This window comes from Rhinichthys klamathensis, unplaced genomic scaffold, assembly GCF_029890125.1.
Source record: "Rhinichthys klamathensis goyatoka isolate OS25496 unplaced genomic scaffold, OSU_Roscu_1.1 h1tg000281l_1, whole genome shotgun sequence".
In the NCBI taxonomy this organism is placed as follows: Eukaryota; Metazoa; Chordata; class Actinopteri; order Cypriniformes; family Leuciscidae; genus Rhinichthys; species Rhinichthys klamathensis.
The window spans coordinates 6,827,501-6,894,495 of record NW_026606800.1 but is presented as its reverse complement, the minus strand read 5'-3'; the positions used below and the strand labels follow the sequence as shown (position 1 = coordinate 6,894,495).

Genomic DNA, 66,995 nt, shown 5'->3' with positions numbered 1-66,995 from the left:
GTAAACCTTATGCCGAGTTCAGACTGCACGATTTTCAAAATAATCGGGTCACTGTTGTTTTCACACTGCATGACTATCTGGGGTAACATTCAGTTGCTGCTGTGTTCACACTGCACGATGGATCGGCGACAGGAGGTTTCACACTGCATGACTTTACAAAAGAAAGAATCGCCGACAACTTCTGCCTGGTCCGCAAACTACGTTTCACAACCAAACAAACGCGAGAAGTGATAGGAAATAACGGAAGATCACGCGTGCATGAGACCGGAGTTCTCGCGCAACACTGAATTTGTTATTAAAAATGATAGCCTACAAATTGTCTGTGCACTGATTTGTAGCGAAAATGAAAAAAAAATTATAAACAGTTTATGCAGGAAATGGTTGGGAAGACGAGGGGAGCAAGGACTGTGTTTTGCAAATAGAGTTGGGGGTAAATAAATAATTTAGCAAATGTCCTGCTGTTGCTGCTGGTCATGCAAATGTTTGTGCTTTGTTTCTGTTTGATATAATTGTAAATATAGGCCTATCTATTAAAATACTGATATTCTGGTCTATAACTCCTCCTCCTCCCTGTATCTTCTTGCTCTCTCACTGGCTGTCGGTCATCGCCGATGTAGTTTTCAGTCAGAACACATTCACACAGCAGGATTGTGAATCGCCGACAGGTCCAGATATTTAGCATGCCAAATATCTCATGGGCGTCGGTGACTCGTCGGCGATTCTCTCAGATCGCGTCTTTGCTCATTCACACTGCGTGATTGTCACTCGCGTGAACGAGCACCGATTTGCCTGTGATTTCGGGCATTTGTCGGCGATTTCTCAAAACCTGTCGGCGAGCCAAAATCGGGGCTAAAATCGTGCAGTCTGAACTCGCCATTAGACGCATTCATTGTGAAGCGTGCATCTAGCGATTTGCAAAGATTAATATAAATATTAAAGGTTAATAAAACGTTACTCACTTCAGTTATTTTGGAGGTTCAGCAGGAACACGAATAGTTGGTACCGGTCCAGGAGCAGCTTCTTAGCAAAACCAGCTTTATACTGACCCTCCTCGTTTATAAGCAGTCTGGTGTGTGAAAATATTCGCGCAAATATGAAAGCATTAACGTTGCTCGTGGGGAATATTCCCTTCGAAAACAAACTCAGCCACTGCGTCTTCAGCGGTTCGGATTTAGGAACATTAAAATGACTGCTGTGTTCGTTATTACACACAAGAACAGAACACCACAATCGCTTAGATGCCATTCTGCTCATAGACAGTGCTCCAGCATATCAACAATGACCGCGCCGGTCCGCGCGGACTATGATTGACAGCTCAGCGGGTCTGTGTTGAAAAGCGGCTGTCAATCAACAATCGTGGGAGGGGCGTGCGAGCTTGTGACGTCACAGGCTCGAACGGCTCGATTTGAGGCAGGGGAAAACATATAAGGAGATTAAAACAAAAACACTGGATGGATTTTTATCATTTTATGATGTTTGTGTACAGGCACTGCCAACACACATTTCAGTACAATCAACTTGTAAAAGTGCATGTACCATTATATGACCCCTTTAATAAACAAAAAATGGCTAAATTTATCCCACAACTCTTTAGAGAATCTAATAGACCGGAATGACAGAGTTAACATGTTAAAGCTGTGACCGCAGAGACTCATCCACAATGAACAGGAAATAGAAAAAGGGTCCTCAGAATTAAAGATGACCATGACATTGCCTTTATTCAGAATGAGAAAAACATTCTGACGGAGTTGACGCAAAGTGAGGGCACAACTTTGATAGGCATTTTTTAAATGGAAAATATAATTCAAAATTTACTTTTTGAATTGATTGGGTTGTCAAATAAAACTTGTTTGAAAAGCGACTTGAAAACTTGAAAATTGCAGGAAATGTGTAAAATATGCAAAATGCCTTTTCAGGCCAAAGTAGCCTAAACAAAGAATGAGGAAAGACACTGTTGTGTGAGGAACAACGTTTTCATGTCAGACAGTCATCATACATCTGATAACTTACCTGAAAATCTGGTCATGAGATTAATTGATAACAAGGAATTGTTCAGAGCTCAGCGGTTGTATACACACAAGGGCAAAGTTTTGTTTTGAACATTGGGGGGGGTTAAAGTGTGAACTGTTTAGTGGGGTCCCGGGACATGCTCCCTCATGAGATTCATTTATTTCGTTGTTTGTTCATTTATTTTTTGCAACAAAAAAAAGGCAAAATGATGCCACATGCATTGATAACATAACGGCGTGTTGGGTGTCTGAACACAAACTTTTAAAAAACGGGGTTCAAAGTGCAAGTTTTTGAAAAGGCAAAAATGCGCATTTCTGAAAACAATGAAATCATGCACATGCGCATTACGTGTTCAATCTATAGTGTTTCATCACCATCTAATGGCCTGGCAGCAGAATACAGTTTTGTTGTTTTCGGGGATCCACGTGAATGGGGATCGTTGTGACAATGGTGTCGTCTGTAAGTTATAACGCATAGGAAAAACGTAGGCATATAGTTGTCGTGTAAACGTACCCTCAGTTATTTTAGTTTTCATGGACTTTTAATTTGCATTTCTTTAGTTCCTGTGTTCTTTTATTTGATTTTGTAACTTCATTCTGCTTCATCTTCAGTCTGTGCATACACTTGTGACAATTCCATGCCATTTCACTAGTAAGTCAAGAATGTCCTCATTAGTAAAATAAAACCATATTTAAAATAATCCTTAACAATTTGTCTTGTCGTGTCGTGTCGTGTCAGATCAAGGAGATTGCAATTCATAATTTCGGCTGAGTTAGTCTCAAGTTTTAACAGTCCAATGGCCATGAACACCTGTTATTAGGAGAACACCTGTTATTAGGAGAACACCTGTTATTAGGAGAACACCTGTTTGAGATCTAGTGATGGGCAGATCGAGGCTTCGTGAAGCAATGAAACAGTTGAACCAAATGGTCCATATTGTTTCGAGGCTTCGAATCAATCCGACACCCGGATCCACGGTGACACCTAGTGGTCACCCGCAGGTATTGATCTGAAACAACCTTGACGAGCCATGATTTTTTTATTTTTTTTTATTATTATTGTACTTTTCTAATGTGTGAATCTTGCAACCTATCCTCACTGTGCATAATGTTATTTTGGTCCTGCAAAATGAATATTAATTAAATAAATCAAGCCACAATGTCTCACTTTTTTACATATTTTTATTCAAAAATATTAATTTCTCTGCTGTGGAAGGACTTAGCCTACTTCTTTTTTTACAGATAATTTCTCCAGCCTTTGAAAAAATCCTCTCACAAGGGACACTTGTTGCTGGCAAGCAAAGATATTTTTTAGCTAATACATACAAATGAGGAAAGATTACTGCTCTCTCTTTCCAGTAAGTTCTGGGCAAATACGCATCGTTGATGTATTTTTTCACTTCCACTGTGGCATCAGCTGTAGCATTGTGTATCATCTGGGTTTGATGGATACGAGTGTCAAAAAGTTCCCATAAACTGTCCTGTGTTTCTACTGGATGATGTATTGTTGCAGTAGGCGAGCTGCCGATCACAATACACACATCTCACTTTATTTGGGGTTTCTAAATGGAAATGCTCCCACACCACAGATGTAGGCTACGGCATCTCTTCTGGGGAGCCTCCATTTTATCTATCTATCCAAATCTATCTAGATATGTATCTCTAATCTATCTATGTAATTAGATATATGTATCTACAATATATCTATGTATTTAGATATGTTTCTATAATCTATGTATCTATAATCTATCTATATATTTAGATATGTATCTATAAATGTATCTATAATCTATCTATGTATTTATATATGTAGCCTATCTTTAATCTACATATGTATCTATCTATCTATCTATTAATCTAGCTGTCTATATATATTTATATCTATGTATCTATTAATGTGTCACTATGTAGGCCTATACTCTGTGTCTCTAGACTGTAAAAAATATGGACAAAGCGTCTGTGACGTCACCCATAGACTTTCTGAAGAACGGTTTTGAGGCTGTTTATGGGGGGTATGGGCGGCGCCATCTTGGAAAATCTTACAATATTTCAAATACAAATGTTCAGAAAGGATACAGAGGTGGTATGATGTGTTGTGTCAGATCATGGCGAGGCGTCAAATTTCAGGAATTCCACTCGGCGCAGCCCGTTATCAGCTGTCAATCACGCGCTTATTTGTCATACATTTTATATCTAAATACGATCTAAACTACCGAGTTAGAAAAAAATTCACCCCCCTCACAGTTGTCAGGCACTCGGGACATATCCAAAAATACAATAAAAGTCCATGGGACCAACATGTAAACATATAAATTTATGCTGTGAAAACGGACATTTTAACATGCGGTCTATGGATATTTGCTCCCTTTTGGGACCTCCCTCTAGCGGATTTTCGATGTATTGCAGTTTTTCGCACTTCCGGGCAGTGTTGCCAACTTAGCGCCTTTGTCGCTATTTTTGGCGACTTTTCAGACCCCTTTAGCGACAATTTTTCAAAAAAGCGACTAGCGACAATTTTAGCGACTTTTTGGACAAATCTCAGTAACCTCCAAATGTTGCCAGTACTGTCCTGCGAGCGCGAGGTCTTGTTTTCTCCCTGTCGTCACTCTCTCTAGCTGCGTCTCCCCTGTTCAGTGAATGGCTGAGAGGAGCGCACGGCCGCTGACAGACGCGAATGAGCAGTGTTTTTCCATGGACTTATCACTTATCTGCTTCTCTTTTGTTTTTTATTTAAAGAATTTAGTTTGACCATTTAAATTTAATTTCTTTTATTGTGCTTATTACTTGTAACACTATCACAGAGCTTAGTTCATCCGGTTCCCATCCTCAATTCAGATAATGTTCCACATAGGCCTACACAAAATGTAATCATTCACTATATTATAGCTACTCGTTCAATTGTCTGACAACAACAAAAAATAGGAAATGAGAACAGCTTTATTTGACATTCTGCTATATTATATTGAATAGAGCATTAATTTAGAGAGAAAACGCACTAGGCTGACAGAACGCAAGTACGGCGCGTTGACGTCATTAATATGCTAATTGACGTATGACGTCATCTAGCGACATTTAGCGACTTTTAGGGAAGGCCTTAGCTACTTTCCTTTGAAAATAGTTGGCAACACTGCTTCTGGGTAGGCTTCATTTTTCAGATTAGAATGTTGCCGCTTGGTCTCTAGCCATCAGTCAATGTGTTGTGTGTAAATTTAAATGTAAGCCTAAATATAACTAAACAAATCGCACTATATCACCAAAAATCCGCTATCTCAAAATCAAACTCCTCTCACAAAAACTCACGAGGCCAATATGCGTTGATTTCACTTTTATACAGATGTGCGATTGTGTGGTCTGTTTCCGATCGTGTCAATCAAACGCTGATTCGGCGGATCACACCTGATGAAACCCGTTTCTCAAAATGGGTTCTTGTCTGTACTTGTGTTCTTGTGGACTTGTGAAACGTCATCAGTCACTGCCCAAGTACTGTTCCAATTCAAAGTTCACATCTAGCCAAGTCCAGTTCAAATCCCCGGATGTGTTCTTGATCCGCCCCGTTTACCGAGAATGCATCGAGAGGTGACTTGTGCGGACCGGTGCGGACTTGAGACAGCCAGGTATCCCAGAATGCATCTTGCACCAACCAGCAAGCGTCAATAGCAGAGGAGAAAACCCGCGTAATATCAAAATACTACTGTTCCCTTTCGTTGTCACTCCGAGTTCCGTCGGATGACGACGAATGGGGGTTTCGCTTAGAAAGCCTATCGACTTCGAGTATACAAAACGAGCCAATGGCAAACAAATGCCATGGGTCTGCGGAATTTGCATGGCGCAACTCTGCCCCACCTCGTGGGAATAAAAGGAGAAAGCCGGCAATATGCAGATATGTTTTTGCTTCGGAGCCAAGATGTTCTCTTCACTCCTGCAGTCTATTCTCTGACTATCTTCGAGAATCTTCAAGACGAGCAGCTTCCAGTCGGTGTTGGTGTGATGGCGTGTTCCAGCGAGTTTCACATTCCTGCCTGCTGATCTGAACAGCTGTGTGCTTCTCCCTGGGCGCTTCAGCACTGCTGCAAGCTTTTCTCACACAAAAAGAGCGTGCACGCGGCGCGTCTTTTTAAAGACGATCTGCCCGTGCATTTCTGAGTGCGGTAGTCTGATAGATTCAGCTGATGGGCACGAGCGCTGTTTTGACGTGTTTGGGCTTCGATCACGTTCGAACAGCGCTTGCGGATGCGTCACGTTCTCTAAGGGGAACATGACCATCGCAATGTAACGGTCAAGACTCAATGAGCTCAACTGAGTGAGAGTCCCCTCATCCACACCCCGATCTATTTTCTCCACGTGAGAGAATACTTTGGCTGGTGGCCAGGGTGACCTGAGATGGCTGGTGTGGAACTAAACCGCCGATTAATATCCGTGGTCCACACCCCTCTCTTTAACATTGCAACCCGCGCGGATCTGAATGAGTTAGCTGGTCAGAGCCGCGTCCAGAGGACGCCGGCGGGCCGGCATCTCATTCAGTTCCCCGGCTGATGAAATCATGTCTATCGCCGCGTCACAAGGTGAGCTGGAGTCCTTTGGAAGTGAGGGCTCGTCTATGTTGCCACTCTCGGGTGTGCGACATAGCGAGTCTGATCCAGAGTTGACAGCTATGCTACCCGGGCCGCCGCGAGTATCGGGCATGTGTGGATTACTCTGCCATGTCACGAGCACTCAAGGCTGATGATTGGTTTTGGGGAGGCGAACCTAAAATCCTTTCTACCCGGATGTGCATGAAGAGGTCATGAGATCGTGAGAGTCTCCTTTGACTTTCGCGACTGCTCAGCAGCCTCTTCCACCTTCTCTGCCCTCGAGAGGCCGCGGCCATGGGTACACTGGGGTTCCCCCCGTGGAGTGTTCTGTGGCAGCACATCTGTGCCCCCACAGCGCCTCCACCTGGCGTGGCGACCCTAAGCACCCCTCCAATGCCTGTAGGTTTTTTGTCTACTCCGGTGGCAAAGACCTATAGAGCAGCGGACAGGCTGCCGTCTCACTGCATGTTATTGCCATCCTTCAGGGTGCTCAATGACATGCACGAGGGTAGGGCTGATTCAGGGCTCATCTAAGAGACTGCCTGCCGCCACCGACCTCGCTCTACGAGTGACGAAGGTGACCGCACGCTCCCTGGGTCAGGTGATGTCCACTTGTGTGGTCAGACATTTCTGGGTTAACCTGGTTGATATGCGCGAGGCTGAGCGAACCCGCTTCCTCAACTCCCCCATATCCCAGGCTGGCCCTTCGGTGGCGCGGCCGAGGACTCTGCCCAACAGTTCTCGGCCGCCCAGAAGCAGACTGAGGCTACCAAACACGTTCTGACCCCGGGGCCAGCTGCTGCCGCCGGCTCAGACGCCTCAGTCAGCTTGCCGCCGAACGCGCCCTCCTGCGCCGTGGAGGTGGTCGCAGGAAAGCGCCCCAGCCCGTACCAGCCCCGCAGCCTGCCAAATGCCAGGCAAAGCGGCGCTCCCGTTACGGGCAGCTCAGAGATGGGTTGCAGTTCTCCAGGAGGTGGTTGCAGGGCCACTCCTTTCCCCGGTGGAGGGCCGGGGGAGAACCTCTTTTTCCAGAGAGCTGACTTCCCATCTCTAAGCACACAGAGTTCTCGGACGACACGGTGCGCCGCCCCCGGGCCGTGCACCCCTCGTCCTCCTCTGTCCCAGAGCCGGATGACAGTGCGCGCCGTCCCCGGACCGTGCCGCTCTCATCCTCCTCTGTCGCCAGACCCCTGGCAGAGCAGACCCCCGTGGAACGTTCGTCCTTCCCTGGTCTCCTCTGTCAGGACGCGGTCTATGGCTGTACCCTCACACCGGGCCGCTATGCCGTCCACGTCTGGGTCAGCCATACCGCCTCGCTGCCCCACCGACGGGAAGTCTGTGGTTCGCATGACCCCGCTGGTTCAGTCCTTGGGAGCCTGGCTAGAGCTTCCCAACCTGTCCCGCTGGGTCGCACGAACGATCAGGCTCGGCTACGCGATTCAGTTCGCGCGGTCTCCTCCCCGCTTCAGGGGAGTCCGCTCCACTTTGGTCGGTGGCAATGCCCCTATCATGAGAGCGGAGGTTGCCACCCTGCTGGCGAAGGGTGCGATCGAGACTGTCCCTCCAGCCGAAATGAGGACCGGCTTCTACAGCCCGTACTTCATTGTCCCGAAGAAAACCGGTGGGTTACGGCCAATCCTGGTTCTGCGCGTTCTGAACCGCTCCCTTCTCAGGCTGCCGTTCAAGAATGCTCACCGCCAAACATGTTTTCGAATGTGTGCGGCACCAGGATTGGTTTGCAGCGATCGACCTGAAGGACGCCTACTTTCATGTCTCCATCCTCCCTCGACACAGACCGTTCCTACGGTTTGCTTTCGAGGGGCAGGCATATCAGTACGCAGTTCTCCCTTTCGGGCTAGCCCTGTCTCCTCGCGTCTTCACGAAGGTCGTCGAGGCAGCCCTTGTTCCCCTCCGGGAACACGGGGTTCGCATTCTGAATTATCTCGACGACTGGCTATTCTAGCTCACTCTCGAGATCAGCTTTGCGAACACAGGGACTTGGTGCTCCGCCACGTAGCCCGTCTGGGCCTTCGGGTCAACTGGGAGAAGAGCAAACTTTGCCCCGTGCAGAGGATCTCTTTTCTCGGTATGGAGATCGACTCGGTCGCCATGTCCGCGCAGCTTACGAGCGAGCGCGCGCAGTCACTGCTGACTTGCCTGAGACAGTTCGAGGGCAAAAGTGCGGTTCCACTGAAACTTTTTCAGAGGCTCCTGGGGCATATGGCATCCGCAGCCGTGGCAACACCGCTCGGATTACTTCATATGAGACCGCTTCAGCTTTGGCTTCGCGACCGAGTCCCGAGGTGGGCATGGCAACACGGCACTTTCCGAGTACCAGTTACTCCGACCTGCGTTCAGACCTTCACCCCGTGGTCGAACCTCAGTTTTCTACGGGCCGGAGTGCCCCTGGAACGAGCTTCCCGGCATATTGTCGTAACAACAGATGCCTCTTCCACGGGCTGGGGTGCCATGTGCAATGGACGTGCTGCCGCGGGCTCCTGGACAGGACCCCACCGCCTATGGCACGTCAATTGCCTCGAGTTGCTGGCTGTACAGCTTGCCTTGCCCCGCTTCCGAGCCGTGCTCAGGGGCCAGCATGTACTAGTCCGTTCAGACAATACCGCGACCGTAGCGTACATCAACCGTCAAGGTGGTCTGCGCTCCCGCCGTATGTTGCAACTCGCCCGCCACCTCCTCTTATGGAGTCAGAAGCATCTGAGGTCGCTTCGTGCCATTTATATCCCCGGAGCCCTGAACTGTGCAGCCGACGAGCTCTCACGGCTTCAGCCCCTCCCGGGAGATTGGCGACTCCATCCCCAGTCGGTTCAGCTGATTTGGGACCAGTTCGGGGACGCACAGATAGATCTGTTTGCCTCTCACGACTCGACCCATTGCGCCCTGTATTATTCCCTGACCGAGGGCACGCTCGGCACGGATGCACTGGCGCACAGCTGGCCACGGGGCCGCAAATATGCGTTTCCCCCAGTGAGCCTTCTTGCGCAATTCCTGCGCAAGGTCAGGGAGGACGAGGAGCAGGTCACTCTGGTCGCGCCGTACTGGCCCACCCGGACCTGGTTCTCCGAACTCATACTCCTCGCGACAGCACCTCCTTGGCCGATTCCTCTGAGGAAGGACCTCCTTTCTCAGGGACGGGGCACCCTGTGGCACCCTCGTCCCGATCTTTGGAACCTCCACGTGTGGCTCCTGGACGGGACAAGGCAGGTTTGAGTACCCTACCACCAGCGGTGGTGGCTACCATCACTTCCGCTAGAGCGTCGTCCACGAGACACGTCTATGCGTGGAAGTGGAACCTCTTCGTCAACTGGTGCTCTTCTTACCGAGAAGACCCCCGGAGATGTTCGATCAGTGTCGTGCTTTCCTTTCTTCAAGAAGGGTTGGAGCGAAGGCCGTCTCCCTCCACCCTCAAGGTCTATGTCGCCGCCATTGCCGCACATCATGACCCAATAGAAGGTAAGTCTGTGGGGAAGCATGACCTGATCGTCAGGTTCCTGAGAGGAGCGAGGAGACTGAATCCTCCTCGCTCTCTTCTCGTACCCTCTTGGGACCTCGCAGTGGTCTTAACTGCCCTGCGCAGCGCTCCCTTGAGCCTTTGCAGTCGGTCGAGCTTAACTTCCTGTCAATGAAGACAGCGCTTCTGACTGCACTGGCCTCCATCAAGAGGGTAGGGGACCTGCACGCATTCTCCGTTGACGAAGCGTGCTTGGAATTCGGGCGGGGTTACTCTGACGTGATCCTGAGACCCCGGCCTGGATATGTGCCCAAGGTTCCTACCAATCCCTTCCGGGACCAGGTGGTGAACCTGCAAGCGCTGCCCCCAGAGGAGGCAGACCCGGCCTTGGCACTGCTCTGTCCAGTACGTGCTCTTCGCATCTATGTAGACAGAACGCAGTGTTTCAGGACCTCAGACCAGCTCTTTGTCTGTTATGGTGGGAAGCTGAAGAGAAAGGCTCTCTCCAAGCAAAGGTTGTCTCACTGGATAGTGGACGCCATTGCTTTGGCATTCCAGCAGCAAGGTCGACCGTGCCCCCTTGGTGTGACCGCCCACTCCACCCGGTGTGTGGCGTCCTCTTGGGCTTTAGCGCATGGCGCCTCGCTAACAGACATCTGCAGAGCTGCAGGCTGGGCGACACCTAACACATTAGCAGATTTTTCAATCTCCGAGTGGAGCCAGTCTCCTCCCATGTACTGTCTTTTTCAAGCTAACATGGGACCCGTTAGGTGTCTTCGCTTGCTCGCCATGCCACTCCACGGACTGGATACGTGTGATATTCTCCTCAGGTGAGCTTCCCCGAAAGCCCTGAGCTCCTCCAGCACTGCTGACGCTGGCGCCAGTGTCTATTGCCTGCGCGTCGGCTAGGTGCCTTCCGTGTGCATGGTACCTCCTCTGAGCTACCCCCACATGTGTATTTCCACTGTAAGCCTCTTTGAGCATGTGTCTTCCCTCGGCAAGCCACCTTGCCACCCCTGGGGTTGAAATATTCCACCTGCGGCTGGACACCCCAGTGATTCCCCATATGCATCCCTCGGGTCATATGTGTATTCTTAAGTCCCCCCCTCTGGGTTGGCGGTAATTGCATATTCCCCCAAAATCTGGGATATGCTCCCCAGTGTACCTTGGTATTCCTGTGTTAAATAGGAGTCCTTCGTCCGTGCTAGTCTCACGACAGGGATCTCAGATTTACGCAGGGCACTGGAAGACAGCTGAGAAGTGGCGTGATTAGACTGGTATCCCCATTCGTCGTCATCCGACGGAACTCAGAGTGACAACGAAAGGGAACGTCTCGGTTACGGATGTAACCCTCGTTCCCTGAGTAGGGAACGGAGACGTTCCGTCTGCCTGCCACTTCCGCTGTATCGCTGGAACAGCCGAGTTCAGTCTTGGCTCCTCAGCGAAGAAACATATCTGCATATTGCCGGCTTTCTCCTTTTATTCCCACGAGGTGGGGCGGAGTTGCGCCATGCAAATTCCGCAGACCCATGGCATTTGTTTGCCATTGGCTCGTTTTGTATACTCGAAGTCGATAGGCTTTCTAAGCGAAACCCCCATTCGTCGTCATCCGACGGAACGTCTCCGTTCCCTACTCAGGTAACGAGGGTTACATCCGTAACCGAGACGTTATTGTGTCATGAAATGTAATTTTAAGAGTGTTTTAGGCGAGAATGTGGTTGTTTAAAGCTCAAATCTGTGGTTTATTTATAAAGATAGCGCCTATTTGAAAAATGGATCTGACGTTTTCGAAGTTGTGAGATCCAGGCGTTCACCGCGGGTGTTCAACGCTCATCAACCCCGACTGGAACAGCTTTTCCTTGGCTAGTGCCGCTGGCTCTGATGTCTCTAGTCTAGTGGATAAACTTGACGTATAATTCGTCTTGTGTATAAGTCGATCTTTGGTCTCATTAAATTATTGTTTGTTCCAGGGCAAAAAAAAAAATCCTTTTTGGCTGAGGGCAAAGTGAAGTTTGATAACTTTATAAATTTAGGCTATACTTTAACTTTGTAGCCTATGGACCACTTGCACTGAACTTCGTGACGCACTTCCGTTTGGAAACAATACATATCACTTATTTCCGGTTATGTTTACTTTCAATCAGAGACTATTTATATAGAGACATGCCACTTCCCCAATCCTTAATACAACTATATAGGGAAAACCCGTAACGCCAAAGATGGCGGTTGTATGCACATGCCCCGCCCCTCCCGCTGGAAAGCCAATCGTCTGCTTTTAACAGTCAAGCCGGAAAACATTTAAGCCTATCGTCTGGTTCCACCGACGCATGCGCACAGTTGAGGTTTGCGACAGCGGAAAATATGTTACTGTTTGAAAAGGCGGCAGATTTGATGTGTTAGTTGTGTAAATATCAGACATCCCAAGTCTCCCGGAAGTTCCGGGAGTCTCCCGCAGATTGATAGCGGCTCCCTGATGACCGCAAATTAGTTCAAATCTCCCGGAATCTAGAGCGAGCGAGCAGTAGCGCGCGCACGACAGAGAGCGAGAGAACCCTTGCGCATGCGCAGTAAAAGTATAACCTGTGGGGGAAAAGTCAAGTCAAGTCAAGTCAAGTCATCTTCATTTATATAGCGCTTTTAACAATGGATTGTTTCAAAGCAGCTTTACAGAGATAAACATATCATTTAAGGTAACAGATTGTTTTGGCGTTATAGCGGTTCTTGAATAATGTTACTTCCCGCTAAAGTTAACTTTGATTGATTCACCTCCGTCGAAATGATCAGACTTTAAACGCGAACCTGTGATTAACGCTGACGGCGTTCACATGCTCATTCAGAATTCTATAGTTATGAGCTTTCTAAAATATGTGCGCAGGTTTGTAATTCATACAACCCAGCCTAAACAAACTACTTTTCTTGCCTATAAATTTTGATACAGAATTTTGTTTTATTTTATCACTTCGGGGTACGCGAGCCGGAATTCACAACGCTTTATCTGTAGAGTGGGAAAGGGATCCTCCATAGGGAGAGGATAGTGGATACTTCAGCACTGCATTGTCATCGGGTCCAGACAAAGCTCCCTCGTAAGATCTGGACACTGCCTGGATCCGGCAGGCTGCGGGAAAACCTCTGGATAAACAAAGACACTAATATTAGCGTAGATGCCATTCTTCTTATGATGTAGCGAGTACATCAAGATTTAAGGGAAGTGTTCCCAGTTCCGGCTGACCTAATCTATGCAGCCTAACATTGAATTTATAGAAGTCTATAATGTATTATGTGTATGCTAGGTCAAAGAGATGTGTTTTTAGTCTAGCTTTGAACTGACAGAGTGTGTCTGCTTCCCGGACAATGGTAGGAACTAGACTGTTCCAAAGTTTTGGTGCTAAATAGGAAAAGGATCTACCGCCTGCAGTCGATTTAGATATTCTAGGTATTATCAACTGGCCGGAATTTTGAGATCGCAATAGACGTGAAGGACTATAATGCGTTAAGAGCTCGCTCAAGTACTGCGGAGCTAAACCATTTAGTGCTTTGTAGGTAATCAACAATATTTTAAAATTTATACGATGTTTAATAGGGAGCCAATGCACTGTTGACAGAACCGGGCTAATATGGTCATATTTCCTGGTTCTGGTAATAACTAGAGCTGCGGCGTTTTGAACTAGCTGTAGTTTGTTTATTAAGCGTGCAGGGAAACCACCCAGTAGAGCATTACAATAATCTAGCCTTGAGGTCATGAACGCATGGACTAATTGTTCCGCATTTCCCAATGAGAGCATATGGCGTATTTTAGATATATTTTTAAGATGGAAAAATGCAGTTTTACAGATACTAGACATGTGGCTTTCAAAAGAAAGGTTGGTATCAAATAGCACACCCAGGTTCCTAACCGACGACGAAGACTTGACAGAGCAGCCATCAAGTGTTAGACAGTATTCTGAGTTATTACGTGTGGAAGTTTTTTGTCCAATAATTAGAATCTCTGTCTTTTCAGAATTTAGTAGTAGGAAATTACTAGTCATCCAATTTTTTATATCAGCTATGCATTCCGTTAATTTTGTGAATTGGTAAGTTTCGTTGGGTTTTGAAGAAATATACAGCTGAGTATCATCGGCATAACAGTGAAAGCTAACTCCATGTTTCCTAATGATATCTCCTAATGGTAGCATGTACAGAGTGAACAGCAGCGGTCCTAGTACTGAGCCTTGTGGTACGCCATACTGAACTTGTGATTGATAAGACATCTCTTCATTTACTGCTACAAACTGATAACGGTCAGTTAAGTATGATTTAAACCATGCTAATGCAATTCCACTAATGCCAACATAATTTTCGAGTCTATTTAAAAGAATGTTGTGGTCAATGGTGTCAAATGCAGCACTAAGATCGAGTAACACTAATAGAGAGATACAACCACGATCGGATGATAAGAGCAAATCATTTGTGACTCTGATGAGAGCTGTCTCAGTGCTATGGTACGGTCTAAATCCGGACTGAAAATCCTCGCAGATATCATTTCTTTCTAGAAAGGAACATAGTTGTGAAGATACTGCTTTTTCTATTTTCTTTGACAGAAAAGGCAGATTCGAGATCGGCCTGTAATTGACTAATTCTGTAGGATCAAGTTGTGTTTTTTTAACAAGCGGTTTTATCATAGCCAGTTTAAAGGTTTTTTAAAAAGGCGTTTTAAACCTTATTTTGGGGCAAAGTCATCACACTTTTTCAGCGATTTTTATCATATTTTATTAGTGTTTGTATACATGCAGTTTTTATGTCCCGGTGACCAGTGAAAGTGCAGTTCTGGGTCTCTGCCCATTCATTTAGATAGGAGCCTGGTCTTGTTAGTCTGAAATAGCTGCCCTGAGGCGTTGCCAAGATGGCGGCCGAGTGGCATGACTTGCCTAAAAGGACTTTGTTTCAATGTACTGTGGTCAATGAGTTGAACAAACGCCAACTAAAAAAAGTGTCTATAATAATATTTTATATTTTGGACTTTTTTATTGACAGAAGAAGGGATGATCTGATGTTTACTGTGTGCAGAATTTTCCAAACTCATCGGAACATGAAGTTTAATCCAAACCAAGCCAATCTGAGAAAGCTGCGGCTGTTAAAAATACGCCATTATTTCACCACAGGGTGTCAGTGTTCGCCTAAACTAGTGACCGCGACGCTGAAATGTGTGAGAACAGATGAATAACATCAGTACGAACCACGAACATTTATTTATTTGGATTAAATATTTTAATCATTCAGTGTCATTTTTCAATGTCAATCGTTTTACTATTTACATGTTCATTGTCGCAACTTTCTCTCTATATGGCTCTGCTTCAAACAGCACATGACACAGCGAAAATTTGCTCCTCCTTTGATGACGCATATCGGCGGGACTTTTAAAGGTAAGACTGGTTGACATATTATCGTTTCAGAGGAGTTGTTAAACAGAATTATGTAACTTAATTAAACAAAAATAAGTCTTATAAGGGTCAAATAATTTTTTTAAAACATGCTCTACCAAACGGTTGAGTTGTCCTTTTAAGGTAGTAAAAATTAGCTAATAAAATTAGCTAATGTTGGTAAAATTAGCCATTTACAATGAACAAAAGGGTTAGTGTTGTTAAAATGATTCATTTGAATATTATTCAATTACATATTTGATGAAAAATATTTGATCAATATCATTTTTTCACCATTTCTGTACTGTATTATGGTAAATATCAAGAATACATTTGAAGAATTAATACCAATTCTGGTGTTACTATTAATTTCATAATTTAAAATTGACTATGTTTGTGTATTACTATATGACTAGCATTGTAAGAGCCATCAATAGCAGCCATCAGATTTTTTTATTGATCAAGAAAATGCACTTAATATTACTTGTTCTGAATGTTGTTCTTTTATTATGATCAGACGTCTCAACCGTTTGGTAGAGGATTGTATCTAAAATACTGTAGGGTCTAATTAAAAAAAAAATTTTGATTGTTGTTATTGTTATCATAATTGAATAAAAAATGCAAAGAAATAATTTTTCCTTTGCTTTTTTCATGGTGCGTACCTTAAAGGGTTAATCACTGTCTTGTTTGCTAAAACAGCACCGTTTTAAAACATGTCAGCAACTCCTAGCAACTGTTAGCTAGGCTTAAAATATGTTTTACACAGCGGGGTTAGTTGTAGCACAGTGTTACAACTAAGCCGCCAAGTGTACAATGATAATCAAATGAAAACAGGGAGCCACACAACTTTTCAGGTTTGAGTATTTATTTATACATTTAACTTTGTTGGACTTTCACAAACAATGTTGGAATTTAAAATGTTTAAAATTTAGTTTACTATGCATTGATCACTTGTTTATTAATTAAAAATATGGCCTGTTTTTAATGCAATAAACCCTTTAAATTTTGATTTTAAGCTCATTTGTATTATATTTACTGTTATTATTATTAATAATAATATTTCTACATGCAGCTGCCACACACAAATCTAATTCAATTGCAATTACAATATTTTATCTTTTTATTTATTTGTTGCAAAACTGTGCAGCCCTTTTCTATCCATGATATTGATCCAATAGAAGGATGATTGGATGAGGGATGGATGTATGTATATCTATCTATACAGATGCACAAACAATATCAAACTATACAAATAAAATAGTACTGAATTATGTGTGTTACACACAAGTGTTACAACTAACCCCTCTGTCTGTTACAATTAACCCTGCATATGGGGTAAGTTGTAACATTTGCACTTCTGTCACTTTCAGTGCAACAGTACAGAAATGTTAGGTCCAAAGAAAAAAACTTTAAGTGTTCATTTGTAGCAGAGATGTGTATGTTGCTTGTGTAAAAAAAAAAAGTTGAATCTAACTTAATAATTTTTTTAATAATTGAGCCAAAACCAAAATGTGTTAGGTTGTGCCCCGCTCTCCCCTAATCATTTTGGGAACATGCGGAATTTATTAAAACAGGGCAGAAAATAGGATGTTATGTAACTGGACAACAATGTCTCATTTAAAATGTCTGATAAAAATACCCCATTTTTCAAGTATACATACAAGTCTACACCCTTAACCACTGTATAATATACAATACAGTATAAAGTCATATTGTAACCTTATTTCTGTCATATCAGAACTTAGAAACATTTCTTACACCAAATACTAACAGACATTGCAGTATAGGAAACACTTTTGGAGTGTGTTTTAAGTGTTCAAAATGGCATATGAGCTGTTGGAGCGGTCTGTAACTGCTGAGGAAGTGTTGGCTTCAGACACGTTGTACGCTTCTGCAAATAGTAAATGTATGTTACTCACATCTATTGTCTTTGCATTAATTCATTAATCAGACATTTATCTAAATGATAAATATAACTCATGAATAATAACTATATTCTCATTATTAAAATTCTTAATTCTATTATAATTCTCATTATATATTAATAAATGTTTGTTTTTAGATGTATGTCATCTACTTACTCCTCCGCCGGATCCATGGCAAGAAATTGAGTCGAGGTGTGGATGATGATCCCGCACTGGTGCTCTGTGAGGTGATATAAATACAAATAAATCACATAGAGTCAATGTAAAAGTGTATATATGAACTGGTTAGAAGTTGAACATTAGTTAAAGTCCTATAGAGCACATGTGCTTTTAGGATGTACTATTATAGAATAGCATTTACATTGGTATGGCTGGTACTAAGTTTCTGTAGTGACAGCTTTCTTTGTAGCAACTCACGAACCTGCAATCAAAGATCTCTGGTTAACGTTCAGAAATGTGTTGAAATTGTCTGCTAATTACACAGAATGTTGGTTTCTGATTTGATTTAATCGATTTAATTGATGATGAATATCAGGAAATATCTGAAGTGGGTGGTGTACCAATGGACAGGTATTTCCTGATAACACGCACTCATACATTTATTTTTTTTACCATTTTGGGAGGAGTAAAATTTACATGGCTACAACTTGATGCATTTACAGTTTAATTTAAAATGTGTCTCAAACCACCTCCTGAAGTGGTTTCAGTGACTGGATTTAAAGTAGCCATCTGATCCGAGAAAATGTGTGAAGTGACTCTGTTTAAGTGATGTTCTGTTTAATGCTGACTTTCAATGTTTTAAACACGACAGCATTTTTTTTTTTTTTTGTTAGTTAGTTACTTAGTTAAGACATCCATCTAATGCATGTTCACATAAGAAAACAAGTAAAAACAGTGCAGGCAGACACAAAAACACTTTCGGTGTGAATGGTCGTAAATTGAGAGTAACCTCTCAAAAGGTAGCCTTTTGTTTTCAAGTGTTAGTTAGTGAATATCTACTTCATCAAGTGCTGTTTGTGTTCTTAAGTTGGCTATCTCAGAACTGTCTGTTACTGACTGAAAAGCCATTTCAGGTGATTGTTGAGAGAGCCGTTTGGACAAATGTGAATTGATTCAGACGGTATCGGAAACCTGTTTGCCCAATTCACTGAAAAGAAAGAACTGACTCAAAGGGGTGATTAATTCTCTAATGATTGCCATCCATGGTTCAATCAAAAGAAATACGGAACACACATAACTGCTAAAATATTCACAGAGAGAGCTCCGACTGACCTGAGAAACTCTCTCCCTGCGAATATTTCAGCAGTTATGTGTGTTTCATATTTCTTTATACAGATAAAATATATAGTATAGATAAAATTTCAAATCAAATCAATATTTCATGTTCACGTATTTGGTGGGCAGCCATGTAATGAGCAGGATAAAAACAGTAAATAAACCTAGGCCAGTATTAAAAAAATAATTAAGTGGCTTTACCTAAACTCTTTACAAAGCAACAGGAGTAAACTCGTACTTACCTTCCTGTCTATAAGCGTTCCAAATATCAAAATAAATAATCCCTATTAAAGGAAGTGTTACAAATGAAAATACAAATGAAATTCATAAAAGTACAGACATTTAGAATAGATCAATGTGCAGTATTACAGTAGAATGTTGTTATAGTTGAATATAGATAAAAATTGCATTGAAATATATATATTTTTAAATATAGAGACAGAAAGTGATACCTGCAGTGAATTGAGGATTGTAAACACCACATGAAAGCCTACTTCACGGGACACCATGGTTCCAATTCCAAATGCCCATGTTAGACCAAAGATAGGAGTCAATATGGCCACACATCGGGCAATGACCACCAGGGCATGTTTCTCATCCGGTTGAGTTGTGGCACCAACTCCTCTCCTCAACATCTTATACAGAACCACAATCAAAACCACAAGGTTTATGGCTACAATAGTGAGAGCTGGAATCACAAATGCCAGCAGGGCCTTAGACTCATCCCAGTTCAGCCAGCATGCTAATTGTTTCGTGATATATTTCTGAGGTCCAGCTGTCGACGCAACAGTAATGACCGCTATGAGCAAAGGTGCACCATAACCGACTATGAAGGCAATGGCCATCATTCTGGCCCTTGACATTTGGGACAAGACCATGACTGTACGGTAAAAGAGCAACAGCGCTGAAATTAACATCCAGAAGAAAAGGGCCAGGTAAAAAAAGTGCATGAAGAAAACCGCTGGACTGCAGCGATCCACTGATGTTGGCTGCTTTTGTTTTGCGACTGCGGCGGCTCCAATGATAAAACAGATGTTTGCGATCAGCAGGGACACGGCAATGTTGACTATGGACACATGTCGCATGTAGGATGTGTCATTTCTTGTTATTGACTTCCACACAATAATCTCAATAATGAGGCACAAAATCAAGCTGGCCATTGAAATAGCAACACCAATGTATGTTATGTAAGCCAAGAAATCACTTTCATCAGGAAATGGGGACATCAGGATTGAAAAAGAGGTTGTGTGGTTGCATTCACATGTAATATTGCCAAGTTTGTTCCCTGAGGGCTTTACTTCACATCCACTGGAATCCCATGCGTCAAGACTGAAGTTCCAAAAGACACATTGAGGATTTCCCAAAGACTGATCAGTAATATCAAATACAAAAGAAATGTTGTTAACCGTTTGGTTCACCTTAACAACAACCACATCTCCATTGATGCGCACGTTATTATTAGTGTCATTGTTATTGCTAGTATTACGAGTAGGTAGGACATTATCAAGAGTTGTGAAGATTATGATGGTTATGGATGTGGATACAGGAATCTGTGGTATCAGAATCTCAGTAGTTGAGTTTTGCAGGCTTGATATTATCCTATATGAGGAGCTTGAGTTTGAGTTTGTTACGATTTTATTCAACTCAATAGATTTTTCAATTATTGTAAAATTGGCATCTGTGAGACGGTCACTTATATTCTCAATAGCACTCAGAAGTGCAACGCTGGTGTTTGATGTGTTCAATTTTTTCCATGATGAACTGCTTTCATTTAAAACAAGGACATTCACTGCCGTAAGGAAATCCTGGAAATCAAATTGAAAATAATGTTTTGTAGAAATCATTTTTCATCAGATGGGATATCGAAGATAATGTACAAATATTATATTGTGATTAAAAAAAAGTTGGTAACACTTTCTATGAAGACCATGCTTATAATGAATTATAGCTCCATTTATACTTATTTATAAGTATTACTATTTTATAAATGTATTTATAAAGACTCATTAAGACCTATACTGCATTATAAGAACAGTTATAGTTACATTTATATTATTTTTATAATAATAAGTCATGCATTACTTTTTCGCTGTGCATGCTCATAATCCATTATACACTGATTTATAAGTTATTTATTTATTAATTAGTCAGTCGTATGGTTCCCTGAATGCATTTATAAAGATGCAACCTGCATTGCTATCATGTTCTATATTACAGTTACAAATTCTGTCAAATAAGTGATGAATATATTGTTATTAATAGCCGTGTTGTGTTCTTATAAATACTTATTGTGTTTGATAATACACAATAAGTATTATTGTTATTAATAATACCATTGATAATACCATTAATAACCTCTATAAATGCATCATTGATGGCTTTAAGTAAAGTGAAAACATAGGATGCAAATGTTAGGAAATCATGAAGATGTGCCCATCATACCTTTTAAGTTGTTTATTTGAGGAGATATAGATTTTAACAAATCAAAATTACCATTCATGATCTCTAATGCAAACATTAGGCATTAAAGATAATTAACTCATTGGTACAGCAAACAAGGGTCTCTGGAACTCTTTTATTGATAATTTATAAATCAGTGTATTATTGATTATGAGCATGCACATTGAAAAAGCAAATGCAAGACTTATAAGTAATTATAAAAATAATATAAATGTAACTATTACTGTTCTTATAATGCAGTATAGGTCTTAATGAGTCTTTATAAATATATTTATAGAAGAGTAATACTTAAGTATAAATGGAGCTATAATTCATTATAAGCATGGTCTTCATAGAAAGTGTTAACAAAAAGTATTTTTTAAAAGTTAAAGTTACAGTGACTAGCCACAGTTTGACGGATGTATTTCATGCATAAATAATGTACATACCTTCATCACAGGCTCATTGATGAAAATGGATTGTGAGATATTAGCAATTTTTACAAGTATGTCAACAATTCTTTGGACAGTCGCAGGAGACTGTGTTATCTCTTGTTTATTGCCCACTGTAGCAGTACTAAGCTCACTAATAACCACTGGTATGTCCTTTGGAACCAAATTCTAATTAAAGAAAAGAAGAAATGTAAATATCAGAAATATTTTAAATGGACAGTTGATTTATTTTTTCATTAATACGTAGATGTTGAAGATTACCTCAACTTTCTTTTCAATTTCTATGATAACTTGAAGTGTACAGTTCCTGGCAGTCTCCTTCCATTCAGTTGATTTACATAGATAAGTTATATTGCCTTCTTTGCCTTTTTCACAGGGTCCTAGCAAAATGGCACCTTCTTTTCCATCTCCAAGTGTTTTATTATTACAGGTCAATACTGGAGAAAATATTTTATTGAGTTTCAGAAAAACAATTATTTCTTTTAGACAGCTGAACAGATAAAAGGACATTCAGCTGCATCAAATTATGAAAAACTGAAGGTTTACCATCAGCGACTTTCTCAATTGTGACATTGCTCTGGCCATAAGAGAAGCCTCGAAGTTCCGGGATCTTGAGTCGGCATGTCAATTCTTCAGGATCATTATCTGTGCAATTGATTCGATGTTTTAGTGTGGCGCATCTCTCGTCTAATTCCATAAAGGGTAAATAGAATCATTGGGGAAAAAAATAATAAAACATATTCACCATGGTGAATTCAATAAAACTTGCCACTTGCAACTGAAATTAGTAACTTTTGTAAGAATATATTGTCTGTCTGTAAGTACAACCTGGAGATGTCTCTTGATCTTCACGAGTATCCCACTCCACAGCATATTTTGCATCGCAGCATGTCAGTTCCACAGTCTGATCCTTACACTGAAACTGTCTTTTGTTTTGACCCACTTGGATATTGGGAAGTGGTTCAATAACTATATCTTCCCACAGAATGTAATTTATTTCCCTTTTAATGATACATGCGTATCTACCTGCAAGTAAAAATAAATAAATAACGAAATATTGCAGAAACATGTTCCTTGTTGCTATAGTAGACACACAACCAATGAAAATAATGTGTTCTAAAATCAGTGTGACTGGATGATCAAAAGTCTGAAGCTAAAAGCTCTGATTTTTGTCAACTATAGACTCCAGACCAGACCACAAATCAGTCTGGATATGTATATATTTGTACATATTTCCCTCTGCTTAAGAAACCTCATCTTGACCCATCTATCCGTAGTAATTTCAGACCCATCTACAAATTACCTTTTATTTCAAAGCTCTTAGAAAGAGTTGTGTACTGTCAGTTGAATTCCTATATCAGTATGTCCAATATTTTAAATACTTTTCAGTCGGGTTTTAGATCAATGCACAATACAGAATACAACATTTTTTCTATACCAGCTAAAACTGACATTAGTTATGCTTTGGATGCGCTTAAAAATTTGAGGAATGGGATTCCTCAAGGAGAGCGGAGGCTTCACCCCGGATCGGTGCGTACGATTTGGGATCAATTCGGGAGGGCGGACGTGGACGTATATGACCTATTAGGGGAAATTGAATGGAATAGAAACTGAATAGAATTAATTAAACTATTTAGTGGATATATTTAAACCACATTTCAAAAAATACTGTGGGCATATAGCGATGGAAAATCAGACTAACTACGTTTAAAACTACGATAACACCTTTGTGATACAGGTGATTCCATTTTTAAAAAGTCGAAGTCATTGTAATATTCCAATAAATTGACTTCTTTGCAACGCAGATTGACATTGTTAGATTGTTTTATTATCCTCCATGAATCAAATGCCCTGCTGATGTTCACCATTGTGAACAAATATGTATAGTTTAGATAGCAATTTTCTGATTCTGCTATAAAGTATTTTAAACAAATAATTTAAAAAACAAATAAAAAAAACGAAAACTAACCAATAGTGGATAAAATGTATGTGCACAAATATGGATAGCATTTTATCAGATAAAGATGAAGTAATGCTAACTATACTGGCTGATACTGAAAAAAAAAAAAAGCCAAATATCGGTAGACCACCACAATATTTGACACCACAATGTGACATTGTCATGATTGAAGAGTCTATGATACTTTTTTTGTTTTTTTTTGTCTTTAGTCATTTTGTAGTCTGATAGCCCAGATTCCTGGTCACTTTCACTGTATGGAAAAGAGCAGCCAATTATTTCTTATTTCGTGCTTCATGGAAGGAAATAACTTTTAATTTTTGAATGAACACAAAGTACAGAGTTGATCATGCCAGAGCAAACAAATACTGCATGTCTCAAGCTTTGACTTACACCCAAGTATAGTGGAACCAGACCTAATAAATAAAGGTAGACTGTTCCACAGCTTTAGGCCAGATAACACATACGCACAATTGACACATAGCTTTAATCTTGACCTATGAACAGTCAACATGTAAGATATTATTGATAGGAAAAAGATACATGTGACTCACCTTTGTCTTTCTCATCAACTTTTTTCACAGTGAGACTGCTACGATCTTGTGAAATGGAGTATTTTCCGTTCTGTTGTATAACTTGTTCATTCACTGTCCAACTCATGTTACCATTAACAGAAACTGGGTGTTTACATACCAGTGTCATATCTTGCTCAGGATATCGTTTTGTAAGGGAAAAGTTTGTTTTTTCTGAAAGTAAAATCCATAAACCTTTTTTTTTTTCATCTTTCTCATTTTTATTAAAGGTAAGTAGCAATAATCATGCTTATAAAAAATATAAAAATGGTAGAACTAAAAAAAAATTCTTTTTTTCCAGATTATATACTGACTACCTTACCACTTTCAGCAAAATGATCCACAGCTACATTATATCCAATGGATTGGAGATTTTTGGCAACCTTACTGTTTGCATCTACAAAATTAGCTGGGTTGTTGCTTGTTGAAAATATTTCATAGTCTACTATAATGCTACCAGGCCTTTGGAGCAACACACAAACCACAACAATGAGAAGACTGTATAAACACAAGCAGTAAAAACCAAAATGGACCTTTTGAGTCAAAGTTTAGATTGTAGACCTTACCTGAAACCAGTGACCCTTACTGGAGCTTTGAAGGTAGACACAGTTTTGTAATTTTCTTCAATCTGTACAAAGTAAGAGTAACCACTGTACATTAGGAAGTGTACCTACTGTGCCTCTGATAAAATTGAAATTAAAGTATGCTGTCTAATATGAAATTACTCTGTGGCAAGAACTAGAGATATATAGAGACTAATGACCATACAGAAAATGATCATTCTTTGGGCTCCTCTCCTGTCATTAGACAGATATCTTCATGTTATCTGGATAGTTATTTATGTATATAATGTGTTACGTCATGTGACGTATGTTTTTTTTTATGTGTTTCTGCGTTCTGGTGTTTGCTTGTTTTTGTCTGTGCAGATTGCTGACAACTCTTGCTGATTACCAGGCGCTTTGAGTTATCCAATTGGCTCATAGTGGAGAAGTGTCAATATATAAGCAGTACACAATCAACCGAGAAGCAAAGAGAGGGGAGACGATTCGTTTAGCTTGAGTTTCCCTTATATCTCCATTACCAGACACACTTGGTGTGTAAATTGTGCGTTAATCAAACAAACAATGTAGTGAAAATAAGTGTTAAAGGGATACTCCACCCAAAAATGAAAATTCTGTCATAATTTACTCACCCTCAAGTTGTTGCAAACCTGTATGAGTTTCTTTCTTCTGCTGAACACAAAGGAAGATATTTTGAAGAACGATTGGAACCAAACAGTTGTTTGGCACCATTGACTTCCATAGTAGAAAATGTAAATGGTGCCAAAGTTCCAATCGTTCTTCAAAATATCTTCCTTTGTGTTCAGCAGAAGAAAGAATCTCATACAGGTTTGCAACAACTTGAGGGTGAGTAAATGATGACAGAATTTTCATTTTTGGGTGGAGTATCCCTTTAAGGGTATTTGTAAGGAGTGGGGTGTCCCTTGTTTCTTTTAAACCTTTTCTCTTGTTTTGTGGATAGACAAGGGAGAAAGGTGGATTGTTTTTCTTTTGGGTGTTTACTTTTATTAGGCAAGTTAGCTTTCTTCTTCAATTAGTTAGCAGATTATTTTGTTTGTTATTTTTTGGGCCCCCATTTCCTGAGGTAATTTGTATTATATTTTAATTACACTTTATTATTTGCTTCTCGCTTTATGGTTATCATTTTTGAGAAACAAAAAAGTCGTGACTCTGGGTTTGGAGATGGATACATCAACGTCTCCCCTAACTGTTGTTGTTCGTTTTTTTAAGCATAAACACTCAATACATTTTCTACACAAAATATGAAACACTCACCACTGACTTAATTTCACGAGCATAGCGTTGGTACTTCTCCGCATTGGGGTAGTTGAAACTGGTATCAAAAGTTTCATCTAATTTCATTAACATTTTAACTGTAAACGAGACTAAACAAGACAAAAAAAGTGCATTTATTCATCTTTTTCTGTCACTTTTTCCGTTCACCCACCGCATTTATGACCATCAGCAGGACAAAGTAATGGTGGTGGATTCAAAAACACATGAGCAAAGAACCAAGCATCTCTGTATACCTGTGACCTGGTATAGATAAAATCAATTGATAATTAGCATCTCTGTTCATGTGTTTTTGTATTCACTGTCATTATTTTGCCCTGTTGATGTTCAAAAATATGGCAGATGAACTAAAAAAGTCACGTGAATGAAACAGATGAATACATTTGTTGTATAAATAGCTTTATGGAACAATTAACAAAAATATAGTAATTATAATAGAATTTCAATTTTTTTTTCTCTCATTTTGCTGTATATACCTTCTGGTGCTGTCATCAGTTTAGAATATTTCAGCAAAATAAAACAAACAAACAAACAATAATTATAGACCGAATATTACATATTGTCTATGATTTTCTGAATTCACATAAAAAATATAACAGTGTGCACATAAAGTAGAGTGAGAAGCGCACACACGCACACGCACACACACACACACACACACACACACACAGACACACAACATACACATACACACACTTGGTTGTGTCTACAATTTGTTTCCCTGAACAGATAAAAAAAAATAACATAAATTTTTTCATTCTTCTTTTCAGAACATAACTGGTGTTGTAATAGGTCTAACTATTAAATCGGGTGTTACAATTATAGGCGTTGCTGTAGTATTTGTAGTAGATTTTGTAGTTATATAAATTGTAGTTGTAGTGGGTGCTGTAGTTGTTGTAGTAGGGTTCGTAGTTATAGAAGTTGTAGTTGTATTGGGTGCTGTATACGCATTCTCACCCCAAGGCGTCACTAAAATGACAATTTTGACCATGCTTCAATATTCGACGCTTTAGGCACCCTTTAGCGTCAGTTACATGACGCGATCCGGGCGTCATCTTACTGACGCTTTACCTAAGCGTCAGTTAGATGACGCGGGTAGGTTTAGGTCTGGGGTAGGGTTAGGATTAGATAGCGTCGTCTAACTGACGTTAAAGGTAAAGCGTCAGTAAGATGACGCCCTAGGATCGCGTCATGTAACTGACGCTAAAGGGTGCCTAAAGCGTCGAATATTGAAGCATGGTCAAAATGATTCCCAAGGCGTCATGTAGGGTTCGTAGTTATATAAGTTGTAGTTGTATTGGGTGCTGTAGTTATAGTAGGGTTCGTAGTTATAGAAGTTGTAGTTGTAGTGGGTGCTGTAATTGTAGCACGGTTTGTAGTTAAATTAATAATGCATTAATCATTTATCTGGCTGACATAAGTCATTTGAAAAAAACTTGCACAGCTCCTCTGTGATAAAAAAAAAACATGCTCTGGTATGGAAAATAATTCAATTGACATTCTAATAACTGTAAAAAGGTTGTATTACTTTATGCATGTGTCATCAAAAACATAGTGGTAGGCTATCAGGTCTTTACAGTACATACCTGGTGTTGTTGCTGTTGTTGCTAAAAAAAAATGAAGAAATAAAAATAATTGTACAATGTAATTTATTTCTTGAAAATATGACACCAATAATCAAATGTTAAAAAATATAGAGCTAAAGGTGCACTAAGGAATTAAATGTTTATTTGACTGCCTATATTGTCTCTTCCTAAACAACAACCGTATTTTTCGTACTATAAGTCGCTCAGAGTATAAGTCGCATCAGTCAAAAAATGCGTCATGAAGAAGCGCATTTATTTATTTGTTGTTAAAGCACCAATCTGTGGACTTATTCATCCGGCTCTGGCCATCTTGCTTTCAGCCCGCCGCCCGCTATTAGCTTTCTTTGTTTTCTTCATTACAGGACAGGGGTCGCACACAGGACGAGAAGCGCAGCGCCGCGTCGCGACTCGCGTCGTGACTCGCGTCTATAGGACAACTCGACGTATCGCACATCGGACGCGCACTTTCTCCATTTATGACCAGCAATATTGTTATGTTATCAATTACAATTACAATAATTACAATACTAACATTTATGATTATCTTAATTTCTTTGCTTACAAATGTTAAACCATTGAGCTTTTATTTTGGCGGAAAACCGCAGGGAGATAACCTTGTTTTGGTTAACAACAGATTTATAAAAGATTCTCGTTACGAATTTGGGAAGCACGTTGCATTCCCAAATGTAAATTATAAGCGACTCAAACTCACAGCACTTGCAGAGTAGCATTTACTGTTAATCAAAACTGGAAATGAACACAACCGTTGCAATTTGATGAACGCACTGAGCCATATCACATTCTTACAAACATGATTCTTTAAAAAAGGTTACTATAGGCAACTGACGAATAACACAGTTTCAAGTAAATTTTACTTGCATTTGGCGATTTAGGTAAAATGCTACGGGTGTCCCGCAGATGCCTTGTGAGCTCGTTCAGCGCTGTTTCAATCATCTTACAGGGATCGGTCATCCCTCGCAACCATAGACTGTAAAAAATGCTCGCAACCAAACAACCACCGGATTTACGCAATTCACAAAGGTCATACAAACATGGAAAAATCACATCCCCGAAGACACAACTGGTCACACTGTCTCACAACAGACATAAATATAAAAATACCAATATCATTTTAATGATATTAATATTAATTATGAGCCTCTCCTTACTCCTTTTTTTTATGATTTCATATTATGCAGCATTAGCTGTCAATCATTCCTTTGCATGTGTCATTGTTGTTTATAGGGAGGTTTGGGTCTGTTACATTGTATCACTCTTGCACGAGTAATTGTGACTCCATATGTGAACGTCAGTTCATTCTATGGCATCTTTACAACAGAATGTTTAATTTACCAAAATTATTTTCCAAATTAAAAATCACATGGATGAAAACTAAAATTTGAACCATGGCTGGAGTAAGAAAATATGAATATTACCTGTACATGTGTTATTGATGCTGATGGTGAGACTTGAGTTTGTTACAGTGAATCCATCCAAACATGAGCAATTGTAACTTCCTATTTCATTTGTGCAGTTGGAATCTGGACCACATACAGATGGACTTAACAGACATTCATCTATATCTAGAGTGGAAAACAAAAAAACGAAGTAAATGTATAACATAAAGATATAAGTACATAAAACATGAAAGACATCTGTATCTATACGAGGTTAACAAGAACTGAGAAAGAATTTTAAAAGATTTCTGGCTTATGTATGTCCAAAACACTCGCATAACTCCTGTGTGATGAAAACAATAACATTAAATGTCTGAGATGAAAATAATTATTAGAGAAATGTTGGGAGTTGTTTTGTCAATCTTCACACAACAGCAGGGACGGACTGGGGCTAAAAAACAGCCCTGGACTTTCTCCCAAATAGGCCCATCATCCAGCCATTTGCCCCTAGCCACTAGGATGTCCTGATACTATGCCACAATACTGTAACCTATATCAGACAAGGTATTCACAGCAAGTAATATCTCAAAAACAATGATGACAATTGGGGTTTTGTTTATTAATGAAGCCTCAGTCTTCAAATAAAAACAAAAAATGTACAATGCCATTACATCTGCATTGAAAATAAAATACAAATAATGAAATGTCACTGGCTACAGAAACCCTAATTACACAAACTTGTAATTATAAAACATTTAGTTACTATATACCAGGGGGCTCCAACCTTTTTGTGTGTGAGGGCTACCTCAAGGGATAAAATAATCTAGAAGGTCTATACTCAAAAATATTTATTATACATATAACATGGTGGTGTTTTTTTACCTTACCTTTACCTTACCTTTACTTTTAACTTTAACTTTTTTATTTTTCACCATCATATGCGAAATAATAAAATATCTTGATATTCTGGTTCAACAATTGGTGAAAAATTGTAATATTATTCTCTAAAAACCTATTGTAGCATAAACATTTAGTATAAATATTTAATGCAAAATAAATAAATAAACTGCCATAACTTCTAAACAAAAACATTACTGCATTACATTTAATAGCCTACATTTATAGGCCTACATGACTATTAATATAACAGCATTTTTAATATGAATACAGGCACATTTCTGCCAAAAAAGTTTGTTTTACTAAGTTACAGTTAATTCATAAGTTGTGGAGTGAAATGTCTTCTAACTGGTTTGTTCTTGGAACAATGTTTCACCTGTTTTTTTGCGTCAAGATGTTGAGAATATCAGCGCTGTTTAATCTGGCTTTTAACTAGCTTAAATCACAGCCATCTGTGGGTTTATAATAGAGATAGAGAATTCTGCGCTGAATTGAAATGCTTCTCAGTGGATCGCGCAACTCTGTGTAATAATGTTCGCGTGATCGAGATCAGTCCGCACAGCTGCTTCGGCCGCGATTCGACCGTTTTTTTGGGCCGAGCTGATAATGCTCCGCGCTGGCATCCAACTTAAAGGTGCATTGCTGCCACCTACAGTACTGGAGTGTGAAACAGATTAGTGGGGGGAAAAACAGGTTATGACTGCGTGTGTGGCGGGTGGTGGGCCGGCCCGCCGGCCGTCCTGGAGAACCGGCCGTTCTGTGATACTCCAGATCACACAGATGGCCAGTCCGCCCCTGCACAACAGACTTCCACAATAAAACATTCACAGTTTTATTAAGCAACATCTCAGATTGTGTTTTAGAATACATTGGTGATGTTCCTGTTAACACTTTATTTGTAAAAAAGATAAACAAAATGATAATAAAAAAGTTATTAGCTTCCCAATAACCGTTTCCTTTGTCATGAATTTATTAGCACTAAGTGCTTCATCTGTCAATCATACCTTTGCATGTGTTATTGCTGTTTATAGGGAGGTTTGGGTCTGTTACATTATATCCACTCATGCATGAGCAATTGTAACTCCCAACAGTGTTGTAGCAGATTGAGTTTGGACCGCAGACCTCTGATCTCTCAACACATTCATCCACATCTTTATTAAAAGGAAGTTATGGGAAAAAGAACAGTTTGGGTCAGTTTAATCTCATTCCTTGTCATCTTTACAATACAATGCTTCATTTACAAAATTCAATGTAAATATTCAATGGATAAATTCTAGATAATTATGTAAGGTTATACTAAACACAAATCTAAACTGTACCTCTGCATGTGTTATTGATGCTGATGGTGAGACTTGAGTTTGTTACAGTGAATCCATCCAGACATGAGCAATTGTAACTTCCTATTTCATTAGTGCAGTTGGAATCTGGACCACATACAGATAGACTGACCAGACATTCATCTATATCTAGAGTGGAAAAAAAAAACACAAAGTTAATGTATAACATACAGATATAAATACCAAAAATATTAAAGACATCTGTATCTATATAAGGTTAACAAGAACTGAGAAAGAATTTTAAAAGAATTCTGGCTTATGTATGTCCAAAACACTTGCATAACTCCTGTGTGATGAAAACAATAACATGCACTGCGATGAAAATAATTATTGGGGAAATGTGGGGAGTTTTTTTGTGAATCCTTACACAACAGACTTCCACAATAAAACATTTACAGTTTTAAGCAACATCTCAGATTTTGTAAATAATAATAGAAAAAAATATTTCTCTCCCAATACTCATTTTCTTTGTCATGAATTTATTAGCACTAAGTGCTTCAGCTGTCAATCATACCCTTGCATGTGTTATTGCTGTTTATAGGGAGGTTTGGGTCTGTTACATTATATCCACTCTTGCACAAGCAATTGTGACTCCCAACAGTGTTGTTGCAGATTGAGTTTGGACCGCAGACCTCTGATCTCTCAACACATCCATCCACATCTTTATTAAAAGAAAATTACAGGCAAAACAAAAAATCAGTTTCCTCTTTAGGTTTTCTCTTTCCTCATACAGAATGTGGAGGTCAACTCATTAATTGCTTAACCTTACAATCTAATATTTTATTTAGAATATTTTATCCAAAGTAGGAAACACTTAAAAATTTCATAATGTTACTAAAAACATATTTGCTATTTATTTTAGTAATATTGTTTGGACTAATGGTGCACATAAACATCTAGTTTTTTTTATCTAAAAACAGCACTGGTTACATATAATAGAGTAACATGAAAATCAAATTTTAGTTTTTTTTTTATATTAACAGTCCATATTAACAGTTCAGTTTATGGGCTTACCTTCTTTTAACTGGCAGAACTGTCCATCGACTGGAAGGGCATTGATACATGTACATGAACCATCAATGATGTCATCACAGGCCTCGTACGAGTGACACGTATCATTTGGCCAAACAAACAGACCCTCACATTTACACCGATATTGTGTTTCATTCAAAGAACACACTAGAAAGCAGAATCAAAAAAGACATCATTCATTTATAGCAGTATTCATGATGTATAAGTCCAAGTCAAAGCAGAGAGAGATCATACCAGTAGTTATGTTGATTTCTGTGATGTTAGTGCTGTCACTGATTGTGTAGGGAAAATCAAAAAACATCCAATAATTCATCAGCTGATCAATGCTGGCAGTGTTCTCGGCATCTATTTGAATTTCAGTTTGATATTCAATCAGATCTGGAGTCACTGTAGTAAATATAAAAAGAATTAGGAATATTCACTCGTCTTTAAATATATATAAAATTACTGCAGTTAGACTTCAGGATTTCACCAAGGGATAGTTCACCAAAATGATAAAAAAAAATGATTTAATCTCCCTTCATTTATTTATTCTCCCATCGTTTATTCTCATGTTGTTTCAAACCTGGATATGATTTTCTGGGGAACACAACATATATTTTGAAAAATGGCATCGTTTTTTTTTTTTTTTCATACAATGGAAGTCAATGGGAACCAAAACGGTTTGGTTACCAACCACCAAAATATCTTCCCTTATGTCCCACAGAAGAAAGAAAGTCATACAGGTTTAAAACGATGTAAAGGATGACAGATTTTTCACTTTTGTGTGAACTATACCCTTTAGTCAGATGTTTTATGTACCTGTTGGTTGCGCACATGCTGTGTTATCTTTTGGGAAAAGGATGAGAATGGATTAGAAATAATTTGTATACAGTTCATGTAACAGTAACTGACCCACAGGTATTTTTCTATGATCACAAACAGAAATGTATAAAACAATTTTACTTGTTATCTCATTGACTGGTTGACAGAACTGTCTGTCACTTGGAATATCATTGATGCAGCTGCATGTGTTGTTAGTGATGTCATCACAGCTCCCATATTCTGTGCACTTTTCACACGGCCAGAAATACTGATCCTCACATACGCAATGGTATCCACTGTCATTAAAACTGCACACTAAGAAAGGATAAAACATAAACGTAAGGTCATTTTTAACAGATCAGAACTGCTGTGTTTGTGTTCAGAAGCTCATGAAGGTCATGTGATGTTCTTCACCTGTCGTGATGTCCACATCTAATACTTCAACCCGCTCATCTAACTGAAGTGGAAAGGTCATGTTCTGAAAATATCTCCTCATCTCATCGATCACAGAGATGCTTGATGATTCAATCTCAATTTCAGACAAGAAGTCTGTGAAAGTAAGTTCTGTGGCAGAATCAACAAGCTTACAATCATTGCAAGCTCAGTGTTTATACATTACATGAGTCATTTCAATGTACTTTTGCAATACTTTGTATTTTTAATTACAATATATCCATTTATATAATTAATTCTATTAACAATAAAGCAGTGTTTAAGTACAGATTTTTAATTTTGGGGTGAACTAACCCTTTCATTTTTATATAAATAACGTATTAGTAGAGGTCAAAACCATGAATCAGACCTGTGCGTATATTATGGAGTTGTTGTTCTATGTCACTGGAATAAAACTATAATAAAATAACACAAAAATACATTTACATTGCATATAGAATTTTGTCATTTAATCATGTGATCATGGCTCTGTACTCTGTTTATAGTAATACGATAAAAACCTGAGTGTATATATTTAAAATTTGCGTTTAATGTGTACAAAACATTTTATTGAGAATGCAAATGATTGAAAGTTCTGAAAATGACAGCAATCTGTTGGTTTTCATATTATATGAATTTTACTTATTTATGTTTCTGCGGTAAATAAAATGTCCCCTACCTGGAAATCTATACTTGTTTTTGGGAAATCAGTTGTTTGCCCAACACATTCATGGGTCAGCAGGAAAGCCATGATTACTGCAAAGTACTTTAATATTTGTCCTGTATCTGAAGAAATGAGAAATGAAACCGTTAATAAACAGACATCATTAGCAGGAAAATAAAACACTTATTAGCCTGTAGTCCAGAAACTAAAGGTCTCGGAAAATAAAATTAAACAGAATTGTACAGTAGTTCATGACTTCTGTCTTATAATACTGTATGCAAATATTCAAACTTAGCCAATAATTTTCAATGATCTGGCAGAGTGACTCAAAATGAGCCAAGAACTGGGAGATCCGCAAAACGTCTCGGGTTATGACTATAACCCTTGTTCCCTGAGAAGGGAACGAGACACTGCGTCGAGAATCGACACTATGGGGACGCTCCCTTAGCGTGCGCCTCTGAAGTAAAAATGAAACTAATCCAATCCTGATTGGCGTTGCGTCCTGACGTAACATGCGACGGCATAATCGGAAGTATAAAAGTGGCATTGACGCACACACATACCAGCCTCGCGATGAAGCAAGACGCTCTAAGGCCTCAAGGGGCGTGGCAGAACGACGCAGTGTCTCGTTCCCTTCTCAGGGAACAAGGGTTATAGTCATAACCCGAGACTTTCCCTTTCGAGGGAACTCTACACTGCGTCGAGAATCGACACTTTGGGGAACGAATGCCCACTAGGCCACGCACCAAATAGGCCTGCCCCGGAGTGAAACTGATTCAGGCACTCAACTAGGACGAAAGCACGTGTGCGCCAGGTGTACTAGGGAGGTGTAAACTGTAGAACCTAATAAAAGTGTGCGGGGTAGCCCAGCCGGCTGCCTCACAGATCTCCTGGAGGGGCACTCCCGAAAGGAGGGCCCTAGAGGAAGCCATGCCTCTAGTCGAATGAGCCCTAACAGCTAAAGGTGAAGGCAAGTCGCGCACCTTGTAAGCCGAGGTAATAGCCTGAACAATCCAATTACTAATAGTTTGCTTGGATGCCGGGAGCCCCTTCTTAGGTGACCCGAAACACACCAATAATTGGTCCGACTTCCTCCAAGAAGAGGACCTCTCGAGGTACACGCTCAAAGCTCTGACGGGGCAGAGCAAATGAAGCTTCTCTTCTTCTGCCGACACATGAGGTGGAGGACGGAATGCCTGAAGGACCGTGGACCGAGCCGTATTCGTCGGAACCTTAGGCACGTAGCCCGGACTCGGGTGCAAAAAGGCTTTAACTCTGCCAGGGGAAAACTCCAAGCAAGCTGGTGTCACTGCCAGGGCTTGGAGATCTCCCACCCTCTTAAGAGAGGTTATAGCTAAGAGAAATACCATTTTCAGCGTAAGATCCCGAGGCGAAGCCGACTGCAGGGGTTCAAAGGGAGCCAGGGATAGCCCTTCGAGAACCACCGCCAGGTCCAAGGCCGGAACCCTGGACCTGGTTGCCGGTCTCATCCTCCAAGTACCACGGAGAAAACGTATGACCAACTGGTGCCTCCCCAGAGGCCCATCACTTAATGGTGCGTGGAAAGCCGCAATAGCAGCCACGTACACCTTAAGCGTGGAAGGGGAGAGACCCGCAGAGAAACGATCTTGAAGAAATTCCAGAACTGAAGCCACCGGGCAGTTTACTGGATCTAACTCATGTTCTCTACACCAAGTGACAAACACATTCCACTTGAGGCCATATAATCTCCTAGTAGACGGAGCCCTAGAGCTAAGTATGGTTTCAACCACTCCCGCCGATAGACCAGCATTTAGGTACTGAACCCCCTCAGAGGCCAGACCCACAGCTTCCACAGCTCTGGTTGAGGGTGGAAGATTGTGCCCTCCGCCTGAGACAACAGATCCCTCCTCAGAGGAATCTGCCATGGCGGAGCTACCAGGAGTGATATTATGTCTGAAAACCATACTCGGGTCGGCCACATTGGGGCTACCAGAAGTAGACTGATGCCCTCTTGACGGACCCTCTCCAGGACTCCCGGAAGCAGAGCGATCAGGGGGAAAAGCGTACAGGCGAAGCCTCGGCCAGGCCTGTACCATGGCATCCAACCCCAGTGGGGCTGGATGTGAGAGGGAGAACCAAAGTGGACAGTGGGACGTCTCTCGAGACGCAAATAGATCCACTTCCATCGGTCCAAACCTCTCCCATATTAACTTCACCACCTCTGGGTGAAGTCTCCATTCCCCGGGCCTCAGCCCCTGCCTCGACAGGATGTCTGCTCCCTGATTCTGAACCCCCGGAATATACATTGCTCTGATAGACAGTATTTTCCCCTGGGACCAAAGGATAATCTGATGCGCCAATCTGCATAGAGGGCGCGATCTGAGTCCCCCTTGTCGGTTCAGATAAGCTACCACTGATGTATTGTCTGATCGTACTAATACATGGTAACCCTTGATGTCTGGAAGGAAGCTCCTCAAAGCCCTGAACACAGCCATCATCTCTAGACAGTTTATGTGCCAAGAATGATGATGGTCCTGCCACAGACCCCTGGCAAAGCGGCCGTCCATGACCGCGCCCCAGCCAGTGAGGGAGGCGTCTGTCGAAACGGTTTTCCGGCGACATGACGCTCCCAACACTGGCCCTTGGGACAGGAACCAAGGTTTCTTCCATATTTGTAGAGAACGAAGGCATCTGCGCGTTACTCTGATCATACGAAACTGATTCCCCTTGGGGGAAAACCCCTTGGCTTTTAGCCACCACTGGAGGGGCCTCATATGAAGAAGGCCCAAAGGTATAATGTTGGATGCCGCTGCCATGAGGCCCAGCATTCTTTGAAAATGCTTCACAGTGATGGCTTGACCTAGCTTTACTCCTGAAACCATATTTAGGATGGACTGGACACGTGCGGGAGACATGTGTGCCCGCATCGTAACCGAATTCCATACCACACCCAGGAACATTGTCTCCTGAGCTGGTTCCAACACGCTCTTTTTTATGTTGAGTCTCAACCCCAAATTTTGAATGTGGCCAAGGACGACATCTCGATGCTGAACCGCCATTTCTCGAGACTGAGCCAGTATAAGCCAGTCGTCGATGTAATTCAGTATACGAATGCCCTGGAGTCTGAGAGGAGCCAGAGCTGCATCCATACACTTCGTGAACGTGCGGGGAGAGAGTGCTAGGCCGAACGGAAGAACCCGCTATTGATATGCTTCGCCCCCGAAAGCAAACCTTAGGTACCTCCTGTGACATGGAAGGATGGAGACATGAAAATAGGCGTCTTTTAGGTCTATAGTGACAAACCAGTCCTCGGACCTGATTTGATTCACGATGATGGGAATCGTCAACATCTTGAACCTGAATCTCCTCAGAGACCGATTCAAGTGTCTCAGATCCAAAATCGGCCTGAGCCCGCCATCCTTCTTTGGAACTATAAAGTATCGGCTGTAAAACCCCGACTCTCTGTCTGGTAGGGGAACACTTTCTATGGCCCCTTTGACCAGAAGAGCCTGTACTTCTTGTTCCATAACCCGAGCCTGTTCTGGAACCACTGTAGTCGGCACCACCCCTGCAAACCTGGGAGGTTGGTGACCGAACTGCAGTCTGTACCCTTTTTCTATTATATTCAGGACCCATATAGAAATATTTGGAAGAAGATGCCACTGTTCCAAAAAATGTACTAAGGGAACCAGCCTCTCGAGGCTGGCCTCGGTTGTTTCTCGAACATTGTTCTCGACTTTCTGAAGCAGCGAACTGGCAGGAAGCAGACGAGAACAATTTTTTTACCATAGGTGGTGCTCTTTTGCAAGCTCTTGGGACGAACGCCACGGTGTGCGTTCGCTGGAAATTGATGCGACCCGAAGCGTCAATGATGGCGGGACTACATCTTTTTCCAAAGGGCTCCGCTGGGAAAACAACCTTGCTTGCCTCACAGCGGGGGGGACAGCCCTCAGAGGTCCTATTAGTTCGGCTAGGACCTCTTCCCTGAAGCCCTCTTAGCCTGAATGACGGCCCTCAGGTCGCCCTTCTGGCCAGAGGATTTAGAATGGGAACGTTTCCTCTGTTGCCAAGCTCCCGCGGGAGGGGCTCGAGAGGAAACGCTCTCCTTCTGCTCCAGGCGATATGTGGAGCTGGTGGACGGCTGAGACTGGCCACTTGGACCAGCCTTTCCAGATTTAGAACGTCGGGGGAGATATTGTGAAAAAGCTGCTGATTGTTTTTTCGTTTCCTGAAACCTGTCGACGACAGTAGATACTGCGTCACCGAACAGGCCAGAAGGTGAAACTGGGGCATCTAATAAAAAAGAACGGTCTTTATCCTTCATACCCGACAAATTCAACCATAAATGCCTCTCCGTGCCCACCAAAGCTGACATGGAGCGGCCAATTGCACAGGCCGCCTCCTTAGTGGCACGGAGAGACAAATCTGCTGCTCTTCTTAATTCAGCAACATCCTCAGGTGTTGGCCCCTCCCCCTCATCTAAATCTTTAAGGATGTCGGCCTGGTACGCCTGCAAAATAGCCATTGTTTGCAGGGACGCACCAGCCCGACCAGCCCGACCAGCCGCCATATAAGCCCTGCTCACCAATGCAGAGGTGTCCCTACATGGTTTGCTGGGCAGCGCCGGGGTTTTAAGCGAGGATGCCGCTTCGGGAGAAAGATAGCTCGCTAAAGCTTCCTCCACCCGCGGCATCCTGCCATAGCCCGCCTCACTCGCACCCACAACGTTACTATAATCACAAGATGAGCCGTGTGATATACGAGACGAGTGGGGCTTTTCCCAGGATCTCGTTATTTCTCTATGGAGATCTGGGAAAAAAGGCAAACCCCGGTGCTGAGGTTGTGAGCGGCGCTGCAGAAATCTCTCGTCTAGTTTACTCTGACGAGTCTCATCCTGCTTATCTTGTGGCCAACTGATGTTGAGTTTGGCCACCGCACGCGCCACAACCTCCACCAACTCCTCATAAGCGGAAACATGAGCTGGCGAGTGTAACTCATGATCTGCACTCCTGATGCTGAGCACATCCACTTCCTCGGAAGCGGATAGCTCAAGCACCGGGCACTCGTCACGGGCAGAAGAAGCCGCAGCACGGGCTTCTGCACTGTGAGCGAGCGTTAGAGAATCCGCAGATGATGAACGAGAAAGTGCCTCAGCAGTCTCGTTCTCATCTGCGAGATCCTTTTGCGATCCCCACGATCTAAGCCTCCGCGCCGCCTCAACGGACGCGGGACCTGAACCGCAAGGATCGCGAGTAGGGATCGACCGATATGGATTTTTTAGTGCCGATACCGATACCGATTTTTTCCCATCAGCCTTAGCCGATGACCGATACGGGCTGCCGATTTTCTTGAGCCGATATTTGGAGCCGATACATTTCGCTCCCTCAATTTACATCATAAAAATGACATGATGTTAACAAATGTTACAGGTCTCAATTTAATAAAAGTAACATTTATTTAACGTAAAAAAAATCAATATTTAACAAATAGTAAAAACATGTGAGGTAGAACAAGAACAAGTAGATAAACAATATTTAACAAATATTAAAAACATGAGGTAGAACAAAAAAAAGTTCACTGCTGAAAATAAATATTTAAGCATAAATAAAATAATTACACTATTGCACACAGTAGCAACCAGCATAATAAAGTGCACAGTGCACACTGTACTTCATTTTAAAAGTAACGAACTATTTACTGCCATGGTTTAAATTTTTCTACATAAAATAAAATGAGCATGTCTAGTCTCTAAAATCACTGCGATGGCGAGGGAGACACACACCACACGCGTCCAAACCTCAGCCAGGTGGTCGCTGAATAAATCTCCCACAAAAAGCAAGGGAACAACGTTGGTATTACTTAATCCTATGACCAGTGTTCGTAACAGCTACCGTACGCATACTAGGGCTGTCAAAATTGCTCAAATGGCGTTTGTATATTCCCTCTAAAAAACATATTTGAACATATCGTCGTGCATTTGGTCAATGACGCGCATTACGTCAATAACAGGACAAATTAATACAAAGAGACATAACTACTAGTATTAAGTAGCTTATTTGAGTTGAAACATATTTGACAACGTATACAAAAAACCCCCGAGTAAATCAACTAATGGCCAAGACCGCAGAGCTCACTCTGGCTCGCCCGGACTCGCAGGCGCACTCTCTCTCTCTCTCGCACTCACCCTCACGCTCTCCGCGCATACCGGTTTAAATGAACAACAACAAACGACTCGGTTACTAACGTAACCTCGGTTCCCTGAGAGGAGGGAACGAGTATTGCGTAAGCTTACGCTATGGGAAAACTCCTTTTCTCGAGAAATATTGAAGTCTTTATGTAAAACGCATTGCAGCTGCACAGCATACAGCAATGAGCGAGGCAGCTCGGTCATTGGCTGTGCTGCGGCAACTTGCACGAACCAATGACGGGGCGACTCTGAACCCGCTTCCAATGAGCGTGCTTCGAGCCCGCCGAGATGGGCGTGGCCAAGGGCTATATATTGGGCGCCCCGTCGTCTGAGTTCTTTAGGTTCAATTCGACTGAAGCAAACTGACCAAGCACAAGCACGGAAGATTACGCAATACTCGTTCCCTCCTCTCAGGGAACCGAGGTTACGTTAGTAACCGAGTCGTTCCCTTTCGAGAGGTTCCTCCTATTGCGTAAGCTTACGCTATGGGAACGCCATGTAAAACGCCGTGCGTGCTGACTTCGCTTCTATTAAGCCGGAGGCCGGAGCCTGAGCCTTTGAGCAAAGTAATTATCCAACGAGCCAGCCGAAGGCGGGTTTTATAAAGGACAACGTGGAACGGCCCGATGGGCGTCCAGAGACACACACAAGCACATTTTCATGTACTGTCATGTATGAAAAATCCTCCACATCAGTTTCAAGATGTGATTCTATGAGGGAGGAGACAATGCTCAGCATGTACACACCCCAGCCTATGATGGTTAGACCGACAGTATGTTAGAATGCAATGAGGGGACCTGTAGGTTATAAAACCTGATAAATGTGGACGGTGAGGCCCAGCCTGCAGCCGCACAAATATCTTGAATGGGTATCCCACTCGACCACGCCCACGAGGAGGCCATGCCTCTCGTAGAGTGAGCTCTGATGCCCAAGGGGCACTGAAGGCTCTTGGCTTCATAAGCCAGCGCTATAGCATCAACTATCCAGCGCGATATTCTTTGCTTTGACACAGCCAGACCTTTAGTGCGGCCGCCAAAGCATACGAACAACTGCTCTGTCTGTCTGAACAGGGCAGAGCGTTCCAAATATACTCTGAGTGCCCTGACCGGGCAGAGTAAATTAGCGTCACTTTCGTCTGCTGGGGACGATAGCGCGGCCAAAGATATCACCTGTGCTCTGAAAGGAGTAGAGAGCACCTTAGGAATATACCCGTGTTTTGGCCTGAGGACAACCCTGCTGTCGTTAGGTCCAAACTCCAGGCAGTTAGCGCTTGAAGACAGCGCGTGCAGGTCGCCCACTCTCTTGACCGAGGCGAGAGCCAGCAAGAGAGCAGTTTTGAGCGAGAGCTGTTTAAGGTGCACAGTTCGGAGTGGTTCGAACGGGGCACGCTTAAGTGCGTCCAGGACCGTGGCCAGGTCCCAAATCGGCACCGAAGGGGGGCGTGGGGGATTCATCCTCCTGGCGCCCCTCAGGAAACGAACAACTAGGTAGTTTTTCCCTAGTGTGCGTCCTTCGACCGGTTCATGTGATGCCGCTATGGCAGCCACATATACTTTGAGCGTGGAGGGGGTGCGGCCTGCCTCCAACAGCTCTTGTAAGAAAACGAGCACACTCGGTACTTCGCATGTCTCAGGGTTCAGGTTCCTGGGTTCACACCAGTCACTGAACACCTTCCATTTCTGGGCATATAAGCGCCTCGTAGAGGGCGCTCGCGCCTCAGTGATGGTTCTCAACACTCCACTGGGGAGGTTCCCGGGAATCCGTTGAGGGGCCACGCATGGAGGGCCCACAGATCGGGGCGGGGATGGAGGATCATCCCGTTGGCCTGCCTGAGGAGATCTAGCCTCAGTGGAATCGGCCATGGGGCAGATTGCATCATCTGCATCAGTTCTGGAAACCACGTCTGGTTCTTTCAGAGTGGGGCTACCAGGAGCACTGCACATTTCTCCTCCCTGATCCGACTGATGACCTGAGGTAGCATAGCGACCGGAGGGAAGGCATACAGCGGGCGGCTCGGCCAGACTTGGGCGAGCGCGTCTGTGCTCTTTGAAAAGAAGAGAGGGCAGTGCGCATTTTCCTTGGAGGCAAAGAGGTCGACCTCTGCTCTGCCAAAGGTTTGCCATAACCACTGAATCGTCAGGGGGTGGAGAGACCATTCTCCTGGGAGAACTTTGTCTCTGGACAGCATGTCCGCTCCCTGGTTCAGAACGCCTGGCACATGCGCTACTCTCAGTGAGCGCAGGTTGCGCTGGGACCATAGGAGGAGCTCCCTGGCCATCGAGTGCAGGGAGCTCGATCTGAGTCCACCCTGACGATTTATATGCGAGACTACCGTCATGTTGTCCGTTCGGACTAGAACGTGCTCGTCCTTCAGGTACGGGAGCAGGGCTCTGAGAGCCAAAGCGACCGCTTTCAATTCCAGACAGTTTATATGTAGGCGCTTCTCCGGGTTTGACCACAAGCCGGAGACAGGCCTGCCCTCGTAAAGGGCCCCCCAGCCTATTTTGGAGGCATCTGTCGTGATCATTTTTCTCCTTGTGTTCACGCCCAAACTCCCACCGGACTGATACCAGTCGACAGCTTTCCAGGGCGTCAGGGCTTTTATGCAGCCGTGATTTGCTCTGATTAAAAAGTGGCCTGAGCGCCACGCGTGAGTGGGGACACGGCTTTTGAGCCAGCGTTGGAGAGGACGCATGTGCAACAATCCTAGCTGGAGTACAGCTGATGCTGAGGCCATGAGACCGAGCATCCTCTGAAATCGCTTGACGGGGGTGCGCGCACCCGCTCTGAACGATGTTGCAAGGCGCCGGATAGTGAGCGCGCGCTCTGATGAGAGGCGCGCCGTCATCTGCACTGAGTCTAGCACTATTCCCAGAAAAGAAATATTCTGGCTGGGGGATAGCATGCTCTTTGCAAAATTGATTTTTAGACCCAGGCACTCTAGATGACTGATAATCCAAGACCTGTGTGTCACTAACTGGCTCTCTGATTGTGCTAGGATTAGCCAATCGTCGAGATAATTCAGTATTCGCACTCCCCGCTGTCTCAGGGGGGAAAGTGCTGCATCCATACATTTCGTAAATGTACGGGGTGCCAGTGACAGGCCGAATGGTAGTACTGTGTACTGGTATGACTGTCCCTCGAAAGCGAATCTCAGAAATGGCCTGTGATGAGGCGCTATTGGAATGTGAAAGTAAGCGTCTTTCAGATCCACTGACAGAAACCAATCCCCCGGGCGAACTTGCGCGAGGATATGCTTGGTTGTTAACATTCTGAACGAGCGAATCATTAAAGCTTTGTTCAGATGTCTGAGATCTAGGATGGGGCGGAGACCGCCATCCTTTTTCGGGACGAGAAAATAGCGGCTGTAAAAACCTGCCTCGCTCATAGAGGGGGGCACTGTTTCTATAGCGCCTTTCTCTATCAGTTTGAGCATCTCGGTGCGTAGAACATGTGAAACATCTTTTCTCACTTTCGTCTCTACCACTGCTGTGAAGCGGGGCGGTCTGCGAGCGAATTGGAGCGAGTAACCGTGTTTTATTATGTTCAAAACCCATTTCGGCATGTCGGGGATATTTTCCCAAGCTTTCGCTCGCACAGATATGGGCTGAATGCTGGCCGGGGGCGTGTCGCAGTGACGTATGGCTCCCGCCAGCGAATCGTTCTGTGTAAATACCGAGCTCACAGCTGTCAGCGGCGCGGGCGCGCGCTGAGCAGCTTTGCTGAATGCCGAGTGCAGGGGTGCGTGTGAGATTACAGGCACGCACGCCGTAATGCTCACAGAGTGAGATGGGGAAATGTTTAACACTGTGTGTATAGTGCTTATGGGTGGGGGTGCATAGACTGTGGTAGGCACGCGCGCCACTTTCATAAAACTTCCCGCTCGTGGCGGGAGGTTTTTGGCCATATAAACAGTGTTTGTGAGATGGGGTGCGTGCATAACAGCGGGCACACGCACTACTCTTATACAACTTCCCGCTTTTACTGGGGAAGTGTTTATAACTGTGGGAACAGTGCTTGTGTGTAGTGGTGCATACGTAACAGTTGGCACACAATCTACATTTATGGGGCGTCCAGCCTGAGCTGGGAAAACATTTGGCACTGAGTTTACAGTTTTGATATGTGGGAATGCGCACTTTGGTGTGGACACGTGACCCTTTAATGACACAGGCAGAAAATAGCTCTTTATGTGATTTCTGTGTGTCGCCGTAAAAACGGCGTTTGTTTGCAGGTGGGCGAGCTGTGTGGCTGGCACATTGGCTGCTGTATAGACATTTCCAGCCGCCTGTGTGGGGACTGGGTAATGCTTTAAACGTTTTGGAGAGAACGGTCCGGCTCTTGCGAGACACGCGCTCTCCCTTTTCCTCCCTGTAGCTAGGAGGACTTACGAGGCTCTGGGTTCAGCACAATCCTGGGCCGAGGTCCCCGTCGCTCGGGCGGCTGTTTCCTGTTGGCGGAGCGCGAGCGGCGTCGAAAATCCGTTTCAGGTTTGGGCTGAGAAACGGGGGGCGCCGTCTTAGCTCCCTGCTGCTGAGGCGGCCGTTGGCGGCTCTGCGATGAGCTAGATCGCTTGGGCAGGAAGTGACGCATGGCCTGTGAGTCCTTACGGGCTTCGGTGAAGCGCTCGGCGAACTCCTTCACCGCTGGTCCAAACAGGCCGCTTTGGGAGATAGGCGCGTCGAGAAATGACGCCTTATCTGCATCCTTCATTTCTGTTAGCGTCAGCCACAGATGGCGCTCAAGGACAGTCAGGTTAGCCATAGCACGGCCGATGGATTGGGCGGTGGCTTTTGTAGCTCGCAGCGCTATGTCAGTGGCGCTGCGTAGGTCCTTAAATGCCTCAGGATCGGGTCCAGACTCGTCCATACTGCGGAGAAGTTTGGCTTGAAATACCTGGAGGACAGCCATAGAGTGAAGCGCTGATGCAGCTTGGCCGGCGGCGGCGTATGCGCGACCGGCGAGAGCTGAAGTAGATCGGCAAGGCTTCGAGGGATGAGAAGCTTTAGCTTTCCATCCAGCGTTGGAGGGTGGACACAGATGATTGGCCACAGCCTCCTCGAGGGGCGGAGTCCCCTCATAGCCTCTTTCTTTTGCGCCGTCCACAGAGGAGAGCGACAAAGAAAAAGAAGGCTTCAGGCGAGCGGAGTGCGGGGCTTTCCACGACTTCGTGAGTTCGTCGTGAACTTCCGGGAAGGGGGAGGGTCTTTGTCGAGGGGCCTGTCGGCGCCCCTGCAGGAACCACTCGTCCAGTCGGCTGCGGGCATGTTCTTCCGGGGAAGACCAATCGAGCCCGAGGTCTTCCACGGCCTTAGAGAGAATGCGGACGATCTCAGAGTCCATGCTGGAGCCATGCTGGAGCCAATCGTCGGATGCAGCATCACAGGAAAAACTGTCATCCTTATCGTCGTCATCCCCTGACGCGCCAAACGAGACGAGCCCCATCGCTCCGCTGGAGGGGTGCTGGTCCGCCTGTGTGAACTGGACTGGCGGCGGGGAGTCTTCGGGTGGTGGTGAAGCACGCGGGGATTGGCCCGGCGTGACATCACTGCAAACCGCGTGCTCCGGCGGCCTCTGTGAGCGGCGTTTTTTTCTTTCGCGGCTCGACTAGAGGCGATGGCAGCACGGAAGAGGTGGGCTCTTTCGCGGTGAAAATGGCGAAGCGAGCGCGCAGCTCGGTGAGGCCCAGGGCGTCACACTCGGGACATCCGCCTCGAGTAAGGGCAGCCTCTGCGTGGTCCGGTCCCAAGCAGCGGGCGCAGATGATGTGACGATCCCCGTCCTGAAGAGGGCCTCGACACGAGGCGCAGGAAGGCATTTGAAACAACGCCTTGAGAAATTTGACTCTTTTAGAAAAAGTGTCGCGGGGGCGAACACTGATAGCTTTGAAAAAGGATATAGATGGTGCGCGCCGGATGGCTTAGCAGAAGGGCGATCGAAGGCGGCTGAAGGCGCCGGCGTCCTCGAAGCAGTCCTGCTGTAGGCTTGTCGACGGCGGCGGCGAAAAGACTCCAACAAATCCGGAGGATCCAGCGAAGAGAAGGTTCTTTGCTGAAGGAGATTAAATCTAAAGAACTCAGACGACGGGGCGCCCAATATATAGCCCTTGGCCACGCCCATCTCGGCGGGCTCTGACGCGCGTGGGCGCGAAGCACGCTCATTGGAAGCGGGTTCAGAGTCGCCCCGTCATTGGTTCGTGCAAGTTGCCGCAGCACAGCCAATGACCGAGCTGCCTCGCTCATTGCTGTATGCTGTGCAGCTGCAATGCGTTTTACATAAAGACTTCAATATTTCTCGAGAAAAGGAGTTTTCCCATAGCGTAAGCTTACGCAATAGGAGGAACCTCTCGAAAGGGAACCGCAAATATCGGCCACATCGATCACTAATCGCGAGCTAAATAGAAAAAATAGCCAAGCGGGAGCGCAGCACTCTTAGTGGGAGTGCTTCACAATGCTCACAGGCAACTCCCTCAAGAGTATACTATAGCACACACACGCAAGGTCTCTCGCTCTCTCCCTCTCTGTCATGCGTGCGCTGCACGGTTATGAACATAACATACATACATATTCACGTAGACTATAGCACACACACGCAAGGTCTCTCGCTCTCTCCCTCTCTGTCATGCGCGCGCTGCATGGTTTTGAACATAACATACATACATATTCACGTAGCCTTTCGAAAACGAAACCTATAATATATAAAAATATATATTAACGATGAAATACGGGACAAAACATGATTTTTTCATAATAAGTCGGGACACTAAAATTAGAGTTGAAATACGGGACTGTCCCGGGAAAAACGGGACGTCTGGTCGCCCTAACACATTTAGTAAATTGTTCACTCGCCATAATAACTCTTTCACTCAGGACAAACAACAGTAAATAGGACAGACAGTTTCAACATAGAGCGCTTGCTGAAGAGCGATAGCTGGTATGTGTGCGCGTCAATGCCACTTTTATACTTCCGGTTATGCCGTCACATGTTACGTCAGGACGCAACGCCAATCAGGATTGGATTAGTTTCATTTTTACTTCAGAGGCGCACGCTAAGGGAGCGTCCCCATAGTGTCGATTCTCGACGCAGTGTAGAGTTCCCTCGAAAGGGAACTTGTGTGACTGATGGCGCAAAAAGTTTGTGTGAGCAGTCTACACCCATTGGACGAAACTAGTATGTTTGCATAGCATACTTCTTAAAATGTTAACACATTTTGTCCCATGTGATATCTGTACATGTACACGTTTACTGTATATTATGTCACCACTCTGTTACACCTTTTTTTTTACATAGATTTTGTTATTTTCACTTGTTTGCATATTTGAATGATCAGTAACTTAAATTGATAATGATATTTAAGTTTAATGTTTTTAAATGACGTGTATATAAGTTTTGGTAATAACATACAATGTTTGATTATCTGAAGATTAATACATAGGCTATAAAATGTCTGCATTAATCTTCCTTATGAATTAGTGCTGTTCAGAACAATAAACATGGTTAACTGATCAGTTAGCCTAATTTCAATTTTTACTATACTTATGTAAATCAAGTAATGTTGTACTTCTTACTCAAGTAAAATTGAAAAGGAGTATTTATTTTTTACTTTACCACCACTGGTAATCTGACAAATCATAAATACTGTACTTCTTTATACAGTATTTAGGTATATATTATTTTTAGAAATATTTCGGAGTGAAAGAGTATGACGGGTGATAACAGGTGTAAACAAAGCCAGAATATATTTGTCATTACACACTCTCAGGAACAAAACGTATAGCTGTCACAGAGGCATACCCTTTCAAAATTTGGATCTTTTAGAAGAGTGTAGCAAAACTAAAACCTGTTAAAGGTTCAAGCGGTTTAATATACAAAATGCACCATAGCATTTTTGTGACAAAAGTAGTAACAGTAAATTAAAAATAAGTTTATTAGTCGTTTATTGTACCTCGACCAGCCATGCTTCTCTCTGATGTACGTCAGTCAAAATAACGTCAACGTATTTCTTCAGAACAAAAGGCAATCATATGGCTCATCCAGACACCTTACAGCTGTAAAATAGGAAATTCTGTCATATAAAATCAGATAATAATGATGAAACTGAACAACCAATGATCATTTCATGCTGTTTTTTTTTTTGTTTTTTGTTTTTTACAAATCAACAAAAAAATACTGACTTTGACTATTGAATGGAATTTTATCAATACATTTAAATATAGATTTAGATTTAGAATAAAACATCTGAAGCACTATATGTCTAAATGTTGTATCCATTAATGTTTACAACAAATATTTACATTACTACAGCAAAGGTCAACTTTTGTGTGGAAGTGCATTGGCATCAGTCAGAAAATAAAATAAGATTATTTAATAATAAATTACAATGACACAAAGTAACTGAATGATTTAACTTAATTTATGTAAAATTCTTGCTCTTTTACATTTATAACATACTCCTGCATGACAAGATCGAGGACGATTTAAAAAAAGTACAGCATTGAATTTCAAAATCAAAGAATTTACACTCAAATTTCTTATGGCTTTTAAAAAAAGATTTACGAACTTCAGTTGAATAGTAAAATTCCATCACATTGAATTAAAGAATCCTTCTATATTATTATGAAATAAGAATTTTAAATCAGTTAAAAAAAACTAGAGGTTAATAAAACATTTTGTATAAATCTTAACGGAACAATAGAATGGGCCATTTAATTTATGTGATTCATATTCATAAATTATTATTTTTTTAAAAATATGTTTACATTTATGAATACGAATTCCATAAACTGAAATGGTCAATTCCCTTGTTTCATTAAGATTTATACAAAATGTTTTATTAACCTCTAGTTTTTTTACTCATTTAAAATTATTCATTTATAATAAGAATAATATGTAAGGATTATTCAATTCAATTTAATGTAATTTTACTACACAATTGAAATCTGTAAATCTACAAAAAGGTTTTTTTTTTTAGAGTATAAAAAGCAGTCAACAGCATTTACACAATAAATAGAATAAACATACTTATTTTTCACTCCTACCTTAGCTCTGGAAACCATGAAGTGATACTGAGCTTGTTTCAAGGTTTCTGATATTTTGTTTCCTTGTCAAATTATCCACCAACAAAATGATACTGGAATTAATGTGTCTTTGTGTAGACATGTCATTATCACCACAAGAATGTGACTGTTTGAGGATCACCTGCTAGACAAGTTTGATTTCCCTCTGTTATTTCCATGTTCTCTTGTGTGAACAGAGAAGAGAGACATCATAACAGAAACAGTGTGGGCTACATTATATCAGGTGTAGGCTAATCATATTATATATAGGCTACATTAATACAATTCCCTTGATGAACTATAGTATTGTATTATAAATAGGCAACTGTGACATTTTACATCAAGTCTTAGTTATTTCAAAAATGTAATCAAAAAGCAAACAGTTACTGTCAGTGCATAATTGTACGACCACACCTAACAGCTTTTGTTCAAAAACGCGTGTCTGTGAAAGGGAGGCTTTGAGATTAATTGCCCATGATTCATCAGATTCCTGTAAGCTCAGTGAACAATCTTATTTATAAAACGATTAGTTCCTTGATTCTGATTGGTCAATAGCTGTCTTTTATGAGGCGGCAGTGGCTCAGTGGTTCATGTAGGTTGTCTACAAACCGGAAGTTTGGTGGTTCAACCCCCTGTTCCACCTACCAAGTGTCGAGGTGTCCATGAGCAAGACACCAGCAATGGCGCCTTGCATGGCTGACACCGCCGTGAATGTGTGAATGTGAGGCAATATGTAAATGGAAATATGGCCATTGGGTCTGTGAAAGGCAAGCGCTATATAAATGCAGTCCATTTATTCACGATAAAACACGGCTATGACTGTTTCACCCAACGGTTCTATGTATTTCTATCTACAACACCCCAGCAAACATATTTGTTCTCATTTGAAATTGTTCATTGATGCTTACAGAGTGGAGTATTGTGAGAGATCAAGTAAGCGAGTGTACCTGCATTTACAGTAGCTAGATATAGTATTTTCCTTCAGGTCAGTCCTATAATCGTAATAAAAAATCCGTATGAATGTCCGCCGCGATGTCTTGTCCTTTTTTCCGTGTCCTCTAGTCATTTGTCAGTTGACTCCGTGTGTACAAGACCAGTTTCAGTCCTTTCGATATAAAAGTCTTCTCTACTACTGACTGACTCACTCACAGAGACATTCTTTGCCTTCTGTTTTTTCCAGCGGAAAGAAGGCTTTTAGTGATCTTACTTCATGAAAGTTTCTTTGATACATATTTTTTGGCTTTAATATTAGTATTTTGTGGTAACCATTTTATGACGTAAGGAATGTGAAAAACATTAATTTGCTAAACAAATGCTTATTGCACAGCCCCTCGTACCTTATTGCTTAGCATTTGTTTAACATATTAATCTTCTCACCCAACCAACCACTGAACATCAAAAGGAAACTTAAAAATGTAAAAGTTTTAACAAATTACAATAGCAGACCATGTAGAAAACTGAAAGCTTGGATGAGTAGGCTATTTCCCTGTTAAATATTAGCCTAATAAGTATATTAAGTAGGCTATATGGTTATGTTCCGTCATTACCTGGAGCACTGATGGAAATTTCAAAGTGCTTTCAGTCATTTTAACAGATGAAGAGCATATACAAACATCTGTTGTCTTTTACATATTGTTTCTGTAATGCCAGGTGAACTAAAAACAAAAAAAAACAAAGGGAGAGCTTGATCCAAATGCAGAAGTGTTTAATAATGAAAATAAACATTACAACACCGGAACAGAAATGAGTAATACCAAGCATACATCCATGTGTGTTACATGTGTGTCCTGTGTTTCCCCCGTTCTTTGTGTATTTGGTTCAGTCCTGTTTCTATTTTCCCGCTCCTCGTTACTGTTTAGTTAATTCACCTGTTTACCTGTTATTATCAGTTCATTTGCCCCAGCTGTGCCTTGTTTCCCCATTCTGTTCTATGTATTTAAACCCTGTGTTCTCCCTCACTCCTGGTTGGTTATCGTTTATGTTAGGTGTGTTTGTATCCTCTGCCCATCTGCCTGCATGTACCTGTTTGTTATTTTATTAAGTAAAGTATATTGTTTTTGGAAATCCTGATTTCCTCTTCCTCTCCTGCATACACCAACCGTAGGACCAGACCTGACAAAGAACACAGGGGTTTAAATACACAGGGGCAAACAAGCTTAACAAGTTAACAAGACACTCCTGGGGAAGAAAAATCAACAGGGAAAACTACAAACATTGCCACATGACACAGGAATGAACACAGGGCATAAGGAAATTCCTCAGACTCAGAAGGTGTTACAACCTTGTCAAGAAAAGGAAAGACGACAGATTAAGAGCTTTGGTTGGATAATAGGAGATGCAGTCATTGAGATAGGGATAGGAGATATAAAGTTAAGCCCCGTGCCATTATCCAGTGTCCCACCTTGGAAATTAGGGGTAGATTTGCACCTTTTAGAGTGGAAAAAAGAGAGAAGTATTTACAGGATTCAGGTTAGAGAGTAGGAGCTGCGTTCATTATCCCAGAAATAAATGTTATGTTAAATAAAAGAGTTAATGATAAATTGTCAGGCAGAAATGTTGGCCATGCTTTTAGCACTTGAGTGGGTAAAATAGTAAGCCAAACAAAGTGTTAATAGGGTCCGATTCAAGTAGTGCGCTAACCAGTTTCAAGAACATGCAGTCAGAAGCAAGACAGGATATTATGTTGGCATTCCAATCCAATATTTGGATTCCAGCCCATATAGGAGTAGTCGGAAATGAATTGGCAGACAAATATGCAAAAAATGCTACAAAAAAAAAACAGAGGAAGATATGTAAGTTATAGTAAGGCGGAAGTTACAAGCATAATCAAAGCAGAAATTAAAAAGAAGTGGCAGGAGGAGTGGAATATGGAAACAAAAGCGAGAATCTTCTACAGTATCCAGAAGAAGGTATGAGGAATGAGAGAAAATAATAGAAATAAAAAGGAAGAGGGCATTATTTCTAAAAATAAGATGTGGGAATAGTACGCTTAAAATAATAGGGAAACATGAAACTGGGTTGTGTGAGCAGTGTAATAGTAGAGGAACATTTAATTATTAATTAAATGTTCTACTGAGGGGCGGCAGTGGCTAAGAGGGGCGGCAGTGGCTCAGTGGTTCATGTGGGTTGTCTACAAACCGGAAGGTTGGTGGTTCAATCCTCGGTTCCACCTGACCAAGTGTCGAGGTGTCCATGAGCAAGACACCTAACCCCAGCTGCTCCCGACGAGCTGGATGGCGCCTTGCATGGCTGCCGTCGCCCGTCGGTGTATGAATGAGTGAGTGAATGGGTGAATGTGAGGCAAATTGTAAAGCGCTTTGGTGGCCATTGGGTCTGTGAAAGCGCTATATAAATGCAGTCCATTTACCATTTGCCATTATAATGATATAATGATACATGATAATGTATTAATATTAATAATTTATAAGATATTTATGTATTTATTTATTTGATTAGTAAAGTAGGCTATTTTGATCCGCACTCCATTTCAGAAGGTGGCGGTAATGCACATTAAAAAGTTGTTTGCCAACCGCCATTAAAAAATCTGAATTAATATTCCACTAATGTTAATTACATAACTTGGAGTTCAGAAAGAAGTTAGAACTACCACTTGAGGTGTAGGAAACACTGGGACATGCCATTATGTACACTAATAGTACGAATTATTTTTTGTGTGGTCGTCGAGTAGTAGACATTTGAACTTTCAAGCCATTAAAAAAACATCTTTCACCATGTATTTTTCCTCTTCTGCTGTCGGTGATGCAGGGAGTGTTGTGATTGGTTGTCAAGCCAGCCAATCAGAATTTAGCAGACTCATCTCTGATTGGCTGGAATTATGGCATATTGTAACGCTGGGTTGTGTTGAGCAAGCGAGCCGTCTGCGCTTAGAGAGCGGTCAGGGCTGGTATGAGAGGAGCAAGAAAGTGAATAGTGAAACTTTGCACATGCGAAAGAGAACGTCTGCGCACATCCAAATAGCCTAAAAGCAAAATTGATTTTCGTTCGCTCTAAATATTTTCTTACCTGCGAGACGAACATTTCTCAGCAAAACTCAGTTCACGCGAAATGCCCTTTTGCACGCTCAAAATGTGATCTTGCGCGCGCAGAATTGTGACCGAAATCTAACCCCATAATAGTGAGCCTACATTCTGACGTACAACACAGAAGCGCTGCGCTTTTACACTACGTGAACTCACTTAGAGGCCCACAGAGAAGAAAATGAATAGTTGAATAAAGTCGTTCCCTTTCGAGAGGTTCCTCCTATTGCGTAAGCTTACGCTATGGGAAAACTCCTTTTCTCGAGAAATATTGAAGTCTTTATGTAAAACGCATTGCAGCTGCACAGCATACAGCAATGAGCGAGGCAGCTCGGTCATTGGCTGTGCTGCGGCAACTTGCACGAACCAATGACGGGGCGACTCTGAACCCGCTTCCAATGAGCGTGCTTCGCGCCCACGCACGTCAGAGCCCGCCAAGATGGGCGTGGCCAAGGGCTATATATTGGGCGCCCCGTCGTCTGAGTTCTTTAGATTTAATCTCCTTCAGCAAAGAACCTTCTCTTCGCTGGATCCTCCGGATTTGTTGGAGTCTTTTCGCCGCCGCCGTCGACAAGCCTACAGCAGGACTGCTTCGAGGACGCCGGCGCCTTCAATCGCCCTTCTGCTAAGCCATCCGGCGCGCACCATCTATATCCTTTTTCAAAGCTTCAGTGTTCGCCCCCGCGACACTTTTTCTAAAAGAGCAAATTTCACAAGGCGTTGTTTCAAATGCCTTCCTGCGCCTCGTGTCGAGGCCCTCTTCAGGACGGGGATCGTCACATCATCTGCGCCCGCTGCTTGGGACCGGACCACGCAGAGGCTGCCCTTACTCGAGGCGGATGTCCCGAGTGTGACGCCCTGGGCCTCACCGAGCTGCGCGCTCGCTTCGCCGTTTTCACCGCGAAAGAGCCCACCTCTTCCGTGCTGCCATCTCCTCTAGTCGAGCCGCGAAAGAAAAAACGCCGCTCACAGAGGCCGCCGGAGCACGCGGTTTGCAGTGATGTCACGCCGGGCCAATCCCTGCGTGCTTCACCACCACCCGAAGACTCCCCGCCGCCAGTCCAGTTCACACAGGCAGACCAGCACCCCTCCAGCGGAGCGATGGGGCTCGTCTCGTTTGGCGCGTCAGGGGATGACGATGATAAGGATGACAGTTTTTCCTGTGATGCTGCATCCGACGATTGGCCGGGCTCGTCCTTCGACCCCGCGCCATCGACATTAGCGGGCACGAGCGCGGGCTCCAGCATGGACTCTGAGATCGTCCGCATTCTCTCTAAGGCCGTGGAAGACCTCGGGCTCGATTGGTCTTCCCCGGAAGAACCCGCCCACAGCCGACTGGACGAGTGGTTCCTGCAGGGGCGCCGACAGGCCCCTCGACAAAGACCCTCCCCCTTCTTCCCGGAAGTTCACGACGAACTCACGAAGTCGTGGAAAGCCCCGCACTCCGCTCGCCTGAAGCCTTCTTTTTCTTTGTCGCTCTCCTCTGTGGACGGCGCAAAAGAAAGAGGCTATGAGGGGACTCCGCCCCTCGAGGAGGCTGTGGCCAATCATCTGTGTCCACCCTCCAACGCTGGATGGAAAGCTAAAGCTTCTCATCCCTCGAAGCCTTGCCGATCTACTTCAGCTCTCGCCGGTCGCGCATACGCCGCCGCCGGCCAAGCTGCATCAGCGCTTCACTCTATGGCTGTCCTCCAGGTATTTCAAGCCAAACTTCTCCGCAGTATGGACGAGTCTGGACCCGATCCTGAGGCATTTAAGGACCTACGCAGCGCCACTGACATAGCGCTGCGAGCTACAAAAGCCACCGCCCAATCCATCGGTCGTGCTATGGCTAACCTGACTGTCCTTGAGCGCCATCTGTGGCTGACGCTAACAGAGATGAAGGATGCAGATAAGGCGTCATTTCTCGACGCGCCTATCTCCCAATGATCTAGCTTATCGCAGAGCCGCCAACGGCCGCCTCAGCAGCAGCGAGCTAAGACGGCGCCCCCCGTTTCTCAGCCCAAACCTGAAACGGATTTTCGACGCCGCTCGCGCTCCGCCAACAGGAAACAACCGCCCGAGCGACGGGGACCTCGGCCCAGGATTGTGCTGAACCCAGAGCCTCGTAAGTCCTCCTAGCTACAGGGAGGAAAAGGGAGAGCGCGTGTCTCGCAAGAGCCGGACCGTTCTCTCCAAAACGTTTAAAGCATTACCCAGTCCCCTCACAGGCGGCTGGAAATGTCTATACAGCAGCCAATGTGCCAGCCACACAGCTCGCCCACCTGCAAACAAACGCCGTTTTTGCGGCGACACACAGGCAGAAAATAGCTCTTTATGTGATTTCTGTGTCATTAAAGGGTCACGTGTCCACACCAAAGTGCGCATTCCCACATATCAAAACTCAGTGCCAAATGTTTTCCCAGCTCAGGCTGGACGCCCCATAAATGTAGATTGTGTGCCAACTGTCACGTATGCACCACTACACACAAGCACTGTTCCCACAGTTATAAACACTTCCCCAGTAAAAGCGGGAAGTTGTATAAGAGTAGCGCGTGTGCCCGCTGTTATGCACGCACCCCATCTCACAAACACTGTTTATATGGCCAAAAACCTCCCGCCACGAGCGGGAAGTTTTATGAAAGTGGCGCGCGTGCCTACCACAGTCTATGCACCCCCACCCATAAGCACTATACACACAGTGTTAAACATTTCCCCATCTCACTCTGTGAGCATTACAGCGAGCGTGCCTGTAATCTCACACGCACCCCTGCACTCGGCATTCTACAGAGCTGCTCAGCGCGCGCCCGCGCCGCTGACAGCTGTGAGCTCGGTATTAACACAGAACGATTCGCTGGCGGGAGCCATACGTCACTGCGACACCCCCCCGGCCAGCATTCAGCCCATATCTGTGCAAGCGAAAGCTTGGGAAAATATCCCCGACATTCCGAAATGGGTTTTGAACATAATAAAACACGGTTACTCGCTCCAATTCGCTCGCAGACCGCCCCGCTTCACAGCAGTGGTAGAGACGAAAGTGAGAAAAGATGTTTCACATGTTTTACGCACCGAGATGCTCAAACTGATAGAGAAAGGCGCTATAGAAACAGTGCCCCCCTCTATGAGCGAGGCAGGTTTTTACAGCCGCTATTTTCTTGTCCCGAAAAAGGATGGCGGTCTCCGCCCCATTCTAGATCTCAGACATCTGAACAAAGCTTTAATGATTCGCTCGTTCAGAATGTTAACAACCAAGCATATCCTCGCGCAAGTTCGCCCGGGGGATTGGTTTCTGTCAGTGGATCTGAAAGACGCTTACTTTCACATTCCAATAGCGCCTCATCACAGGCCATTTCTGAGATTCGCTTTCGAGGGACAGTCATACCAGTACACAGTACTACCATTCGGCCTGTCACTGGCACCCCGTACATTTACGAAATGTATGGATGCAGCACTTTCCCCCCTGAGACAGCGGGGAGTGCGAATACTAAATTATCTCGATGATTGGCTAATACTAGCACAATCAGAGAGCCAGTTAGTGACACACAGGTCTTGGATTATCAGTCATCTAGAGTGCCTAGGTCTAAAAATCAATTTTGCAAAGAGCATGCTATCCCCCAGCCAGAATATTTCTTTTCTGGGAATAGTGCTAGACTCAGTGCAGATGACAGCGCGCCTCTCATCAGAGCGCCCGCTCACTATTCGACGCCTTGCAACATCGTTCAGAGCGGGTGCGCGCGCCCCCGTCAAGCGATTTCAGAGGATGCTCGGTCTCATGGCCTCAGCATCAGCTGTACTCCAGCTAGGATTGTTGCACATGCGTCCTCTCCAACGCTGGCTCAAAAGCCGTGTCCCCACTCACGCGTGGCGCTCGGGCCACTTTTTAATCAGAGCAAATCATGGCTGCATAAAATCCCTGACGCCCTGGAAAGCTGTCGACTGGTATCAGTCCGGCGTGAGTTTGGGCGTGAACACAAGGAGAAAAATGATCACGACAGATGCCTCCAAAATAGGTTGGGGGGCCCTTTACGAGGGCAGGCCTGTCTCCGGCTTGTGGTCAAACCCGGAGAAGCGCCTACATATAAACTGTCTGGAATTGAAAGCGGTCGCTTTGGCTCTCAGAGCCCTGCTCCCGTACCTGAAGGACGAGCACGTCCTAGTCCGAACGGACAACATGACGGTAGTCTCGCATATAAATCGTCAGGGTGGACTCAGATCGAGCTCCCTGCACTCGATGGCCAGGGAGCTCCTCCTATGGTCCCAGCGCAACCTGCGCTCGCTGAGAGCAGCGCATGTGCCAGGTGTTCTGAACCAGGGAGCGGACATGCTGTCCAGAGACAAAGTTCTCCCAGGAGAATGGTCTCTCCACCCCCTGACAATTCAGTGGTTATGGCAAACCTTTGGCAGAGCAGAGGTCGACCTCTTTGCCTCCAAGGAAAATGCGCACTGCCCTCTCTTCTTTTCAAAGAGCACAGACGCGCTCGCCCAAGTCTGGCCGAGCCGACCGCTGTATGCCTTCCCTCCGGTCGCGATGCTACCTCAGGTCATCAGTCGGATCAGGGAGGAAAAATGTGCAGTGCTCCTGGTAGCCCCACTCTGGAAGAACCAGACGTGGTTTCCAGAACTGATGCAGATGACGCAATCTGCCCCATGGCCGATTCCCCTGAGGCTAGATCTCCTCAGGCAGGCCAACGGGATGATCCTCCATCCCCGCCCCGATCTGTGGGCCCTCCATGCGTGGCCCCTCAACGGATTCCCGGGAACCTCCCCAGTGGAGTGTTGAGAACCATCACTGAGGCGCGAGCGCCCTCTACGAGGCGCTTATATGCCCAGAAATGGAAGGTGTTCAGTGACTGGTGTAAATCCAGGAACCTGAATCCTGAGACATGCGAAGTACCGAGTGTGCTCGTTTACTTACAAGAGCTGTTGGAGACAGGCCGCACCCCTATGGAAGTAAAATAATCCCAAATGTTTTTGAAACAAAAAGCCTGTTGAATTGTACTACTTGAAAAAAATATGCATTGCATTAACCCTGCTTGTATTTTAATGCATTGTATTTTTAGGGCTTGCATTTTTATAGGCTGAAATTTAGCATGGTTGAATATTTAAGCTGTGAATATTTCAAATCAAAACATTTCAAACACATTTTCATTAGTAAAATTTCAATAATCCATATTCACCTTTCATATTTCATTTCCCAAATATTCAAACTGATTAAAAATACAACCTATAATATTCAACAGGCGGTTTTCGGTCCATTTTATTTCGCTTTGCAAATTCGCTTCCACAAATTCAGTGGTTCAAATTCGACAGTAAATTCAACGTTGACATCCAGGAGCTGCAGGAAAAGCAGTCGATTACCGAGCATAATCTCCATCTGCTGTTAGTCGACCTCACCAGCAGGGGGTGCAAGCGCGTGTTGTTGACGAAGACCAGAGCAACAGTTAGTGCAAGCCATTCATTCATAAAAACTCAGCATGCATTATGTTTTTTGTGACGATTATCTGGGTCAGTATATATGCGGAAAAGATGATAAAGGCACAAAAGCTGTTTTTATGTTTCATTCATTGTTACTTTCCCTGTGTAGCCTTATGTTATCAGCCTTTTCTACAGTGAACGGGATTATAATCTGTTTCCCTCAATACATCATCATACTCAAAGATTCCCCGAATTCCGTCAGGACAAAGCGCTTGACGTAGCTTAATGGACTACAGTGATATAAAAGACCAAACTCGCACCTTATTTGGAAAGTATGTATTGTACATGTACTGCATTAGATTAAACTGGGAAGTAGCACTTTCATATTGTTGTTCTATATTGTTAGTTTAACTAGTCGCTTTGGATAAAAGTGCCAGCTAAAAGACTAAATGTAAAATTGGGTTGACATTCGCACATTTAGGGACCGTCTCTAAAGTAACAAGTCCTATAGGCCTAAACGTTTCTAACTTCAATAGCAAACTTCAATCTATTTGAATAAATTGCGCATTATGCCTGAGCCTGACACCTACATGAACACTTTACAGTTGGTTTTATGACTGTAAGTCGTTCTTTTCAAATGGTATTTAAGTTAGAAACGTGTATACCAATTTCGTATGTAACTTTAGAGACGGTCCCTAAATGTGCGAATGTCCAATGTCAAACCAAATTTATGCCAGTATATCACTGGGAAACGCTCAGCATTAAACTTTGCGCGTTAAATTCATATTCTGAGTCCATCTGCTAGCCTGCGAGTTTGGTCTTTTATGTCCATTAAGTTACGTTAAGTGTTTTATATGTCCAGCAGGGGAATCCTGACATATTGAGGGAAACCAAACCCTACTGCATGCAGCACATCACTGCAATATAAGGTTAAGGCAACTAAACAACCAAGAGAAATATGTCAAATGTAACACTGGATCTGTACATCCGCATCGGGGGGAATAACATTATCGTTCATGGTAGAGAAAGATGCATGTAGGCTACACAGGAAAAGTAATCGTGAACACACTGAATTTCACATAAAACGGACGTCATAATAATCACAAATACACTTGAATTTTTGTAAATAAGTTTTTATGAATGAATGGCTTGCGCTAACTGTTGCTCTGGTCTTCGTCAACAACACGCGCTTGCACCCCCTGCTGGTGAGGTCGACTAACAGCAGATGGAGATTATGCTCGGTAATCGACTGCTTTTCCTGCAGCTCCTGGATGTCAACGTTGAATTTACTGTCGAATTTGAACCACTGAATTTGTGGAAGCGAATTTGCAAAGCGAAATAAAATGGACCGAAAACCGCCTGTTGAATATTATAGGTTGTATTTTTAATCAGTTTGAATATTTGGGAAATGAAATATGAAAGGTGAATATGGATTATTGAAATTTTACTAATGAAAATGTGTTTGAAATGTTTTGATTTGAAATATTCACAGCTTAAATATTCAACCATGCTAAATTTCAGCCTATAAAAATGCAAGCCCTAAAAATACAATGCATTAAAATACAAGCAGGGTTAATGCAATGCATATTTTTTTCAAGTTGTACAATTCAACAGGCTTTTTGTTTCAAAAACATTTGGGATTATTTTACTTCCATACACCCCCTCCACGCTCAAAGTATATGTGGCTGCCATAGCAGCATCACATGAGCCGGTCGAAGGACGCACACTAGGGAAAAACTACCTAGTTGTTCGTTTCCTGAGGGGCGCCAGGAGGATGAATCCCCCACGCCCCCCCTCGGTGCCGATTTGGGACCTGGCCACGGTCCTGGACGCACTTAAGCATGCCCCGTTCGAACCCCTCCGAACTGTGCACCTTAAACAGCTTTCGCTCAAAACTGCTCTCTTGCTGGCTCTCGGTCAAGAGAGTGGGCGACCTGCACGCGCTGTCATCAAGCGCTACCTGCCTGGAGTTTGGACCTAACGACAGCAGGGTTGTCCTCAGGCCAAAACACGGGTATATTCCTAAGGTGCTCTCTACTCCTTTCAGAGCACAGGTGATATCTTTGGCTGCGCTATCGTCCCCAGCAGACGAAAGTGACGCTAATTTACTCTGCCCGGTCAGGGCACTCAGAGTATATTTGGAACGTTCTGCCCTGTTCAGACAGACAGAGCAGTTGTTCGTATGCTTTGGCGGCCGCACTAAAGGTCTGGCTGTGTCAAAGCAAAGAATATTGCGCTGGATAGTTGATGCTATAGCACTGGCTTATGAAGCCAAGGGCCTTCAGTGCCCCTTGGGCATCAGAGCTCACTCTACGAGAGGCATGGCTTCCTCGTGGGCGTGGTCGAGTGGGATACCCATTCAAGATATTTGTGCGGCTGCAGGCTGGGCCTCACCGTCCACATTTATCAGGTTTTATAACCTACAGGTCCCCTCATTGCACTCTAACATACTGTCGGTCTAACTATGCATAGGCTGAGGTGTGTACATGCTGAGCATTGTCTCCTCCCTCATAGAATCCGTCTTTGACTGATGTAGAGGAATTTTCATACATAACAGTACATGAAAATGTGCTTGTGTGTGTGTCTCTGGACGCCCATCGGGCCGTTCCAAGTTGTCCTTTTATAAAGCCCGCCTTCGGCTGGCTCGTTGGATAATTACTTTGCTCGAAGGCTCAGACATCTGCCTCCGGCTTAATAGAGCGAAGTCAGCACGCACGGCGTTTTACATGGCGTTCCCATAGCGTAAGCTTACGCAATAGGAGGAACCTCTCGAAAGGGAACGACTCGGTTACTAACGTAACCTCGGTTCCCTGAGAGGAGGGAACGAGTATTGCGTAATCTGCCGTGCTTGTGCTTGGTCAGTTTGCTTCAGTCGATTGAACCTAAAGAACTCAGACGACGGGGCGCCCAATATATAGCCCTTGGCCACGCCCATCTTGGCGGGCTCTGATGCGCGTGAAGCACGCTCATTGGAAGCGGGTTCAGAGTCGCCCCGTCATTGGTTCGTGCAAGTTGCCGCAGCACAGCCAATGACCGAGCTGCCTCGCTCATTGCTGTATGCTGTGCAGCTGCAATGCGTTTTACATAAAGACAATATTTCTCGAGAAAAGGAGTTTTCCCATAGCGTAAGCTTACGCAATACTCGTTCCCTCCTCTCAGGGAACCGAGGTTACGTTAGTAACCGAGTCGATATCTTTGTTTATTTTTTGCGCACAAAAAGTATATGGTCACTTGATAAACTTATGGTTGAGACACTGTAGTCACTTGGACTATTTTAACGATGTTTTTACTAACTTTTCTGGGCCGTTAAGTTTCAATAACAAAGAAGCCTATGGAGGAGTGAGGCCCCATCCACACTACTGTGTTTTAGTTTAGAAACGGATAATTAAAACGAATACGATCTCTGTCCACACCAGCGTTTTAGCTGCGTATTAGAATTGATCTCCGTCCACATTAAAACGACTGAAAACGCGGATCACGTGACCATTCACCAACACTGGGCATGCGCGTGCCGGTGTAAACACAACTTCATTGATAAAATTATCCCACCATGCTCTGGGTTAACCCCAAACCGACGCTCCATGTACGGTCAACGGCGCCGCTGCACACGGGAATTGTCACAGATCGCTCGAATAATAGCTTGACTCCGGCGCATGTAGGCAGTTATAGCGTTGTAAAATTTACTTGTTACAGAATTTACTTGTACAACAGCTGCTAGCAAAGATATACGCCATGACTGATGACACCCAATCATAGAGCCGAGCGTGAGCCTCTACTACGTCATCGTTTCTAAAGTCCTCCGTTTTGACCCGTCTACACTAAAACGCCCTCCGGAGAATCAAAACGAAAAACGGATCGGCAGCGTTTCTAAACGCAGTAGTGTGGACGGAGCCTGAGACAGCTCTCAGATTTCATCAAAAACATCTTACTTTGTGTTCCGAAGATGAACGAAAGTCTTACGGGGTTGGAACAACATGAGGGTGAGTCATTACTGACAGAATTTTCATTTTTGGGTGAACTAACCCTTTAAGTTTAATATTTCTTTAGCAAATGTTTTATTTTCACTTGACATGAATGACACATTCAGCGCTCACAGTAGTCATGTAGATATCTGTGATATTTATGCTGTTGCTTAGAGTCAAAGGTAGGCTGATATTTCTGACGAGATTCCGTAAGTAGTTCACCAGGAACAAAGAATCTCACATCAATGTCAATCTCATACTCAGGCCCCGTCCACACTACTGCGTTTTCGTTTAAAAACGGAGACCTTTTGCTACGTTTGCACCTCCCGTCCACACTAAAACGGCAAAAACGGAGACCCAAAACGGAGAAGTTTAGAAACGCTGCCGATCCGTTTTTCGTTTTGATTCTCCGGAGGGCGTTTTAGTGTAGACGGGTCAAAACGGAGGACTTTAGAAACGATGACGTAGTAGAGGCTCACGATCTTTGCTAGCAGTTGTACAAGTAGGCTAAATTCTGCATTTTACAACGCTATAACTGCCTACATGCGCCGGAGTCAAGCTATTATTCGAGCGATCTGTGACAATTCCCGTGTGCAGCGGCGGCGTTGACTGTACATGGAGCGTCGGTTTGGGGTTAACCCAGAGCATGGTGGGATAATTTTATCAATTAAGTTGTGTTTACACCGGCACGCGCATGCCCAGTGTTGGTGAATGGTCACGTGATCCGCGTTTTCAGTCGTTTTAATGTGGACGGAGATCAATTTCTAATACGCAGCTAAAACGCTGGTGTGGACGGAGATCGTAATCGTTTTAATTATCCGTTTCTATACTAAAACGCAGTAGTGTGGATGGGGCCTCAGAAAGTGGTGCTGACAAACAGAAAGAGTTTGACCAGAACAATCGGTACAATTATAATCTTTTGATGTTTAAAACGTCTCCAAAAACATTTCTCCTGAACAGTTAAAATGCAAATGATCTGTTAACTCAATAAGTTATGCAGCGTTCTTTGCGAACAGAAAACCAAGAATAATCAATCTTAATGGCTTAAGTACACAGTGCTATTAAAAAATAGGAAAATACTGTTTTTGCTAAACTTATTGCAAAGTATATTTATTTAAAAAGTATTTCACCTTGACAGAACTGTCCATCCACTGGAAGAGCATTGATACATGTACATGATCCATCAGTGATGACATCACAGGCCTCGTATGAGTGACACGTGTCATTTGGCCAAACAAACAGACCCTCACATTTACACTGATACTGCGTTTGGTTCAAAGAACAAACAGAAAGCAGAGGAGTGCAATGATCAGGCCCGCCGACAGGGGGGGACAAACGGGTCTGTTGTCCCGGGCCCAGGGTAGGGAGGGGGGCCCAGAACTCCAACATTAAATTATGGAATAATTGTTAAAAAAATAAATAAAATAGGCATATTTGTTGATAAAAATATCTAATATTTGAGTTACATAAAAGCTTTTTATTCGTTTTCTTCCTAATTGTCCTTGAAATAGTGGTCAAGACAGGGCCGTACAGGAATGCCTCGACATACAGAGAGACCATAACATAACTTTTGCAAGTATAATCTCTTTATAGAGCTTCTAAGAAGTTTTAAGATGATGTTTCGTGTTGTAATCGGAGAGGTGAATGTCTTCCTGCCAATGAAATTCTCCCAATTTTCTCTGTTCTCTCTCTCCCCATCCCCTTTCCTCTCTCTCTTACTCGCTCACGCGTGTAAGTTATCCATTGTCCAAACTTTACGCATTTCTCGTTCATTGATGTCTTATTGTATTGTTCATTGATGTCTATGTGTTTGTAAATACCTATATCCCGTGTAACCGTAGTAAATACATAAGTAGTCATGCCTCTATTAAATTAATTATATATTCATTTTGATTGATGTGCTGTCTCTTTGCTCAATTTCAAGTCCCTTAAGTGCAAAAGGTCTTATGCTACATGCTTACTAAAATTAAAAATACCTTAAAGAGTATGTGTTGTGTTTATAGGGCGGGAAACCCAATTCTTCTGGCCAGAGAATTGCGTTTCCTGAAATCCTATAAAGTAAGATGATATTGTGGATTCCACAAATATTATCCTGACAATTGAGCTAATTCATTTTACCTGTTTTGTGAAACGTGGTCCGTGTAATTAATTGCAATCAACTTGTGGTTAATTTCAAGGAGTCACATGCATGCAGGTAAAATGACAGATCCTCCCTTATCGGGAGATTTATTAACATGTAAGACTGATCTAATCCAAACATGTATGAATAATTATTAATTACCAATTATTAATTATGATATGCAAATTCCCCACGGATTAGATCCGCCCTGAATCCTTACACTGTTGTCCACTTGAAATGGAAGTGTAACAGCATTCACAGAAGATCTGATTTTGTTGATTGCTACAGTTGCGGATACATTCATTTCCACAACCATAATGTATTCAACTGGATCTATACAAATGGAAACATAATGTGATTTTAATAACCATGTGTGCAATAGGCCTTTACTCCTAAGCAAAACAATGACAAGCAACTCTCTCAAAACAAATGGCCTGTTAAGTAAAATAATTTATCTTTATTGTTATACACATAACATCACACTATTATTAGGGCATTGTATTGAGTAGAGGACAAAACTGTGAATCAGACCTGCACTTCTTCATCTTATATGATGCACTGGCTCATCTGTGTAGCTAAACTGGAATGTGTAAAAAGATAAATGTTTTCATTGCAGACTTTCAATTAAGTTTCGTATATTTTCTCATTCTGAAAGTCACTAATTCCAAAAGAATGTATTCAATTGTTTATTTATTTAGACATTACCCAACAGTGTTTTGGGGTCAATGTTGGATACTTATTGTAATGAACGTCTTAAAAATAATCTTGATTACAAATCATTTAAAAAGACAGGAATGTTCATCATCCTATTTCATATTTTATGATTGTCATTGTTGTTGTGTGATTATAAAAACAACCTTCCCCTATACAGGGGCGTCACTAGGATTTTCATTTTAGGGGGGCTAAGCCCCCAATATGATTTTTTTTTTAAAAATAAAAAAATGTAACACTTTAGTTTAGGATCTAAAGATCACTATTAACCTTTTTTAAAAAAAAAGAAAATTTTGATTTCTCTGATCTACATATGTGCATTTTAAGATGTTCTGAAGGCCAAAAAACTTGGATAGTGGGCAGCTGATTATTTTTCTCTCCTCATCAGCATCACACTCTTTTTCTCTTTGTTTTTATCTTGCCCTGTCTCTTCCCCTCCTAAAGCTGAGCTTTGACTGATATAGGCTTTTCATTTTTGTCTGTCAGTGAAGAAAGTAAACATAGGGTCAATTGATAGGTTGATTTTGCCTATGAATCATTTTCTCAGACGCGTTTATTTACTGAAAGCTACTAAAGGGAATTAAGTTTATTAAATGCATTCACAATATGTAGGCTACACATTTATTATTGATCTTATGCCTAACACAGGGCCGTAGACAGGGCTTTAGTCACAGAGGTCCTAAATTTGAGGTTGGTAGGGGGTTCAAATTTTTTATTTCTCTGATATGTGCATTTCAAGACGTTTGAAGACCAAAAAAGGATAAGAAATAGCTTTAAAACCATGTCAGTGGGCAGATTATTTGTCAATACCTGCTCTCTTCTCATCTCCATCACTCTTCCTTTTTTTCTCAGTCTCTTCATCCCTTTCTCTTCCCCTCCTAAAGCTGAGGTTTTTTAACCCTCTGGGGACCAGAAACGCGCCCGCGCGTTTTGCCGTTTTTTTTTCACATAGCAGAAAAATAGACTTAAAATACTCTGTTGATTTTGATCGTACATATAAGTGTTATACATCAATCGATCCTGTTAATTGTCTATTATTTTTCTGTATACTCACAATAAAAACAAAGTTTTGTGCTTTTTGTCAAATAAAGAAAAATAAACATGATGCGAGTTTTGCCTTCTCTCTGTCAGTGCAGTCCATTCTGAAACACGTCCGAAAAATTAACTCTAACTCTGCAAATACTTGTCATACAGGCACGAGAGGTTTTTCTTTATGAAGCTTGAATTCTCTTCTTTTCAATGATGTAATTTATATAAAAAACAAATATTCTCAGTTTATGTAATCTGTATGAAAAGAGAGTGCTGTCAGATTTTTTTTCCCCAGCTCATTACACTTCATTACGCGTTAATCTGACACGCCCACGGAGGACGCGCGCTATTCAAACGCAAATGTTGAGGAAAGCCATGACAATGCCCACATAAGCCGTTCCACCGCGGCGGTAAAATGTGGGGTGTATTTGCTGCCTTTTACCGCCAAGAGGCG

At 43.1% G+C, this 66,995-nt stretch overlaps 1 protein-coding gene and 3 long non-coding RNA genes across 4 annotated transcripts; all 4 read right to left on the bottom strand.

The window, feature by feature from the left end:
• Positions 1 to 17,080: 17,080 nt before the first annotated feature.
• LOC130102955 (uncharacterized) lies at positions 17,081 to 17,793 on the bottom strand. The gene is made up of 3 exons (XR_008809306.1): positions 17,732 to 17,793; positions 17,527 to 17,590; positions 17,081 to 17,336 (listed from the first exon to the last, which is right to left on the bottom strand). It is a non-coding gene; the product is annotated as an uncharacterized LOC130102955 (long non-coding RNA).
• A 1,202-nt stretch (positions 17,794 to 18,995) lies between these two features.
• LOC130103054 (adhesion G-protein coupled receptor F1-like) lies at positions 18,996 to 30,960 on the bottom strand. The gene is made up of 10 exons (XM_056269239.1): positions 30,803 to 30,960; positions 28,941 to 29,087; positions 27,505 to 27,525; positions 26,736 to 26,857; positions 24,632 to 24,693; positions 24,388 to 24,527; positions 22,083 to 22,223; positions 21,798 to 21,973; positions 21,534 to 21,704; positions 18,996 to 20,450 (listed from the first exon to the last, which is right to left on the bottom strand). The coding sequence occupies exons 1-10, from the start codon at positions 30,861 to 30,863 to the stop codon at positions 19,011 to 19,013; spliced, it is 2,481 nt and encodes an 826-aa protein (XP_056125214.1). The 5' UTR covers positions 30,864 to 30,960; the 3' UTR covers positions 18,996 to 19,010.
• On the bottom strand, positions 22,180 to 24,222 carry LOC130102951 (uncharacterized). The gene is made up of 3 exons (XR_008809302.1): positions 24,048 to 24,222; positions 22,365 to 22,562; positions 22,180 to 22,223 (listed from the first exon to the last, which is right to left on the bottom strand). It is a non-coding gene; the product is annotated as an uncharacterized LOC130102951 (long non-coding RNA).
• Positions 24,388 to 26,267, bottom strand: LOC130102954 (uncharacterized). The gene is made up of 2 exons (XR_008809305.1): positions 25,901 to 26,267; positions 24,388 to 24,693 (listed from the first exon to the last, which is right to left on the bottom strand). It is a non-coding gene; the product is annotated as an uncharacterized LOC130102954 (long non-coding RNA).
• Positions 30,961 to 66,995: the final 36,035 nt, after the last annotated feature.

Excerpts from the sequence above, each read along its gene's own strand:
- LOC130103054 (XM_056269239.1), bottom strand. The coding sequence starts at position 30,863 with ATGAGTGGATATAATGTAACAGACCCAAACCTCCCTATAAACAGCAAT. Across the intron at positions 24,694-26,735 it reads CTACAGCAACGCCTATAATT|ATTGAAGAAAATTACAAAAC; the intron begins GTAACACCCGAT and ends TACTTTGTACAG. Across the intron at positions 24,528-24,631 it reads GTAAGGGTCACTGGTTTCAG|GCCTGGTAGCATTATAGTAG; the intron begins GTAAGGTCTACA and ends GTTGCTCCAAAG.